Genomic DNA, 72089 nt, shown 5'->3' with positions numbered 1-72089 from the left:
ATAGTGGAGGGATAGAAGAGGGAAGGATTTAGAAATATATTTTTTTTTATATAAAACTCTGCACAACTATTCTTCTAGTAGGGAAAGGTAGCATCTGCAAGACTTTCCTTGGGGATCTTAAAATGTCAAAGCATGAACCTGCCAATTTTTGGACTTGTATCTCCATCATGAAATTCAGCATTTATTTGTTAAAGTTTCCAGTTATGTGGGGTTTTGCATATTAATCCTACCGCAAGCACTGCTAACCTGATTGAATAGCATAACTTGGGTTCAAAGAGCCACTATTATCCCTCTATGCTGGTGCCATTCCACCAGTTGTTCTTATGACAGCTACACTGTGCACCGATACAGTAAGCTTTTATAGACAATTCACCCACCATCAGCTTAGTCACCACCTCCCATTGACTGCTATCCCTTATAATAGAATGCAGAAAGAACAGGTATGCTCTAAGGGATACAAACATACAAAGGAGACCTGAGGCAAGGAGTGAGATGGTGTAGATATCTTATCATAGGGAGTCAGTCTCTCCTGGTAGATTTGTGTTTATGTGTTACTGGGGAGAGACAGACATCACAACACCCAAAATGGAGATCAATGTCCTAATGCTTGACTGGAGTACCTTTTATCTATTCGCCATTTTTTTTTTTTTTTTTACTTTAAATCTCCACCTGTTCCTTCTCAAATGCGTTACTGATTTCTGTACCAATAGCTCTTTTAATGCACCATTCCTTAGTCTATGTAAAGCATGACTTGGAGATGGTGGTGGCCTACCAAACAAAACAAAAAAAATGACCTTTACTACAGCTGAAAAAAAATCTAATACTAATATTTCCTGTCCCTTTTTTGTGGGATTGTCGTCGGTTTCAACTGCTTCTAATATCTTTACTCTTCTGGATAATTATTTTAGGAAATAGCCCCATAACTGTCCAAGAAACACTTGGTGCAACATCTGTAAACTAAGCATGCTACTCTGGATGAGACTTCTAGTGCTTTTGGCAACAGTTGGCCTGGCAGTTGGCACAAGGTCCCCAGAGGCACCCGCTTCCCCCGCAGGCATACAGAACAGGAATCTCAGGCGGACATGCAAAGATTAAATTCCAATACAGAGACAGTCATCAGAAGAATCTGTGGGGCATATTCACAAGGATCTATCGCCAAATTAATGGCACTTTATCGCAGCCAAAGTCATGATAAATTTAACTCCCCAATCACAAGGTGGTGTTAACAACCCACAGCAGCAGTTTACCTGCGATAGCAGCCGCAAAAATTATTGCCATAGAGGACGCCCGCAACTATCGCTAATGAGATGCAGAGTAGGCGGTCCCGTGCCAAAAGCCGCGACACCACCACACCTCAACATTCTCAACAACCAGCCAGATTGGCTATAAAAACACAAAACAGGCGATAAGGCGCGTTAGCAGCAGGACATTTACACCTGCTCTGACCTAGTGTAAAGTTGCACGGCAGCCTGCACCACAAAAGGGAGCCCAGCCCAGGGCTACATCGGAAGGGCAACAGATGCCATGGAGCCACTCATCATGCGGCCAGGACACCCAAGGTGGCCACAACACCCACAGTCACCACCCCAGGACCCCAACCCACACCCGGAACACCACCCCTGGACAACCACAGATGCAGCGCAGACAAAGACAGCGGACCCTCAGGAAACGCACCAGCCTCACAGACCAACCATCTGACAATGTCACCATCCACTACAGGCTGAAATGGACAACCAGCCAACGCATCCTGACCAGCATCGTCTAACAGGCCTACGGCACCAACACAGTGGACAATCAACATCCCACCCCACTCCAATCTGTTGGCTTGGCTGCACCTGTTGGCCCCTAGCATCCCCCAACCAACATCCACCAGAGTCAGAGGAGTCTCACAGCCAGCCACATCCAAGTCCCCCACACCTGTCCTGGACATCACCATCACCCTGGTACCCCAGTCCCCATACGTCCAACACAATGCGCAGGATCCGCTGGAGACCAAGCAAAGACCATACACCATAGCAGGATGCTTGCTCGTGTTGGGGACAATCCACAGCACACATGTCCTACCTATGCCCCCTGGTGACACAGCACACAATAACCGCAACAGGAAGCACACGTCTCACATCAATGTGCAGGCAACATCAGGCAACATCAGAACACATCTGCTGTAAAGGACAATACTTACTTCAAATAGATCAATAATGCTTTGACCTCAGAAACAGTAAAGATATTAATGTAGTCAATCGGAATAGATGGATTGAGACCCTTGTCATCAACTTCTGTACAATTTAGCGAGACTGAAACTGAGCCTGTGTGTCTTCATTGCATATGGAATAGTCCCACAGATTGTGTCCTCATGAAGGAGCGCCAGAGAGTGTACAACCACTGATAAATGTTTAGAACTGTTGGCCTACCACACAGAGTTATCCATGTAATAACAGTAGTAACGTGAGCTTTGTCGAACACCGCGTGTAACTAAACCATAGCTTACACAGCTCACAGCCGACACCTCTGTGGCTTCCTTTAGTCAATCCAACACAAACTGGGTGGTTGAGGGTGTCAAAAGGCCCTAAGAGATCGAAGTATATAAAGATAGCTGCCTCACCCTGATCTGACGCCTCAAGTTATACTGTGAGGGGGCGTGACATTGCCTCTCCATGTCTCTACTGAAGACTATCACAACAAAATTACCTTTCCAATACAATTACCTCATGTATTACGCTGTGCACCTCAACCTCATTAATGTGTAAAATGGGTAAGGTAATTGAGCATTTAACATTTATTTTCACTTTCTATTAAATAGAATAACAAAAGAATAATATAATAAAATTATTATCAACAGTGATAGCATTAGGATGAGGATAATGATAGAAGTAATTTTAAATAATTTTAAATACTTTATGGTAATTGATTGAACAAATTTGAAATTAATATAACAATTCAAATAAATATTTAAGAGTGTTTGGAAAAGTGGCTATGCTTACAGTTTGGATTAGGGTTGTTATCCGATTTCCTAGTTGTTAAACTATTTAGGGTAGTTTATTTTGCTTTAATTGGAATAGTAACTTTAAATAATAATAAAATATATTGGCCAGTGCAAGCATTAGCATTAAAATTAAGATAAATGTACCACATTTGTTGAAAAAAGAGCTTGAAATGTAATTAAATTAAGTACTCTATTTAACATAGATTATGGTTAGGACAATAGCTTCCCAATCAATTGAATTTAACTTAGCCAAATTTATTTTAAAATACTTCAACTAAGAAACAAAAATAACTTAACATTTGTAATTGGAAATTTGTAGCATTAGGGTTAAACACAAGAAACTTCACCAGCATTTAATTTGACCTAATTTAGATGAATTACACATAATTCTGTACAAATAATAAGATATTTATCACAGGGGTAGAATTATGGTTAGCAATAGGGATATGATAAGGACACAATACTCAATTTATTAAAAAATATAATTAATTATGAAATAATTGAAAATTATTGCCACAGAATATGGTTAGGTTAAGAGTCATGCATTAGCAACGAGGTAAATGTTCTAAGAAGGAGATGTGGTCTAGCTAAAAGTAAAATTAATGTTAAACCACTGTAGAATGGCCAATTTGATAAAAGTGTTGTGTTAATGGCAGGAAAGGTAATAGCTTGTATTCTACTGTGACGGAAAATGTGGCCATTTCAGCCTCTCTCTTCAGAATGAATCCTGACAGCTGATGACAAAAAATGGGATTCAATATACTCCTGGAGTAAGATGGATGCGCTCTATCCAGGATCTCAAATGGAAGTGATTGAAAAAAGGGTGACACTAGCAAAGAGCAGAGGAAGCATAGCACCGTTCTTTGCATGAGGAGTGATAGGGATTCGCTTCAGAGGCAGGAAAACTCCCAACTGTCAACGAGGCGCTAACAGAGCTAACCAGCACAAGTACTACAGTGGAACCAGGGCATAGCTGAGGACACGTCATGTTTAGGGCCCAGATAATACCAGATCTCTCAATTGCTGTACCTCAACTAAATTCGAGATGTTTCTCCAGAATATTACAGGCTATAGAGGCATGAATGATGGCTCACATCAGCCCCACAGGCGCGCACCATTAGGAAAATTAATGCAGAAAGTTAACCAACACAACGTGTGTTTTCAGAATCCTGAACGCACAAGTCATGCTTGTTGACTTTCTGCTTTTGTTTCTTAAGAGTGCACGGCTGTGGGGCTGATGTGGGCGTTTGAAATAGTATTCATGTTAATTGCAGCGCCCGTGTGCTTTGCAATTAACATGAATAATATCTCAAAGGCCCACATCAGCCCCGCAACAGCGCATTCTTAAGAAACAAATGCAGAAAGTCAACAAGCACGACGTGTGCGTACAGGATTCTGAAAACACACGTCGTGTTGGTTAACTTTCTGTATTCATTTTCCTAATGGTGCGCGGCTGTGGGGCTGATGTGGGCCTTTGAGATAGTATTCATGTTAATTGCAGAGCACACAGGCGCTGCAATTAACACGAATACTATCTCAAAGGCCCACATCAGCCCCTCAGCCGCGCACCATTAGGAAGATTAATGCAGCAAGTAAATGCCAGATCTCCCTAACCCCACAGGCGGTAAGGGAGACACTTACCTGCCGCTCCTTCGTGTCTCCATTGTCTCTTCCTGCCTCCCGCAAGCAGGAAATTACTGTATTTCGCGCCGCTCGTGTTTTAAAAGCAGCGGCACGAACGATCTCTCAGGGATGCAGTGTGCGCGGCAAATCCAGGACACTGCGCGCTCCGGGTGACCATGGTGCATGCGCGCATTCGCGCGCACCTTATTGGGAACAGTGGTGTTGACTAAAGGTTTGTCGAAAGTAAGGAGATCTTTCAGTGCGAGTGCATGATACCTTCTATTCCATCCCTCCTGTTTATCAGTTTGAAAAAATAATATCTGAAGGAACCTAATCATCTTTTCTGTCCCCTTCCCTACATCCTTCCATTTTATAAGCTGTCAGCACAAGACCAGCTGATTCTTATCATGGTAGCTGAGTGGGAGTGAATCACAAGAAATGGTGTTGGAGGCAGGGCAATCTAAACATAGTAATCCCCCACCAAAAGGAACTCTTGCCCATAGCATGTACCAACAATATGGTAAATGCACGTGTAAATATTTACAAGAGTGGGTTAGACTCACTAATGAGGACAGGAAGAATTTCTTGCCAGAACATGCTATCTTTGACTTAAAAAGATTAACAAATTTTCAGAACAACCTGAAGGATCCTGAAAACAGAATAGATGCCGAGCAATGGCCTCTCTTTAACTAATGGCATGAAGAGGCACATACAGGCATATAAATCCCAAGTCTGGAGTATGAAAGATACTTTGGAAAAGTTGGATTACCAAATTAGCCACCACAGGGACTGAGTTTGGGCTTGTGCTCAAACTGGTTCACCTCCTCCATATCTATTTCTCTATATAACTGAACAACAAGAAAAGGAAAGACAGTGAGGACACATGGAATGAAGAGTTGTTAGACAGGTTCCCTGTTGTTCGAATATGATTTTTCCTCAAATATATGAAAAGACAAGAGGCGTATGGCAAAACAGGAACAAGATGGTTTAATTAAACACAGTGGCTGGGAGAGTATTCACAGAGGCATGGCTGAAGACAGTCTCAAAGTATAGACGTTTTGGTCACACATATATACATTTTGTGGGTACAATAAAACACTTTGACATTCTTTGAAAAGCACCATATTCATAAATAACAAAAAAGGCTATCTGACAAGGGGGACACAGATGGCTCTTGGATTACCTCTGGGAAAGCTAGTGTGGGTCAGTGTGTGCATGTTGAGATGTCTGGTGTGGTGAGCATGTAATCACCTCATGCGGTGTGCATGTTGTGTCCTGACTATCTGACTCTTCCTAACTACATGCAGCATCTAACTTTGTGGTATTTTGGGAATGCGTGGCTTTGGCCAAACATGTTTTATTGGGGCCAATTTCCTGTGGACTGTTTGTGGTGTGACTATCTATCTGTGAGATCGCTCAGGGTTTTCCCTGTGTGCGCATTTGTCTTGGTGTAACCCCACCTGTGACCTGTCAATCGGTAGGCTTGGGTTGGGTCACAGGTCCTGTATGTCCACGTATCTCTGATTGGGAGTTGAAGTAGAGGTCATCTCGGACAAATCTGCCAGCAATTATATGAGCTCATGAGTGTGATCACGTGTAACATGGCGGTCATTGATATCATATTTACCGATATTCTCATTATTTCATGTACAGTTGTTACATCATACATAAACATTGCATTCACTGATATTGACGTCATTATGCACGCATAAGTTAAGGTGTACCTCGACATTCAATTTACTTGTATTGACATCACTGTGCATGAATATGGTAAAGCGTACATTGGCATCGCATTTAGTGGCATCTACATCATTGTGCATGCATAGATTACAGCGTACATCAGTATTGCATTTATTGGTACTATCGCTGGTCTGCGTGCATGCATTAGGGTGTACATTGCTATTGTATTTACCAATCTCAACATTCCACCCCTCTAGGTAACTTTTCAACTACATATTTTTCCTCATACCGTCACGTTTTTTGAAATGGTGTGTGCTGCTGAGGTGTCTGTTATCCTCTCTCTAGATTTTTGCATGCTACTTAGTTTGCAGACTGCGGGCCCGATTCACAAACGTAATCTGAGACAAAATCCTAACTTTACGACTTTCAGTATTCACAAAAGGCATTTAATAGTAGCAAAGTTAGGATTCCTAAATGTACTACTCCTAAACTGAGAAAAATCCTAACTTTACTACTTTTGGTATTCACAAAAAGCATTTAGGAGTAGTAAAATTAGGATTCCTAACTTTACTACTCCTAAATGCCTTTTGTGAATACCGAAAGTGGTAAAGTTAGGATTTTTCTCAGTTTAGGAGTAGTAAAGTTAGGACTTCTAACTTTACTACTCCTAAATGCCTTTTGTAAATACCGAAAGTCGTAAAGTTAGGATGGTGATTTGTAACGGACATTTGCTTTTGTTTGAAAGTTGAAGAAGCGTATGGACCCTCCTGCATTGATTTGAGTGTCCGTGAACAGTCTGAATTCTTCCGTATTGTCCTTGTACTGAGCCCAGCCAAAATAATCACCAGTTCTTCTTCTTTGAACATGATGCAACAGAGTTTTTTTCTTCTGTGGTGGATGTTGGAACAACTCACACAGAACTTCTCCAGGTATGACCAGGGTCGGGTGTGTATGGTTGTGAGGGCGCAAAAGCCTGCCATCCGGGAAGAAGTTAAGCATAGGTAAAGTTGCCACAATACCAGTAAAAATCCATTACCGTGGAGGTGCCACATGGAAGGTCTGGTAAGTGCAACACTGCTTCAGTGTTGACATTGGTTCTGAGCAATATCGTCCCTTTGCCTCTGAAACATAAAGAATACTGTGCAAGTTTCCATACAATTAGGGGTTGCCCATTTCCCTTCCTACCTATTTATCTCAGTATCCCATATTTCCAGATATGGGGTGTCTGTGCTGGAGTAGACCCCCTCCCAGAGGACTCTTTTCCCCTAGCGTTATTGAGGTAGATCGCCCTACGCGGGAATTACATTCTGGGGACCCATGTATCATTTAAAAAGGCATCCCCAAATAAGTTAGGGCCCATCCGGAGACCACAGACAGAAGCGGAGGCAGACTCATTTGCACACTAGAGTGGTGGTTTAGCTACCTCTAAGAACATCTTTTCTACAAAGTACCGAGGCCAAACAGTGTCCTCCCCTACAGTGCCCCATCTGCGCATCCTGTGTACCTCTGTGTGAATGTTAATAGGTTCAGTGAAAAGATATAGTGATGTGGGTTCGGCCTTAAATCAAGAGATGTTTACTACTGCTTTGTGTGGTTCTACTCTACTTGGTTGTATCTTTGCCCCAATCTTACAGAGATACACGTGGATGAGACAATTGGCTATCTCGGGACTCTCTATTTGGGTAAATAAGGTCTGTCTGCACCTATGGCGTTGGGTACCAGTGAGCATATGTAGCGTGATCTATTCGTGGTTTGCGTGCCCACAGTGGTTCATGTGTTGATACCATGTGTTGTGTAGGAGCACACTGTGTAGTGCGTGTGGGATGCTACCGTTGGGTTCAGTATATGTGTGCGTGAGGTGCCAGAGGTCTCTCCGCATGCGCTGCAAGAATGTAAAAGCAGGTCTCAAGGAACTAAGCACATTTCAGGAATTGACAGGGCATGCAAGAACTCTGGCTAAGCAAATTGTGTAGAAAAATATAGGGATACAAAACTTTAAAAAAAACATTTGACTACAGGATAGTCTTCATGGGAGATGTCTGTTGTCTTGGCACCCAGAGTTGTTTTATCTTGGTGAAGAGCAAAAAAGGGTTCAATATATTAAAAAATAAAAAAAGGCTGTACTTGAGCGATTGCCTTTTGGAAGTCCTTTTGGTGGGGTTATCGAAATTTCTTTTGTAGGCTTCAGCTGAAGAGGGGGCAGCTATTGTAATGATGGTGCACATGTGGTTAGATTGCCGACCTTTAGGATAAGAGCTGTGGGTTGTTTGTAAGCTTGGAAAAAGCACATCATTAGACAGTTTTTAGAACAATTCCAGGTTTCCTTTAAACAAGTATATTCTATGGCTTCATTGGGGCGTGAAGCTATCTAACAGGGTGCTGAAAGATGGTGGTAGCACTTTTAGGGAATGATGAGTTTTAAGTTTGGTTTTAGTTTTACTTGTACTTTTGCTCCTCCCTCTGCTTGCTATGGTGGGGATAGTCTTTTCCTCTGTGGGCTGCTCCATTAAAATGGTGCGTTATTTTAATCAGAATTGGGGCATCCTTTTGACCTGCATGGGTTGCATGCAATTTTGAGAAGCAGAGACGTCTTAACTATTTGATGGTCTGTCCATTGACAGAGAGTGTTTCTCTGACCTCAGCACGTGGCATGCAATGAGGTTCTCTCCATAAATGGTGGTTGGGGTATTGGGTTACGCCTTCTTTCTTGAAGGGTTGAGAATTTTGGGCTGTTTTTCAGGGTGCCTTGTGCAGGTTCCGGAGGGTGTTAAGTTGTGGCCTGGGTGTTGCGGCTTTCGACAAGGAGAATTTGTGAACCCCAGTAGGGCCCTGCAGGGAAATGATTGGGATCAACTTTGTTTGGTGTGTTTTCTTATGTGTAGGATCGATCAGGGTTCTCCATGGGTACGCATTGTCTTGGGGCTAAGTGTGACCCCACCTGTGACCAGTCAATCGGTAGGCTTGGGTTTGAGTTGCCACATATCTCTGACTTGGGGTTGATTACCAAATGTTCTGATGGATGACTTGAACAGCTCCTTCAGGGTCATCATCGTCGTCCATGTCCTCCTCATCTTCTGGCCTAATGGGAGACTGCATTACATTGATCGCTTTGGGTTTCTGTCCCTTTTTCGGTGAGGAAGAATTGCATACTTTGACAAAGTGGTTGGATTTGTTGCATGCTGAACACAGTTTTCTGTGAGTGGCACAAGGTCCTTGGTGTGGATATGACCCTCCGCATCCTAACCCAACTCGGGATTCAAGTTGGATTAAAGATGGGGTTTCTTTTGGTCTATATTGGCTCCCTTTACCTGTCCCGTCTTCAACTGGTATTGCAGAGCTGCTTCCATATGTGTTGTGCGCACCTTGGAAAGTTATTTGGAGCGACCCATCATCAGCATGTTGGCCATAGACATCCCTGGACTTTGTAGAATGTTCTCTCTGAGCAAAAGGAGGAGCAACCCTGCAGGAATTGGGCACAAATTTTGGCATTGGGCAAAGTGCAGGTACTGGCTAAGTCTTTAAGGGAAGCATAAAAGATGTCCATGGATTCTTCAGGTAACTGGCGGGCCTGGAGCGACAAGACCCTCTTGTAGTTGGGATTTGCAAGAGGCTAGAAATGGGCAGTCAAAGCCTGTTTTAACATGGTGTAGGTGAACGGAGGGCCATCCTCGACGACCTCGACAACAGACTTCCCAAGTTTATGGATGGGCGCCCCTCCCAATTGTAATAGCATGGGACATCGGCTATCATTGTCCAGGCCCACGGCCACAAAATAGGTTTCCAGATGCTCAAACCAGTACTTCCATCTCATCGCTTGATTGGGTGGATGCCCATCCATCAAAAATGATTTCCAGACCAGGTACAGAGGCCATGATGAGAGCAGTAGTGGGCTAGTGTAGATAGCGCAGGAGTCAAACCATTGGCTTGGATGAAGGTGACTTAATGAATGACGATCTTTGACAGATTAGTTGAGGAGGAGGAACAGATGGCGGGGGCTGTGAAATTGTCCCAAACACACATTGGGAGAGTCCTTTAGCATGGTGCGCATGTCCCAGGGGCGCTGGAGCATGGACAGTTGATGACCTGCGCAGAGGGGTAGGGGCTCTGTATCCTATGTGCTGGGCTGACATGCTTGTGATGAGTGTACACACTGAGCACTACAATTGCAAGCAGGATGTATCAAAAATGCCAAGGATAACCCACCAGGCAGTCAGATGGTGTGCTGAGATGCAGGCCAGAAGGCACTCCATGCCTGAAGAAGATCACCAAAGCAAGGGAACTCCCAGTGCTGAGGACAGTTGACAGACACCCCTCCAGTGAAGCCCGCAGATGCAGGGAAAAACAGTGCTGTGGGCAATAGATAAGCACTTCTAAACAGGCACCCCTTCTGTGAGGCCCTCCAATGCTGGAATGGCCAGTGGAAAAAGCACGACCCTGCAAACACCAATGCGTGTAGGAGGCCAGGGGAGGAGAAAAAACACAATTTTTTGTTACTCAGCAGAAACTTGGGTTGCACTTCCTCGGAGAGAAGATCTTACCACCTGTCCATTAGCTCTCTATCAGGGCCTTCCTAGCTGGGAAGGTGGAACATGTGTGTTTGACAGTGGAAAGTGGACATTTAAAAGAATGTGCTGCTTTTGTCTGGAAATGTAGAACCATTGGTTGAGAGCTCTAAAGTACTTACAGTGCATATCTGAACACAATAAAATGCCATAACACAAAGCCACACAATAGCACATCAAAAACCTAACAGCGCAATGCAGTACAGTGAAATCTGAGCACCATCACAGTACAACACAACATCAACACCAAAAGAAAGTGCTAGACAATACATATGCACAAATATTCTTGTTTCACACTGCCACCTTCATAAATCTGTTTTCATATGACAGTGTTTGCACATAGTTCTACCATACATAACACCACATAGCCCCAGTTAAAATGTTTAGTAATCTGGACTTTTAGCTCCAATGCCCACATTTGCACGCATTCATCATAGTAGGTTTATTCTTTTTAAATATTCATAATTATTCATAATTTCCTGGCCTCTCCTTAGATAATTTGCGACCACATGATTAAGTTAAGCTTTTTTGGGTGATGATAGTGATGTGTGTGGTCTGTGGCCTTAAATGTCATTATTGCACAGTATCATCGTCAGGGAATTGAAAATCTAAGTATAAACCTGCTAAAAAACAATTCACGGGCAGAACTACTATTGCGTGTATATACCAGATTAATTCTTGCTCAAAAAAGTATAGTTTATTCACTCGATCATTTATTTCGATAATTCCCCTTCTCCATTTAGAATCAGATCCTAACTTATTTCGACCATTTTCTATACCACTCCTCAATTTTGAAATAGAATAAAATTCAGAACTATTATTTACAGGAGCTAGCCATCAATATGTGGATGCCTGTAAAGTAAGTACCCGAAACCAGCATGCTCATAGATTATTATTCCTAGGCGAAATATTACAAGCACAACTGCAGCTACATCACAGAAATTCTTCAAAACACTTTTCATATAACTTTTCAGTGCTATAGTTAATAAATCTATTTTGCTTGTCATGTGTCATTTTCTTGTTTTGATGTAGGAGAGTCTGCAAACTCTGATTTGCAGCAGCCCTAGGGAAGCAGTTGCTCACGACTGACACACTGTGGGTCTAATGCAATCGGGTTTTCTTTGAAATCATCGCTATTAGTGGACAAGCCATAGAAACCATGACAATGATGGGCTTTTGCAAGTACAAGAGATGTGCACCACCAGTTTTATGTTGGTTATGATTGCCTAAAGTGTGTTTTTTTGTATAGAAAAGACAGATGCAATTTTACAGTGGCTATGTCATACTGACATTTCTTTTATAATATTCTAGATTTTGCAGATTATTTTACAGCACAAAAATGGATACATATTTGTATAACTATGTTGTAAAAGGGTATTTTATTTTAGGAAAGCGATTTTTATGGCATTGTGCCCTTAATATAATAGAGATAATGTTCCTGTTCCCGTGTTCTTTTTTGATTCTAGCCACACTTAGGATTGCCATCAAAGAGAGAAAGTATTGCTGTGCATCTACATCTTTTTTTAATATGAAGCCTATTTTATTATTGGTTTTTAGAAAGACTTAAAAATCTTATCAACAGTTCTTATGTAATCAATTTCGTCCCCACCATGAAAGTAGACACCATGGGGCAAATTATCAAGGGCCGACGATAAACATCGCAAAGCGCGCTTAGCGCTTGCGTATTTATCGCCGGCTATCTCTGGAAATTATCGCCCGGTTAGCGTGTTATCAGCAACACGCATCGCCGGGTGATAAAAATTCCAGAGATAGTTGGGATATCGCCGTTTTCCATGGTGGAAAACGGCGAAATCCTAGATGATAGGGCCTGTGGTCTTAGCCACACGAGCCACCCCCCATTTAGGTATGCCTTAGTCAGGAATTTAACAGACGTTAAATTCCTGTGTTAAGGCATACTTAACGCGATTTAATATATCGCTAACCCTCCTTGATACTATCGCGAAGCTGCCTTCGCAATATTATCCCATGTTGTTTTCACAGCCTCGCCTCCTTTGCATCTCATTATCGATGCGAGGCGAGGCGTGTGAAAAAGGGGTGATACATCAAGGAATCACGCGCTAGCGTGCCCTTGATGATAATGCGATAATATTATTGCCGCTTTTCCCTCGAAAATGGGCTCTAAAGCGGCGATCATATTATCGTCGCCCCTTTATGATATGCCCCCAAATTAGTTCAATTTACAGCATATTCTTGATTACGTCAACAGTTTAGTGTGAACTGTATTTGCATTTTTAGAGGTATTCATCAGGTAATTACTTCTTATATGTAATACAGGATAAACAAAAAGGTGCGAGGCCTACAGCTACGTCCAAGAATATCATAATCAACAAAAGTGCAATCCCTTCCAGCCTAGACAATGTTTGATATTTGCTAACGTTTTTTGTATAATTGAATTGCACTAATTTAAAATACAAACCCTATATCAAAATATGGTATATGGTCCTTTTCATCGTTAGGCCACATAGACACTCACCATGATACATTTGCCAGTTTTTATGCCACTGTTGATGAGAATATATTGGATTGCACCAAGCCGATATTTGACCAATTCTAAATGATAATACTGATCAAGCATTTAGAACATATATGGAATACGATCTCCATTCTCTAGGGATTTATTGGCCAGAGTGGTTGAGGGTCTTATTAGCAGTTAGTTGACATCATGAATTGCAGAAACATGGGCTGCTGACTCCTGCAATGAACGTTTGGAGGGGGAGGGATCCTGTTGGGAAGTGGTTTATTAGTAGTGATAAGCAGTGACCTGCCACTAGTAATAAGGCCACAAACACAATTAAAGGTTCAGTCAAGGTTTCAACTAATTATTCCATTGCTCAACCCTTGGTAGCTGGCAATGAGCAGGCCAGCTTGCCACAGAAGACAGGTGTGTAAAGCATTTAAAAGCACCAATACATCAAATGAGTAAGACACAATACGCAATAAATTTATAAACATTGGTTATATTGTTAAGAACAGATAGACACCAAAACAACAACAATCTAATGTTAGGAACCAGAGATATGAATTTGTAAAGATTTAAAGTAAAACTAGTGCTTAAACAAATAGTGCTCAAAGGTTTAAAAAAAGATTGCACTGAATCAGGAGAAAGTCCTGAGTTTAGGCCACCTATACACTTACAGTTACTTACAGAAGTGTTTCCTGGTGCAGGGAAGTGGTCCACGGGCACCAGCCAAGGGTTCAGATGCTCTGGTTTGCCTCTTGTGGTCTGGGACTACAACTTTCACAATGCACCTGGTCAACTTATGGAGCCTTTTACAAAATTTGCTCCAAACGTCTCCAAAATTCCAGAACGTCTTCCTGATGCTCTTCTTTTGGGTTCTACGTGTCCAAAACAGAAATGTCTACCCATGGGACACCTTAGGGAGACCTTAGGAGTGACGTATATGCAAAAACTAGGGTCGTTTAGACTTTGGAAGTATCTTTCATACCAAACTCTAATTTGCATATAACTTTGTTGCAAAGGTAGCCTGAATAGTAGTGGTCACTTTAAAGTAACAGAAAGGCAACACAGTACTGCACACTTAAGGACATTAAGATTACTGGGGTTCTAAAGCTAAATGCCCAATGTATGCTAGGGACGTACAGCTAGGCTGTCAGTACCAATTGTGAATAACATTTAATTACCATATACCTTATAATCAAAGTACTGGCCCTGGGTCTGGTAAGCAGGGCTCAGGGCACAGTCAGAGGCAGTTACCACCAGTATCAAGCAAAAAATGGGGGAATCAGGGAAAAAAGAATGACTTTCTCACACAGCCCCCCCAAACGAAAGGTGATTGGTAACTAACCTACATCCTGGTAGTCCTCTTCAGCTAAGTGGAAAAACCTGGAAAGTCCATCTGCATTGGTATAGGGAAATGGACCACCTCAACAATTTAAGTTTTTCCCACCTCATTTGCATGAGCCATCTGAGAGATATGTGGTCAGTTTGAACACAGAAGTGAGTGGCAAATAAGTATGGCCTCAACTTCTTCGAGGACTAAACCACAGCAAAGGCTTCCCTCTCAATAGCACTCCAGCTTTGTTCTCTTAAGAAAAGTTGGCTACTGATGAAGGCAACTGGCTGATCAAGGCCCTCTTCATTTACTTGTGTCAACACTGCCCCAATCCCTTGTTCTGAAGCATCTTTCCATACCACCAATGTCTTTGTGTAGTCAGGGACCGGTGAGACTGGTGCCAAATATACTGCATCTTTCAGAGTGTCAAAGGCCTTCTGGCACTCTGGAGTCTAATTGACTTTCTAGAGCTGCTTTTTAGAAGTGGGTTCTTTCAGGGGAGCCACAATGGTTCCATAGTTCAGAACAAATCTTATATAATACCCATTCAGATGATTGAATGCCCTGTGTCTTGGTTGTAGGAGCTGCCCAATCCAAAATGGTTTGGATTTTGCCCTGGAGCGGTTTTCCATGGCCTCCAACTACCTACAAGGTAGCCCAAGTACGCAACTGAACTCTGCCCTATTTGGCTCTTACTGCCCTTAATAGTCAGGCTGGCCTGCTGCAGGGCCTGAAGCACTTCTTTCAGGTGGCTTTAGTGATACTCCCAGGTGGAACTGTACACAGCCATATCATCCAGATAATATTGCCCTGCCAATATGGAGCGTTATAAAATGGCCCTGAAAGCAATGCAATGCTAAACTCACTTTTTACCCTCAAAGTATTGCAAATGTCAGAAAATTCTTCTAGGGAGATACTTAAAATCATTAAGCTCTATTTGAATCCCAAAGACTGCATTTCCACAATCCCAGTTTATGAGGATTTCAGCCAAAATCCATTCCTTTTTTGGAGAATAAGATCATCAAAAATTCATGCAGATTTACTGTCTTCTTCGAGCATCCATGTAGCCCATCAGTATTTGTGGAGCAGGGTTCCGCCCTTCCCTTAATGTGCTCTTTGAACTTACTTTCACCCTCTTCCATTCCACAAACACATAAGACCCTGGTGGAGTGTAAATCTGGTCACCAAGTTACCCTTTTCCTTCTAGCCTACTGAATGCCTCCACAGAATACTTTGGGGCATATTTAAAAGAACTGACACAACGCTGCGTTCTGGCAGCTTTATGTCACAAAAACTTGTGCTGCATTACGTTAGTTCTGTGTGATATGGCTGCTCCATATTTATGGTGTTGGGCACCATATTGCCAGTACTAAAAGTGAATCAGAAATTCCAACTCATCAGATAGTAAAACGACGCAAGGTGTTGTAACGCAACTGTGACCTACACAACGCATAGCTGATGCGCATGTCGAAAAGTGCCGCAAATCATCTTTTTGTCACGAAGGAGTGCGTTTCATAGCGGGAAGTTGAAAAAAAGCAACATATTTGCAGGAAAAAATTACCCATTGGAATCCACTGCACTTGAGGACAAATAACTCTTCTAAATAAAGATCAACAACACCACCCCTAGGCAAGATGACCTGATAGCAGACCAGGTGAAGAGGAAGAGGAAGACCCTTTTCAGTGAGGAGGAGAACCAGATATTAATAACTGAGGTGACATAGAAAGAACACTTTCTCTTTGTCATCTCCAAATTGCCATTAGGGAAGAGCAAAGCCATTTCGTAGTCCATAGTAGATAAGATCAACATTGTAGGGAAACAAAAAGTAAAGTGCCAGAGTGCAAGAAGCGCTAGCATGAGTATAAGTGCAGGACCAAAGAGAAACTGGCCATGAACCTGAGTGTAGCATTGAAGACCAGAGGAGGAACAGATCTCCAGGAGGAGCTGGAGCCATTGGAGGAGCATGTGCCATCTGTCATTCCAACAGAGTTGGTGGCAGGAGTGAAAGGATAAAACAGTGTTGGGGTCGAGGACCAGGAAGAACTGCAGGTGTTGCTCGCATGTGAATTTACTTTACAGAAATGAAAAGACAAGAGGCGTTTGGCAAAACAGGAACAAGTTGCTTTAATTGCGCAGTGACCGGGAGAGTCTCGACAGAATGTGTCCGAGTAAAATCTCTCAGTTTGCAAAGTTTTGACTGGAATTATATATATCTTGTCAGTTACAATAAAGTAATATCTGCTTTCCTTAAAAGCATCTCAGTCATAAATTAGCAAATTCGGTTAATTCATATGGACACAGCTGCCTCTCAACCTAGGGGAGAACTAATGTGGGCCAGTGTGTATGTGTCCAGATGTCCAGCATAAGGTGCGCGTGGTCACTATGTGTGATATGCATGTCGTGTCCTGATTGGCCGATTGTTTCTGCACACATGTGGTATCTAGCTTTGTGGTATTTTGGGAGAATGCAAGTTATTTGCCCAAATGTGTTTTATTGGAGCAAATGCCTCGAACCTGTTTGTGGTGCAACTATCTATCTGTGAACTTGATCAGGGTTTTCCATGGGCGCGCGTTTGTCTTTGGGTTAAGAGAAATGCCACCTGTGATGTGTTATTCGATCGGCATGGATGTGGGTCGCAGAGGCTGCCTGACCATGTATCTCTGACTTGGGGTTGATGGGCAGGTCCCCTTGGGTAAATCTGACAGCAGGGACAAAAAATCAGTGGAACTCCTAAAAATAATATGGCAGTCACTGGTATAATTTTAAGCAAAATTCTCAACATTGTGTGAACAGTTGTCATTGCGTACATCAGTATTGTCTTTACTAATATTGACATAGTTATGCATTCACACTGCATTTACTGATAACATCACGATCATTCATGCATAGATTATTGCATACATTGACATTGATACTGCCGGTATCGTTGCTGCTGTGCATTCATAGATTAATGCATACATTGACATTGCATTTAGTGGTATTGCAGTTGTTGGGCCTGCACATATCATGATGTTAATTGGCATCATATTTACCCATCCCAACAAAGGGTAAATAAAAACAAGGGTCAACTGTGCTGCATTGCTCTGTTTGCAATTTTTGGTATTTTATTTTCAATTTGTTATACTTTATTTGCGTCCTCTCCTCTACCTCTGCACTATTCAGGGCTTACCTCATTTAGTCCATCGCTGCCGTCCGGAACCTGCATCGCCTCTATTCTTCGCGGTGCAGGAGGAACAGGCAGAAATATTGGCAGACATATTGGGTGGTGGTCTGGACAGCTCTCTAGACGCTCCCAGCTTGGGGGGATAAAAACAGATGATATCGCGAGTGCGTTGCATCAAGGTTGACTCCTGAGGCGGAAGTCGGGAGTTTTTTAAAACAATTGGTATTTTATTTTCAGTTTGTTATACTTTATTTGCGTCCTCTCCTTTACCTCAGCACTATTCAGGGCTTACCTCATTTAGTCCATCGCTGCCGTCCGGAACCTGCATCGCCTCTATTCTTCGCGGTGCAGGAGGAACAGGCAGAAATATTGGCAGACATATTGGGTGGGGGTCTGGACAGCGCTCTAGACACTCCCGTCTTGGGGGAATAAAAACAGATGATATCACGAGCGCGCTGCATCAAGGTTGACTCCTGAGGCGGAAGCCGGGAGTTTTTTAAAACAATTGGTATTTTATTTTCAGTTTGTTATACTTTATTTGCATCCTCTCCTCTACCTCAGCACGATTCAGGGCTTACCTCATTTAGTCCATCGCTGCCGTCCAGAACCTGCATCTCCTCTATTCTTCGCGGTGCAGGAGGAACAGGCAGAAATATTGGCAGACATATTGGGTGGGGGTCTGGACAACGCTCTAGACGCTCCCAGCTTGGGGGGATAAAAACAGATGATATCGCGAGTGCGCTGCATCAAGATTGACTCCTGAGACGGAAGCCGGGAGTTTTTTAAAGCAATTGGTATTTTATTTTCAGTTTGTTATACTTTATTTGCGTCCTCTCCTCTACCTCAGCACTATTCAGGGCTTACCTCACTTAGTCCATCGCTGCTGTCCGGAACCTGCATCGCCTCTATTCTTCGCGGTGCAGGAGGAACAGGCAGACATATTGGCAGACATATTGGGTGGGGGTCTGGACAGCGTTCTAGATGCTCCCAGCTTGCGGGGATAAAAACAGATGATATCGCGAGTGCGCTGCATCAAGATTGACTCCTTAGGCGGAAGCCGGGAGTTTTTTAAAACAATTTGTATTTTATTTTCAGTTTGTTATACTTTATTTGCGTCCTCTCCTCTACCGCAGCACTATTCAGGGCTTACCTCATTTAGTCCATCGCTGCCGTCCAGAACCTGCATCGACTCTATTCTTTGCGGTGCAGGAGGAACAGGCAGAAATATTGGCAGACATATTGGGTGGGGGTCTGGACAGCGCTCTAGACGCTCCCAGCTTGGGGGGATAAAAACAGATGATTTCGTGCCCAGGGGCCAGCCATTATGGCCAATTTGTTACTTATTCATCGGCTAACTTGAAGAAGATGCACACTTTTAATTGGCAACCTTCAAAAGAGACCTTGTCCTCTATAGTTGTTCACAATCTACTTTTTAAACAGAGCTGTCTTCCGGAACTACAGACTACTGCTGTCTATAACCAGAGACCCCCGATCCAGGTTACACACAGAGCTGCTCCCATATCAATCTATTATCTTAACACCCGCTCCCTGGTCACGCATCAGTTGGAGATTTTTCTACTCTTGGCTACTGATAAACCAGACGTCCTGTTATTGACCGAGACCTGGCTCACTGCTGACTCTGCCCCAGATATACTTGCAGCACTTCCCCCTGACAATTACATCATGTCTGCTAATAGGTGCTCGGGCAAGTCAGGCGGGGAAGTGGTTGCCGTTATTCACACTGACTTTAGGTTTTGTTCCTTGACATGTCTTCCTCTCACTGACACCGAGAACATAGTGATAAAATTAGAATCAGCCAACGATTCTCTGGTTTGTGTCTTATTATATGGACCACCTAAGCAGATGCCTCTCTTCCCGTTGGCTCTCAGTGAACAGATAGCCAAACTGGTGACGGAGCATGCTAAGGTCCTTCTTGTGAGAGACTTTAATTATTGGTACGGTGATCCCAATGAAGGCCTCAATCCGCAGAAATGTCTGACCTGCTCAGAAACTTAAATCTCTCCCAGATTGTCTCTTCCCCGACTCATTCTAAGGGTCGGATTTTGGATCAAATATGGGCAATTGGCGTGACTATTTCTATCCCTATTGCTTTACCTTGTATTTGGTCCGATCACTATTTGTTAAAATTCTCACTCACACGACCATTTCTTCAGAAAATCAATGCGACAGAAGGAGGTTCTGCTAGAAGATGGAATCTTATTAATAAAGAAGATTTTCTCAATACACTAGCTGATACAGCTCCACTTCCTGACCATGATGTTAATACGGATCACTGACATAATATCGACTACAAAAATATAGACTTACAAAAATATCGATGCCAAAATATAGAATACCAAAGTATCGACTCCCTATCTCTAAACAGGAAAGTACAAAAATATAGAATCCAAAATATCGTTGTAAATAATATAGTTAGTCAAAATATCGAATTTTTTAAATGTTTTAAAAGTAATGTAAAATTAATGAAATAATACATATAATTAACTGACACATACTTAAAAATACTTAAATAACATTAACATTAATAAATAATTAATGTAAGTAAAAAAAATAATTAATACATATATATTAACGTAATATTTATTAAAAATATTCAATATTTTCTGCGTAGGATAGCGGGCGGGTAAAATTTACTATTACCACTCCAGTAAGTGCAATAGTAGGGAAAGCGTTGGATAGCGGGAGGGTAAAAATTACTATTCCCACTCCAGAGAGTGCAACAGTAGGGAAAGTGTTGGATAGCGGGAGAGTAAAATTTACTATTCCCACTCCAGTGAGTGCAACAGTAGGGAAAGCGTTGGATAGCGTAGGGGTAAAAATTACTATTCCCACTCCAGACAGTGCAACAGTAGGGAAAGCGTTGGATAGCGTAGGGATAAAAATTACTATTCCCACTCCAGAGAGTGCAACAGTAGGGAAAGCGTTGGATAGCGGGAGTTCTAAATTTACTATTCCCACTCCAGTGATTACAACAGTAGAGAAAACGTCTAATGGCGTAGGGGTAAAAATTACTATTCCCACTCCAAAGAGTGCAACAGTAGGGAAAGCGTTGGATAGCGTAGGGATAAAAATTACTATTCCCACTCCAGAGAGTGCAACAGTAGGGAAAGCGTTGGATAGCGGGAGGGTAAAATTTACTATTCCCACTCCAGTGAGTGCAACAGTAGGGAAAGCGTTGGATAGCGTAGGGGTAAAAATTACTATTCCCACTCCAGAGAGTGCAACAGTAGGGAAAGCATTGGATAGCGTAGGGATAAAAATTACTATTCCCACTCCAGAGAGTGCAACAGTAGGGAAAGCGTTGGATAGCGGTAGGGTAAAAATTACTATTCCCACTCCAGAGAGTGCAACAGTAGGGAAAGCGTTGGATAGCGGTAGGGTAAAAATTACTATTCCCACTCCAGAGAGTGCAATAATAGGGAAAGCATTGGATAGCGTAGGGCTAAAAATTACTATTCCCACTCAAGTAAGTGCAAAAGTAGGGAAAATAATAAATTAATATTTTGTTAATAATTAATTAATTATTAATACCAAAACAAGTATTACAATTAATTACCAATCACACAAGATTTAATAATTGATTATTTATAAATACCAATATGTAATGTAATGTAATGTAATGTAATGTAAAGTCCACTTCTATAGCGCTGCTATCACTCCAAGGAGTATCTTGGCGCTCACCCAACTCAGATGTACGGGATGGGGGGGGAGTAGACACAGTTCGCGCAAGACACTACATCTTTAAGCCATTGCTGTGCAGGCTGAATCGGTCATAGAAAATACCCAAGTTTTTAATGCTTTCCTGTATTGAGTTTCATCCGACAAGGAACGTAAAGAGAGGGGGAGCTTATTCCAGGCCTTAGCACCCAACACAAAAAGGGATTTACCACCTTTGGTTGTCAGCCTGAATTTAGGGATAACCAACAGATTCTGACCCACAGACCTTAGACAGCGTGCCGGATTGTATCGTCTAAAGCCCTGACGTAGATATTTAGGGCCTTGATGGTGAAAAGCCCTAAAGGTGATCAAAAGGACCTTAAAAAGAATCCTCTTTGCAATTGGGAGCCAGTGTAGTACATCCATTGCTGCAGAGGCTGATGATCTACGTGGCCAGCCTAATACTAGGCGGGCCGCTGCATGTTGGACCATTTGTAGTCTGTGGAGTACCGATCTGTTGGCTCCAGCATATAAACTATTGCAATAGTCCAGCCTAGAGGTGATCAAGGCCACTGCAACAGTTTTCCTGGCTGACAACGGCAGGAAATCAAAGAACTTTCTCAAGGCTTTAATTATATGAAAACATGTGCCAGCTACGGCGACAGCTTGTTGTTTGAAAGACAGCTGATTATCAAACTTAATGCCTAAGTTCCGGACTGATGTAATGGTATTGGGAGGAGCTACTTCATCATCAGGCCAACAACCTTTCGGGGAAAACAAATTTTCTTTTCCAAATGGCAGAATTTCCGTCTTACCAGCATTACATTTAAGGTGATTGTCAGTCATCCATTTAAATGTTGCGGCTAGGCACTCTTTAAGATTTTCTTTGGCACCAGCCCGATCCCTGTCTAATACTAGAATAAGCTGGGTGTCATCAGCATACGAAATAGTACTGATCTGAAAGGAAGCAATCAATTTTATCAGGGGAACCAAGTACACATTAAAGAGTATAGGGCTTAAACTCGAACCCTGGGGAACTCCAGAGCTGAGGGCCTTGGCTTCAGATTGATACTGGCCCAGTACTGTAATTTGGCGTCTGTCCCTAAGAAAATTTCTCAGCCAGGTCAGAGCTATCCCATCTACCCCCGCGGCAGCTAGACGGTCCACTAAGATGTTATGTGAGACCGTATCAAAAGCTGCCGACAGGTCAAGTAGAATTAGGACAGCCTTCTTTCCCTGGTCAATGGCCATACGGAGGGTCTCAGTTGTAAAGAGTAGGGCAGACTCGGTAGAGTGTTTTGACCGAAAACCTGACTGATTAGGATGTAAAATATCATTGGCTTCCAAAAAGCTCGTGAGTTGGTTATTCACGAATTTTTCAGTCAGCTTGGACATCACCGGAAGCAGGGAGATAGGGCGTAGATTGGAAAGGGTGTTTGGGTCGGCAAGAGTCTTTTTCTGGAGCGGCTTGACAGCAGCAAGCTTCCAGTCACTGGGGACATCTGCCGTCGCTAGAGATGAGTTGATGATGCTGTTTATGATGGGATTAATAGCTTCTGCTAAAGATTGTAGAGCCAAAGGAGGGCAAGGATCAAAGGGGGATCCAGATTTGCTCGCAAGAATGGCTTTAAAGGAGTCTTCAAGGGAGACAGGGGCGAATATATCCAAACAGGTTGGAGGTTTCACCCTCTCCACTCTTTCAACATCTTCTAGAATAGAAGAAGCTGGGGGAAAGGTTCTCACAATTTTAAGAGTTTTGTTCTCAAAATAGTCTGAGATTGTCAAGAATTCCTGTCATACAAGGGAAACACGCCCTTATGTAAACAGGAGAGCTGTTACATAACTCAAGGGAAACACGCCCTTATGTAAACAGGAGAGCTGTTACATAACTCAAGGGAAACACGCCCTTATGTAAACAGGAGAGCTGTTACATAACTCAAGGGAAACACGCCCTTATGTAAACAGGAGAGCTGTTACATAACTCAAGGAAAACACGCCCTATAAAGGGAGGAACCGGGAGGTACAAGGCTGTCGGATATTGTGTTTACACCGACGTACCTGCTTCGTGAAGAGCAGTGTTCCGGAGTGGTGCTCCAGTAAGGCAAGAACGGAGGTAGGTCGAGTCGTTACTCCCTGGGCCGTGTCTTGCCCCATCGTCACCTGTGAAGGACCCGGAAGCTCTACCGGTCAACCATTGAGCTTCGCTTTTTGACTCGGCTGAGTCCAAGCGCAGTGGCGCTTTTGCTGGTTGGAGTCGTAACTCCCAGCCCGACCAGAGACACAGGGACTGCCAGCTGTAACGCACACCAGGAGGTGTTTGCCGCGTTACAGACTCGGAAGTCCACAGGATCGATCGAGCGGCTGCTCTCGGTTCAGTCTTCTTGCTTGTGATTGGGGTATCGGTGACGCATCACCAGGAGGTGACTCCGCGTCCCGGTGCATTCTGAGGAAGAGGTTGAGCGGCTGCTCCCTTCAGGTAGAGACCCCGGCTGGGTGTTTCCCTGACTCCTCGATTCTCCCCAACACTCTTCGTGCCCCTCACAGCCTACCGATTGGCATTGTCGGCCATTTCATTTCTGCCCTCTGTTGGCATACGCCGGGATCGGCGTATATGCAGAGGACGGTTAGGACCATCCGTGCTGTGGGCTGGTAACGTACTTAGCCTGGAGGATTCCAGTGACTATAACTTTTGTTTGTTCTTTGTATTTTATTTGCCTTCATTAAAAGAACTAACCCTTCACAAGTGGTTGCGTCCTCATTGTCGTGTCTGTTAAACGATCCTGAGACGTTCAGGGCGTTACAAAATATCCGACCTTAATAACACTAACTGTCTCCCGGTCGATAACAGACATGGCAACACTTGATGATGTGCTGGCTGCTTTAGCGGCCATGCAAGTTGAAGTGGCTGCCTCTAGGCAAGAAACAGCCGATGTAAAAGCCAGACTGGATGCTATCCAATTGGACCCGCTCACGCCCAGCACCTCCCTCACGAACCAGACCCCTGCGGTAGTAGTGGAAATGCCGGTAGCCATCCCCTTGGCAACACCAGAGAGGTACAGTGGGGATCCTAACACAGTGCAGGTATTCCTCACACAAGTGGCGCTACATTTATCGTGCAAACCAAAGGCGTTCCCCACGAGTCAGGCTCGTGTGGCTTTCCTTATATCCTATTTGGCTGGAAACGCGGCACAATGGGCCGTACCTCTGGTGAGCAGGGACGACCCCCTCTTATGTGATTGGGGTGCTTTTCGCGAGGAATTCCTGAAGGTATTCGACAGAAGGGCTGACTCGTACACGGCGGACCGTGAAATGCTTGAGTTGAGACAGGGATCCAACGACCTGGTGCAGTATCTCAACGCGTTCCGAAGGCTGGTTGCGGAAACCAAGTGGCCTGTTGCTAAACAGACGGCGCTCTTCCATCAAGGGCTGTGCGATGAGCTCAAGGACGCCGTGGCTCATATTGACCCTCAACCCAAGACATGTGAGGGCCTTATCAACCTGGTATTACGGCTGGAACATAGGCTAAGTGAAAGAAAGGGGGATCATGGGAGAAAAGGAAAATCCCTTCCATCCTATGTGACGGTGGGAAGTCCTGAAACTTCCACCGCATCCAAGGGAGAACCCATGGACATCAGCGCAATACGAGCGAGCCTCACAGCCACGGAGAAAGAGTCACGCCGTAAACAAGGATTGTGCCTATATTGTGGCAAAAAAGGCCACTACGTACGTGAATGCCCTGCCAAACCGAAGACGTCACGTTATCGGGCCAACCGGTCGGTAACAGCCGTGGTGGACATACCGGCGGAAAACTAGAGGACTCCAAGACCAGAGAAGGGGCATCTCGGAGTCACTCATCCATCCCTTCACTTTCCAACTCGGTCACTAAGGGACAACGACACCTGTTTATCACGGTGCACGTGGGAGTGCATGACCAGTGGATACCCGTTGTGGCCATGGTGGATTCAGGGGCCACTGGCATGTTTATGGACCACAACGAGGCATGCAGGCTAGGGCTAGTGCTTCTTCCCAAAGCAGTACCCGAAGACGTCTATGCGGTAGACGGAAGGCGATTGGTGACGGGGCCCATCGGACAGCACACGGGGGTCCTTCCGATGAGATATGGGAGGAACCATTTGGAACAAATCGATTTTAACATCATCCGAGCGCCCCAATATGGCGTCATATTGGGATTGCCGTGGCTACAGAAACACAACCCCTTTGTGGATTGGCCAACACATCGCATCAAAATGACGTCACCGTATTGCATCCTGCATTGTGGAATAAGAACGGAATCCCTTGACGCAGATGAGAAAGGGAGTCAGACGGTGGCTACAGCGGCAGAAAAAGATGTGGCTCTCCCCCAGGCTTATCACAGTTTTGAGGATGTATTTGATGAGGTGAAGGCGGAAGTGCTACCACCACATAGACAGTTTGACTGCCAGATCGACCTGGTGCCAGGGGCCAGCGTTCCCAGCGGCAGGCTGTATGCCCTGACGGAGCCTGAAAACGTGCATCTCCGGGGGTACCTGGATAAACTCCTCAAGCTAGGATTCATCCGCCCGTCCAAGTCTCCGGCCGCCTCGCCACTCTTCTTCATCCCGAAGGCTAATGGGGAGCTGAGAGCCTGTGTGGACTTTAGGGCATTGAATGCGATAACCATAAAAAATCGGTACCCCTTGCCTCTCATCAGTGTACTTCTGGAACAGGTCAAGAAAGCTCGTATCTACACCAAGTTGGATTTGAAAGGGGCATACCATCTGGTGCGCATGAGGGACGGAGACGAGTGGAAGACCGCCTTTAAGACCAGGTTCGGCCTTTTTGAGTACCTCGTCATGCCGTTCGGTCTGTGCAACGCCCCGGCAGCCTTTCAGTACTTTTTGAATGAGGTATTCAGAGAGGAGTTGGATATCTACGTGGTCGTATATATCGACGACATCCTCATCTATTCGTCCAGTGTGGAGGAGCACGTACACCACGTCAAAGCTGTGCTCCAAAAGCTGAGGGAAAACATGCTGTTTTGTAAACTCAGCAAGTGTGACTTCCACGTCACATCCGTGGAATTCCTCGGAGTGATGCTGAGTCCAGAGGGACAGGAGATGGCAGAACGAAAGATCAAGGCGGTGAAAGAATGGCCGGTGCCCCAAAGCGTGAAGGACGTCCAAAGTTTCATTGGCTTCGCCAACTTTTACAGGCGGTTTATAGATGGATTTTCAGGAGTGGTGGCCCCAATCACACAGCTACTGAGGAAGTCCAAGGAGTTTGTCTGGTCCCCTGAAGCGAACAAAGCCTTTGAGGCCCGAAAAGCGCCTTTGGTAAGGCGCCGGTGTTGGCTCACCCCGATCCGGATCTCCCCTACGTGGTGGAAGCGGACGCGTCGGATGTGGCGCTGGGGGCTATCTTGTCCCAACGCAACCACGACACAGGGGTGCTTCATCCCGTTGCGTACATGTCCCGCAAACTCAACGACGCCGAACGCAACTACCATATTGCGGAGAAGGAGCTTCTCGCAATCAAGGACGCCTTCACCGAATGGAGGCATTGGTTGATGGGGGCAAGACATGTGGTATCGGTGTACACGGACCATCGGAACCTACAGTTCATGACGGCCACTAGACACCTTTCTCCCAGGCAGCTGCGGTGGATGATCTTCTTTGCGGGGTTCAACTTCCGCATCACATATCGGCCGGGGACGGAAAACCGGAAGGCGGACGCCCTGTCCCGTCAATCTGCAGTTAAGGAACCATTGCCTGCAACCGAGCGTTCCATCATTTCCCCGAGGATGGTATTGGGGGTTATCCAACCGGATACTTTCCTGAGGGGAATAAAGAGAGGGATCAGGTCATTCGCATGGCGGAGGTGGCTCCTCAGTCACAGAGAATGGCAGCTGAAGGACGGGATACCCCTGAAGGGCAGGTGCCTATTGATACCCACGCCTAGGCTAAGGAAACAAGCATTCATCTGGTGCCATGACTCTCCATGCGCAGGTCATTTGGGCTTTGAAAAAACGGTGGCTAGCATGGGACGGCATTTCTGGTGGCCAACCATGAGAGTGGATGTCAGGAGGTGGGGACAGGAGTGTCCTACGTGTGCTACCATGAAGGCCGACCATGGCCGAACCCAAGGGCTCTTACATCCACTTCCGACCCCGGATAGACCATGGGATAGCATATCACTGGACTTCGTGGTGGGCCTACCGGTAGACCAGGGGATGACGGCAATACTGGTGGTGGTGGATTACTTGACGAAAATGGGGCACTTCATCCCCTGCAAGAGAGTCCCTACGGCCGGGGAATTGGCGTCACTACTCCTAAAGAATGTGGTACGACTGCATGGATTACCTCGGGTGATCGTGTCGGACCGGGGGTCGCAGTTTACTGCGCAATTCTGGAAGACTTGGTGCACTGCGCTGCATGTTAAGACCGCCCTGTCCACCAGCTACCACCCTCAAACGGACGGCCAAACCGAGCGCCTGAACCAAACGCTCAAACAGTATCTGCGATGTTTTGTGGACCAGGGCAGGGAAGAATGGGTCGACTTGCTATGGGTTGCAGAGATAGCCTATAACAACGCCACTCACAGCTCCACACAGTCATCTCCGTTCTATAGCAACTATGGCCAACATCCCAGGTTCTTGCCATTTCTACATCCGTTCAGAGAGGACAGGATTCCCGCCACAGCGGACAGGGTGGCACACATAAAAGACACGTTGATGCGCTCAAGGGCTGTCCTAATAGAGGCCAAGAGAAGATACAAGGCTGCGGCAGATAGGAAGAGAAGGCCCGGGCCACTGTACCGCACTGGAGACTACGTCTGGATATCCACAAGAAACATGAGGTTTCGAAAGAACAGTGTGTTCCATCCCAAGTACATGGGCCCCTATCGAATTACCAAGTGTATGGGTCCCGTGAACGTGAAGGTGTGCTTGCCCCAGTCATTGCGGATACACCCTGTCTTTCATGTATCATTGCTCAAACCAGCACCCTGTAAGCCGTCTGGGACACCTAGGCCGGTATGCGTGGAGTCGGAGGTGGAGTATGAAGTGTCGGGCATACGGGCGTCCAAATGGCGCAGGGGGAAGCTGTGGTACCTGGTTGCGTGGAAAGGCTATGGCCCGGAGGAGCATTCATGGGAACCGGCTGAAGGGGTTCATGCTCCGCGCTTGGTCTCCTTGTTCCATCGGCGTTTTCCTGCCAGCGCTGGACCCGTGGGGAGCCGCTGAGAGGGAGGATGTACTGTCAAGAATTCCTGTCATACAAGGGAAACACGCCCTTATGTAAACAGGAGAGCTGTTACATAACTCAAGGGAAACACGCCCTTATGTAAACAGGAGAGCTGTTACATAACTCAAGGGAAACACGCCCTTATGTAAACAGGAGAGCTGTTACATAACTCAAGGGAAACACGCCCTTATGTAAACAGGAGAGCTGTTACATAACTCAAGGAAAACACGCCCTATAAAGGGAGGAACCGGGAGGTACAAGGCTGTCGGATATTGTGTTTACACCGACGTACCTGCTTCGTGAAGAGCAGTGTTCCGGAGTGGTGCTCCAGTAAGGCAAGAACGGAGGTAGGTCGAGTCGTTACTCCCTGGGCCGTGTCTTGCCCCATCGTCACCGGTGAAGGACCCGGAAGCTCTACCGGTCAACCATTGAGCTTCGCTTTTTGACTCGGCTGAGTCCAAGCGCAGTGGCGCTTTTGCTGGTTGGAGTCGTAACTCCCAGCCCGACCAGAGACACAGGGACTGCCAGCTGTAACGCACACCAGGAGGTGTTTGCCGCGTTACAGACTCGGAAGTCCACAGGATCGATCGAGCAGCTGCTCTCGGTTCAGTCTTCTTGCTTGTGATTGGGGTATCGGTGACGCATCACCAGGAGGTGACTCCGCGTCCCGGTGCAGTCTGAGGAAGAGGTTGAGCGGCTGCTCCCTTCAGGTAGAGACCCCGGCTGGGTGTTTCCCTGACTCCTCGATTCTTCCCAACACTCTTCGTGCCCCTCACAGCCTACCGATTGGCATTGTCGGCCATTTCATTTCTGCCCTCTGTTGGCATACGCCGGGATCGGCGTATATGCAGAGGACGGTTAGGACCATCCGTGCTGTGGGCTGGTAACGTACTTAGCCTGGAGGATTCCAGTGACTATAACTTTTGTTTGTTCTTTGTATTTTATTTGCCTTCATTAAAAGAACTAACCCTTCACAAGTGGTTGCGTCCTCATTGTCGTGTCTGTTAAACGATCCTGAGACGTTCAGGGCGTTACAGAGATATCATTGCAAAGACTTTGAGATGGCGGAATCTCCTGCAACAAGACAGAAGGATTCATAAAGTCCTTGACTATTTTGAAGATTTCTCTTTGCTCTTGAGCCATGTCAATGGCCTGAAGATAGTAAGCTTTTTTAGCTGATTTTATATCTGCATGATACTTTCTTCTAGCCTGCTTATAAGTGTCACGGGCAGTGGTCTCATAATGCCTGCGCCACCGTCGTTCCAGTATTCTTAGTTTTCCCATTTCTACTCTCAAGGCTAATGTAAACCAGGGAGCCTTCCTTTTCATTTTAGTAGGATTTTTAATGCTGGTAGGACCTAATTGATGGCCTATCATGGTTATCCAATCCCGCAACTTTTGGGTATCTACGGAGGTATTGCCTGTTGGCACCGGGGTACAAATTCCAAGAGCATCCAACACATCAAGTCTGCTGGATAATTGTTTCCAGTTAGGTTTGCAGGTCAAATTAGAGGTAGTGATATTATTTGTAGTGGTACCCGACATTTTATGAGTTAATGAAATATGAAAGGGAATAAAGAAATGGTCAGACCAGATCTGAGGACAGGGGGGTTTAACTGTCAGCCTGGTGGAATTAGAGCAAATACAATCTAATAAGTGGCCTCCCAGATGTGTATGTTGATGGGTCAAAAGAGTGAGTCCTAGGATGTTAATAGTATCCATAAAGCAGTCGACTCCTGGAGCTTTTGGAGAATCAAGATGCAAATTTAAATCACCCAGTATAGTAAAGTTCGAGAATCTAAGTACCAAGTTACTGAGTGCTTCTCCCACAGTTTCCAAGAACTCCTTAGGGGGGCCTGGAGGGCGATAAATAAGTGCACCAGAGAATGTAAATGAATCGTGTATTCCCAGAGAAAATGCTAATGCTTCTGCTCCCTTAATATCAACAAGTTCATGGGAGGAGCATTTTAATGAGCTACGATACATGATAGCAAGGCCTCCTCCCCGTTGTTCCTTTCTGTCCAAACGCTGGATAGAGAAATTTTCCGGGAGAGCTATAGCCAGATCAGGATTGCACCAAGGCTTAAGCCATGTCTCAGTAATCAGAAGCCAGTCGAGCTCATTGTCAGAAATAAGCTCATGTATATTCTGAGCATTTTTACAAAGCGAACGGGCATTGATAAGACCGCCTCGCAATACCGAAGAAATAGGCGAAGACTCAGTGGTAAACTCGGACAATGGCACGACATTATATTGTTTACACAAGGCAGAAACAGAGTGTGCAGCCTTATGACAGTCTAGAAGGGAAACAGTACATAGTGGCACAATAGTAGAAGCCATACCTGCAGTAGACTGAAATAGATGGGACCCAATGGAGAGTCTCCCGCCTCCACGCCTCCGTAGCGCAGACGGGCGCAGACGGGCAAGACTCTGGCCCGACTCAGGCCCGAGTCAGGCGCTACCACTGCGCGTCACCGCTGCGCGGTCCAATGTGAGCCTTAAGTAGTGACTCCCCTCACCTCCGCCTGAGCACTAGAGCGCTCAGCGCTATGGCGCCACAAGGGTACTCCAAGATGGCGTCGAGCACAAAATAAATCTACCGATTCTGCCCGCTAAAGAAGCGGTGAAGTTTACAATTTAAATGCGGGTGTGTGGGCAATAGGTACGATGTAAAAACAGGGGAAAATGTAAACAATTTACTAACCAAAATACCAAACTAGGTTGTGAATTAAAAACACACAGGTAGATTCCTAATCGCACTTGCTTAAGCGCAGGCTAAGTATACAGCGCCGCGGTCAATAAGTCCAGCTTTCCCTCGGCCACGCTGACCAGTACTCGCCTTAAGTAGTGACTCCCCTCACCTCCGCCTGAGCACTACAGCGCTCAGCGCGATGGCGCCACGGGGGTACTCCAAGATGGCGTCGAGCACGAAATAAATCTACCGATTCTGCCCGCTAAAGAAGCGGTGAAGTTTACAATTTAAATGCGGGTGTGTGGGCAATAGGTACGATGTAAAAACAGGGGAAAATGTAAACAATTTACTAACCAAAATACCAAACTTGGTTGTGAATTAAAAACACACAGGTAGATTCCTAATCGCGCTTGCTTAAGCGCAGGCTAAGTATACAGCGCCGCGGTCAATAAGTCCAGCTTTCCCTCAGCCACGCTGACCAGTACTCGCCTTAAGTAGTGACTCCCCTCACCTCCGCCTGAGCACTAGAGCGCTCAGCGCGATGGCGCCACGAGGGTACTCCAAGATGGCGTCGAGCACGAAATAAATCTACCGATTCTGCCCGCTAAAGAAGCGGTGAAGTTTACAATTTAAATGCAGGTGTGTGGGCAATAGGTACGATGTAAAAACAGGGGAAAATGTAAACAATTTACTAACCAAAATACCAAACTAGGTTGTGAATTAAAAACACACAGGTAGATTCCTAATCGCGCTTGCTTAAGCGCAGGCTAAGTATACAGCGCCGCGGTCAATAAGTCCAGCTTTCCCTCGGCCACGCTGACCAGTACTCGCCTTAAGTAGTGACTCCCCTCACCTCCGCCTGAGCACTAGAGCGCTCAGCGCGATGGCGCCACGAGGGTACTCCAAGATGGCGTCGAGCACAAAATAAATCTACCGATTCTGCCCGCTAAAGAAGCGGTGAAGTTTACAATTTAAATGCGGGTGTGTGGGCAATAGGTACGATGTAAAAACAGGGGAAAATGTAAACAATTTACTAACCAAAATACCAAACTAGGTTGTGAATTAAAAACACACAGGTAGATTCCTAATCGCGCTTGCTTAAGCGCAGGCTAAGTATACAGCGCCGCGGTCAATAAGTCCAGCTTTTGTTTAATTAATTACCTATTAATAATTAATTAACTACCAATTGTTTTTCAATAACAAACATTAATAAATGCTAATAATACCAATTAATCATTCATTAATAATATATTGATTAACGATATACACAAATTATTTAAATAATTAATTTTTTACAATTATATTACTTCCCACCATATTCCCCTATAAACACACTACCCGCTACAAATATTAAATAAATACAATTAACATAATTATCAATTAAACAATTAATACAAATTAATTACCAATTAATACAAATTATTTACCAATTAATAATTAATCAACAACCAATTAATTTTCAATACCAATTAATAATTAACTAATAACAATTACATTACTTCCCACCCTATTCCCCTATAAACCCACAACCCGCTACAGAAGTAAAATGCTAAATTAAATTAAAGATATATTAATTAACAATATACACACATCAATTAAATAATTAAATATTTACAATTATATTACTTCCCACCATATTCCCCTATAAACACACTACCCGCTACAAATATTAAATGAATACAATTAACATAATTATCAATTAAACAATTAATACAAATTAATTACCAATTAATACAAATTATTTACCAATTAATAATTAATCAACAACCAATTAATTTTCAATACCTATTAATAATTAACTAATAACAATTAAATTACTTCCCACCCTATTCCCCTATAAACCCTCAACCCGCTACAGAAGTAAAACGCAAAATTAAATTAAAAATAATTAATAATTCCTATAAATTATTATTTAATGTACTATAATTAAATTACTTCCCACCCTACTCCCCTATAAACCCACAACCCGCTACGGAATTAAATTACACAAAAATAAAATAACATAAAATTCATTACTTTAAGAATATACTAACATACATTACAATATTAATACATACTTTTAACACATATACTAACACTTAAAACACTATAAAAAAATCGATATTTTTAACAACTATATTATGACTGTCGATATTACTTACTTCTATATTATTGCAATCGATATTTCTTACCTGTTTTTCGATATTCTTCACCACTATATTTTGGCACTTCGATATTCTGTCCATTCTATATTTAAAACTCGATATTCTGTCCACTCGATATTTTTTTTTCGATATTATGTCTATTTACCGTTAATACCTCAGAAAATAAAGTATCCAAATGGCTTCTTGACGCCAGTAATAAACACGCCCCATTCAAAAAAGTTAAACTAGTACGCCGGGCGGAGGCAAATAGATGGTTCTCGGATGATCTCAAGGGCCAGAAATTGGCCTTGCGTCAATTGGAGAGACAATGGCGTCTGCAATACTCTCCAGGAAAAAGATTACAGTGCATCTCTGCTCAGAAAGAGTACAAGAAAAGTATTCTGACTGCCAAAGCAGCCTTCTTCTCTGATCGCATCCTGAAATCTAACAAAAATTCTAAAGTCATTTTCTCTATAATAGATGAACTTTCCAATCCGGAGCGTACTCTTTTGAAGGCTGCCCCCTCCCAAGGCCTATGTGATTCATTGAATGACTATTTTATTGATAAGATCTCCTTAATAAAAGCTAGTATTCCTACTCATCTCTCTCCTTTGGGCTCCCCTAGTCCACATTGTAATGACAGAACCCTAAGCTGCTTCCCTTTCATTAGTGATAAGGCCTTTCAAGATCTATTAGTGGAAACTAAATCAGGCGCTCCCTCTGACTGTTGCCCCCCTCGCATTCTAAAAGAGTGCCTTGCAATTTATTCTGGTACTGCTCTCGCATTGCTGAATGAATCCATTATATCGGGCACAGTCCCCTCGGCTTTTAAAAGAGCTATAGTGGTCCCTCTTTTGAAAAAGCTGGGAGCTGACCCTGCGCTTCTTTCCAACTACCGTCCGATTTCTTTGCTACCCTTCTTGGCCAAACTTTTGGAGGGCTTTATAGCAAAATGTCTCTCTAACTTCTTAGAGTTGTCAAAATATTTGGACCCTCATCAGGCTGGCTTCCGACCTGCCCACTCCACCTAAGCTGTGATTCTGTCGGCTGTGGATAACCTGCGGGATTATGCTGATAAAGGCTGCCCCCGAGCCTTGGTCTTGTTGGATCTGTCCGCGGCCTTCGACACGGTCGACCATAGTATTCTGGTCGACCGTGTGAGGAGGGCGGGAGTTCGGGGGACCGCGGCCCGTTGGCTCACCTCTTTTTTGGAGGACCTCTCACAAGCTGTTCGCCTGGGTCAGTTTTTATCACATCCACATACTACCACTTGTGGGGTACCCCAGGGCTCGGCTCTTTCTCCTCATCTATTTAATATCTCTATGGCTCCCTTGATCAAGTCACTCAAAGACAGAAACCTGTTGGTCCTCAACTATGCTGATGACCTTCAGCTCCTTCTTAGGGTTGATAGTTCTAACAACTCAATTACGGAATTCCAGGATACTGTGTTATATATCCAAACTTGGATGGATCTCAATCATCTTAAACTGAATCCTGGAAAAACAGAAATAGTCCTTACTGGTGATAGCCATAAGCACTGGGACCCTCACTATTGGCCCCTAGAACTCGGCCCTCCACCCACCCCTTCCATTTCAGCTAAAACGCTAGGAGTACTTTTGGATAGTGATCTGTCATTGAAAACCCAGGTCGGAGCTGTGGTGTCTAAATGTTTCTTTCAAATGCGCAAAATTAGGAAAATCCGCTGTTTCCTCACCCACGACGCTTTGATTCAAGCCATGATCTCTACGGTTCTATCTCATCTAGACTATTCCAACTCTGTCTACTTGGGAATGCCCCACTACTTGTTTAAGCAACTTCAGTTGGTTCAGAACCAGGCAGCGCAATTGATTTTTCATCAACCTAAATGGCACTCTGCCTCCCCATTGTTGAGGAAACTACATTGGCTTCCAATATCACAGCGCTGTGTTTTTAAGACTGGTTGCCTTATTTTTAAATCTTTGCATGGCACCAGCCCTGAGTTCATCAATAATCTGATACTCAGGTATTCTCCCACACGTTAGCTAAGGTCCGCTCATCTATCTCTTCTCATTATCCCGGACTTTAAAAGGGTACGTCTAGGAGGCCGCAGATTCGCCATTCTCGCCCCTAAACTGTGGAACTCCTTTCCGCTTGAAATTCGATCCTGCACTAAACTTCTCCAATTCAGGAAACTCCTGAAAACCTGGCTGTTTACACAGGGTTAGCTTCTGCCTCTCTGTCAACTTTTGAGCCCTAGCACCATGAAGCCAATCGGCGTACGTGCACTCTACAAATTCCCAATAACATTAACATTAACATTGCAAGGGAAAGGGCAGGATCTTCTCACATGTTAACGTATCCATCACATAAATCTAATTATCTTTTGCAGTGGCCATTTATTCAGCCAGTACAGCCCTGCCAGGTTTCATAGGTCTATGTGTGATATGCTGCCCCAGTCCAGGTGGTACGTTTAATTTTGGGACTTTTAATGGAATGTACAATGTGATTGACTAGGACTACTCACCCCCTGTAGCAGCACATCATGGCTGGACCTTGAAAACATAACAGATATGTCACTGACAATGCAGGCCCCTTTGCACCATGATGTAAGTGTGCTTGTCTAGGGGCTAGGCAGACAAAACTGGAGTCTAAATTAATAGAATGGAATGGAGTTGTCAGGGGATTAACTTCTAACCTGAGATGAGACCCAGGTGTTGAGTATGTGAAGGCTCTCAAAATAGGATCATGTGAAGAGCCAGATATTCAGCCACTAGCACTAAACCATATTGAATGCAGTTGTCCTGATGTGCTGTGTGTGGTTTTAACATGTTTTTTCTGTCATGTTAGAGACCACCCTACCTCCTGTCTTTCTCAAATAAATATTGGTGATGGGGGAGAGGGCCAGTGATACACAGCAGAGGGCAATCTACCAGAAGCCTGATGTCAAATAAAAGGTAGGCAGGTACTTAGCAGCCCCAAACCTAGCTCATCAGCTGTAGGTATAGGGTAAGCATCAGTCTTAGTGACTGCATTCATTCCTCTATAGTTCACACAGAACCTTAAAACCTTATTCTCCCCTCAGTATTAGGCTTGAGCACCAACACCACTGCGCTGGCCCATGAACTGTCAGAGGGCTCCATTAACCCCAATTCCAGCATCTTAGCGACCTCAGCCTTGATGCTGGCTCTAACCTTGTCAGACAGCCTGTACAGTTTATTTTTGACTGGTAGGATGTCACTAGTTTCACCGATCAGTGATACATGGGATCAAAGAGAACAGACAAGAAAACTTCCTCAGCACCTGCTTGCAGTCTCTGTTCTGCTGGTGTGTCAACTTTGAAGAGAGGACAACTCCCTCCACTGACCCATCTTGCACAATTTGTTAGAGAAGGTCAGGCACTGGCTCCATATCCTCCTCTCCTGTGACCATCAACATGGTCATGTCTGCCCTATCTTGGTTGGGTTTCAACCTATTGACATGCAGCACCCTGTGGGAATTCCTGGGGCTGGTATGGTCGACCAGGTAGGTAAGGTCCAGTCCACTTGTCCTGCAGGGCCCTAGGAGCCACAGGCTCCAATACTCTCAACAATTGTCCTGGAGTGTACTCAGGCATGGTAGCCCTTTGGTCACACCAATGCATCAAGAGCTAATGGTTGGCCTCCAGTTTCCTGTTTGCTTTGTACATGTATTCTGCCATACGCGATCTGAGGCCTAGTACTTAATCTAGCACATTGTCCTTGACTTCCTTGAGAGGCTTTTTCCAAGACTCTTTTACTAGGCACAATAGTCCTCTTACAGGTTGCCCAAACAACAATTCAAAGGGGCTATCGCCAATCACTTTTTGTGGAGCCTCCATGTAGGCAAACAGTAGGCATGGGAGGAGAACATTCCATCTTCTCCTGAGTATGTCAGACAAACCATTGAGCATGCCCTTCCGGGCCTTATTGACTATTTCCACCAGACCATTAGTATGGGGATTATAAGGGGTGGTGAATTTATAGTAACACCACATTCTTCCCACATCGCCTTCAGATAGCTAGACATGCAATTTGTGTCTCTATCTCATTCCACTTCCTTTGGAAAAACCCACTCTGGTGAACACACCTAGGCCTAGCCAATGAAGGAGCAGTGACTGTTCTGAGGGGTATTGCTTCAGGGTATCTTGTGGCATGGTCCACTGCCACCAAGATAAACTTGTTCCCTTATGCAGTTGGTTGTTCTAGGGACCAACAACGTCCACCCCCACTCTCTCAAAGGGAGTTCTAACTACTGGCAGTGGTATCAAGGGAGTCTTTGGCTTGCCCCCTGTCTTGCCACTGGTTTGACAGGTGTCGCAGGAGCTGCAAAACTCCTTCACTGTAGCAGACATGTTGGGCCAATACAAATGGTTAATCAACCTGTTCCAAGTCTTATTCTGTCCCAAATGACCTGTCATGGGGATGTCATAGCTTAAGGTGACGAGGAATTCTCTGTACCTTTGGGGGACCACCACCTGGTGGCTCCGTCCTTGAGATCTCTGGCCTCAGCATATGGAACTCCATCCTCCCATTAGACTCTGTGAAATCTGCTGACATATCCTCCTCTGCCTCAAGCTCTCAAGGGTGGGACACTTTCTCTGTCCCTGACAAAATTCCTCTCTTGAGGGTCCACCAGTTCTTGTCAATTCTGCCAAATCTGACAGACCGCGCAGAGATAGATTCCCTTCCTCAAAAGTTAGATCCTCCCCTCAGGGTCAGATTCCTGCTGTATCTCTGGAGTTCCTTGTGCTGACTCACCAGCCCCATTACCCTTTTTCTTGCCATTGGATGCTTGGCCCATTGTTCCAAAGTCCAAGAGTCCAGTGCTTTCTTTCTGGATAGTCTGTGCCCTGGCCACAGCACATACCCACTTAGGGAGAGGCAGCATTCTTGCATGAACCATGCTCTCCACTCCTGACCAGTTAGACGCTACAAGTTAATTTGCCAATAGATACTCTACTGGGAGTAAAGGAGACACCACTACCTTCTTAGGACTTGTCACATCCCCCCATTCCAAACTTACAATTGCCATGAGAGGGAGTTTGGCTCTACTGCCTACATAGGTTACCTGGTGATACACACCAGGTATGATCTGCCCTGGAAAAACTGTTTCTCTGTGATGATAGGCACACTGGCTCCTGGATCTCTCAGAGACTCAACCTCAGTTCCATTAATTTAAGGCCTCTGTCTGTACCTCACCATGCTGGGAGGCAAGACGGCAAGCGTTCACTTTCTGCTCCACTCAAGAACACTAAAGTTGCCTCTGTTAAACCCTTTCCCAGGTCTGGGACAATCCCCATACCTAAACTGACAATCCCATGGGACTGCCCACCAGTGGGGAACATCATTGTACAGACTGTATCTCCCTTCTTGTATCCTGGCTCATTAGAGTCATAACACTTCGCACGTTTGAGGGATCAAATAAACTACTAGGTTTCAGTGGGTCTCGTGAGGACTCTTTCAGTTTTGACCTTCTTTCCCTGGGATGGGGGGGAACCTGTCTTCCTTTCTTCTGATCACCTCGCTGGTAATCCCATGTTCTCAACCATTCATCAGATAGCTCCTCCAGCTTTCTGGGGCCAGTCAGCTAAGAGTCCACTAGGTACTGGTGTAACTTCTGTTTTGCACAATGAGTCAGGATGTGCTCTCTCAGGAATAAGTTGTACAGCCCCATATAACTACTCACCTGGTTACCACACATCCAGCCCTCTAGTGCCATCACTGAGATATCCACAGTCACCTAGGACTGTGTGTCCCTGAACTTCACCCTGTACTGCTCTGGGGTCAGACCAAACTTTTTGACTTAAACATTTCCTCACGTGTGAGTAGGATTCTGCCTCATCCCCCTGTAGGGTTAGGAGCCTATCCCTCTCATCTACTGGAATCAATTCCCACATGACTGAACCCCAATACTTAGAGTGGACCCTTCTCATCTTAAGGACCCTTTCAAATGCAGTCATTTGCCAATTTTCCCCTCTCTACATACATGGGAACTATTCTCTTGGGAAGCCTGGGTTCAAACCCACCACCCCAGCGCATCACAGAATCTTCTTCATTGTCGCTGCCACCATTTGCTCTCTGTTCCTCTCTTGCCCTGTTCTCAGCTAGGGCCAACTTCCTCTCTTCTGAAGCTATGGAAGCTAACTGAGCTTGAAGTTGTCTCCCCTCAAAGGACAGCTCTGGTGCTTGTGGGGAGAGATTCCCTTCCCTCCCCTAACTTGCAGTATGAACCAAGCACTGGAAGTAATGGACATGTTATCCTCATCTACCTCCTCTAGAAGGTCATTGGAGGGCTCACCCTCCCCTTCACTCTCTGGATCTGTCTGTGCCAAGGCCTTAAAGGACCTAATCAACTCTGCCTTCCTGATCTTATTGGTATTAGGTAGCCCCCTGAACCTACACTGAACCCTAAGCTCAGCCACTGTGAGTTTGTTCAGGATAGCCATATCTTGCTCCATTGTATTCTTAGTCACAAAATATTAATTAATCAGAAATAGAACAACTTTAGAGAAAATAAAAAAGTGGATTAAAAATCAGTGTAATCCAAATACAAAAAAAGAAAAATGAAGATTTATTCAAGGTCAATTTAGAGGATTTTTAAAGATCTTAACTTAATTTACTGCATACTGTAATTTAAACACAAGTATGTCTCCTCAGTGCTGAACACCAAATGCTGGAAAGTGGTTTATTAGCAGTGATAAGTAGTGACTTACCATAAGAAATAAGGCCGCAAATGCAATAAAAGGTTCAGTCAAAGTTTCAATAAATGATTCCCTTGATCAACCCTTAGTAGCTGGCAACGATCAGGAAGGCTTAACTTAAGAGACAGGTGTGTAAAGCATTCAAAAACACTAATACATTAAACAAGTAAGACACAATACACAACAAAAATCCAACACCAATTCATTAAACTAGCACTTAGAAGCAAATAGTGCACATAGGGTTAAAAGAAGGTTGTGGTGGACCAGGACAAAGTCAAGAGTTCAGGCCACCCATGATGTATCACTTTTACGCTTGCTTCCATAAGTGTTTCTTGATGCAGCAATGTTGTCCATAGTACCAGCCATGGGTTCAAATGCTCTGGTTTGCCTCTTGGGGTCTGGGAATACTACTCCCACAATGCACCTGGTCAACTTAAGAAGATTTTTACAAAAGTTGTTTCAAACTACTCCAAACGTCTGGAACTTCAACCTGAAGCTCCACTTGTGGGTTCAAAGTTTTCAAAACACCAAGCCAAGGGTCAAGAAGCTCTTAGATTCTACTTGGGATGCTAGGTCCACAATTCCCACAATGCACCTGACAAAATCCTTAAAAGTCCACTGGATGCATGTGTTGATGGAGATGATGCAGGTGGGCTCTGTTAACCTGTAGATTTCAGGGTGCCCACTCCCTAATTCTTGTGAAGCAAGGCAAAATCCTAAGGGCTGTAGTACCGGATTGTGCAATAGGTACAGTCCTTCAAAGTGCAGTCCATTGGGTGAGGATCAAGGTTCGAGCAGAGCAGTCCTTTTTCTCCTTGTTGTTTCAGGTAGTTGATCTGAATTGCTTGGCAAGGTTCCCATTTTTGCTCAGTGTTCCTGAGTGTCCAGCAGGGGGGCACCCCTGACCAATGGGATGCAGTGTGCCACTCTGGTGTATGACTACTTCCTCCAAAGTGTGGCATGTTCTTGTCCCAGAAAGCCATATTCTTCCAAAATCCAAAATGGAGAAAGTCTCTCCTGAAGAGTTAAATGTGAGAAGTCATCCCACTGGCAAGGCTAAGATGTCACTTCCCTTCCAGCCCCTTCACTAATCTTATTACAGGGGCTCCTATGTGGTTGGGGGTGCAGAATGTGGGGAGGAGCCTATGCTGTCCTAAAGTGTCATTCCCTCTTTGAAGACCTGTTTTTCTACTCCACGCTCATCTTGCCTTCTGCAGTTTCAGTTCCCTTCCCACAAGAAATCATTTGTCTCTCTACTGGCCACTTCTCACCTCATTAAGACAGCCTGGCTAAGCCTGGCAGAGGCTGGCCAAACAGGAGAGGGCAGCCAGAAGGCCGTTTTTTGGCTTACAGAAAACAAAGTGCTATAACTTCTTTTCTATAATAGTTATTAAAAATCGAACAGTGGCAAGTTGTTGGATTTACCATAACCATCATTTTGAGTCAATGCCATGTTTAGCTCACTCCTGTCAATATTTGTACTAAAGTAAAACATTCCCATTTTAGTCTATGGATCTAGTTTTCTACAATGGGGAAAAACAAAATTGCCAGTTTTCCCTCACCAGGAGTTTGAAGCATCTTTTATAATTTCTCTGCTTATAGATACAAGGCACCATACCTATGGGGCACTTAGAGGAGGCCTTAGGGGTGATTTATATGCACAAAATAAGGTTGTTTGAGACTTGGAAGTACCTTTAATTTCGAAGTTGAATTTGCATATAACTTTACTTTAAAGGAAGCCTGAAAGGCAGTGCTGCCCTTAAAATTACAGCAGGCAACACAGTAGTGCACACATAAGGGCATTAAGTCTACTGGGTCTCTAGGTCTACATGCCCTATTTTATACTAGGGACTTACAGCTAGGCTGTCAGTACCAGCTGTAATTAAACCTTATTACCATGTACTTTATAATCAGAGCACTGAGTCTGGCAAGCAGAGCTCAGGGCACAGTCAAAGTCAGTTACCAGCAATATAAAGCACAACATGGAGGTGATCAGAGCAGTAAGGATGACTTTCTCACAGATCTCATTTTGATATTTCTCCATAGGAAGTGAACAACATTTTAAACTCATTAAACCTATTGACAACTGCTTTGGCCCAAACCTACATTTTCCAAACAAAAGTATGACATTTTGGGAGGTTGATCACTCTGAGCTAATTGTTTAAAAACACCTATGAAAGCGGATACAGGCCATACAATACCAGGATGCTAAGTCTAATTCATCCAGATCCCTTGGACCATTGAACAATTTGGCAAACACAATACTCTTTTTAGGGCAGCCCTTTCAAGGGCATCCCAGGGATACCTTTGATCCAAGCAAAAAACCTAAGACCCTTACAGGGCTAAAGTAGGAATTGTGCTATTAAAAGCTTTCATTTTGGGGGGTCCACAAGAATCCACCAAAGGTTAGATTCAAATGTAGAAGTGAGCCCATCTGCAGCAAAATCCTGGTCTATGTGTAGTCCATATGGGATTCCCATCCCAGATTACTTGAGAAACTGAGTCAATCTGATTGGTTTCCAGGTGCTATTTAAAATTATTTTTGTTGTTTTCATCAGCCAGAATCTTTATTTTCACCACATTTATTGTTAGTCCATGTTCCATAAAATAAAGACCTAAGGCATCTACTTTCCTCCCAAGACCCATAGCTGTATAGTCAAGTACAATCAAGTTGTCCACATAATATAAGTAGGGGATGTGGGTGGAACCCGTTTAGTTACTCTTAATACAGCAGGTAAATCCACCACAAAAAGACTAAAAATGATGGGTTCAAGGACACAGCCTTGCCTCAATCCCTTTCTAATATCTATTTGTTTTAATAGTCTCCCAGATTTGCCCAGTTCCACCTGAGCCCAATTACAAGAGTGAAGTTCCTGAAGTACAGAAACCAAGTCCAAGGGAACCCTCCAAGCAGTCAACTTTGATTGAACACAAACTCCCTCTATCTACTATGCAGAAATCAATAATTAATTAATAGCTATGGATTTCTTAACGATCGGCCACAGCGTGAAACAGTGGTGTGCTGTAGAGTGCCCTTCCTGGATCGCCCCCTTATTCAAGGGGAAGAAGGTCATTAGCCTTAACCCAATCCTCTAGTTGGATCAAAAAAGGTTTTGAAAAAAACCTTCTCAGAAATATCTAACAGAATAATGAATCTATAATTAGCTGGACAGCTTGCATCTCCTTTCTTCAAAATAGGCTTTAGTATTGGCCCTTTTCAGGATTCTATGTACTTCCTGGTCAAGAATATCCTTTTAAACAGACTAGCAAAAATGTGGGACCAGCAATCACTGTTGGTTTTTATTACTACCTTGGAATGTTATCTGGTCCTGCTGCTCAACTCAACTTGAGCTATGCTATAAGTGAATTAATATCCTCAATCAGTCAGCTGATTTGATTCAAGAATTCAATTTAGACTTCCTTTGGTTCACCGAGGGAGGACTGGTGATTTGTGGAGATGCAGGGTGAGAATCTGCCAGCTCATCTAGCTTGCTATTTCGAGTTACCAGTTATGGTGTCCAGGAGCCTTCCTCAATTGAGCATTGGACGGCTCCTGGGTAGCAATTATCTAACTGGTTCACTAATTTCCAAAATTGTTTTTGATCCTCAGACCTAATAACCTCTGTCATTTCCTCCCACTAATTATAGCAGAATTGTCTTTTCTTTTCCAAAATAAACTGCCTATACTGGTTTTTGAGGCAGTCTACTGCTTATTTGGTGATACCTAATTTACCCAAGGTGGTAGTTCTTAACAGCCTTTCTCAGCTGACTATTATGTTCCTAGTATGAGGAATCAAACCATATATTGTTTATTCATTTTCAGTATACTTTTGCCTTTTCCAATCTGAAAATTGGTTTAACACTTAAACAGAAAAGAACATTATCCATCAGTTCCTTATACCATCTTAATACGTATTCTACCTTTTCTGGCCGACAATTTATACTCCCTGTACATTAGACCCTAGGTGTTCTGGATCTAGTTGAGTAGTGGAAAGATCATGGATATTGGTGAGATTTGTTCAGAATTTTATGCTTCCCCATAATTAAAAGTGAAATATGACCCCAATAATCACTGCCCCCATAATGTAATCCAGTAAAGGAACCAAGCACAACAAACTGCAAGTCCAAAACAAAAGGGTAATCAATCAGACAACCCCAACTGCGAGCATAAAAAGTCTGTGCGGCAGGAGTGTCCGTTACCAGATGCCCACTTAGATAAATAAGGTCCATTCTGGCCAACTGATTTCCAAGCTAGATATCCACTTTTGAAGGGGACACTGCTGGAAATATAGCTACAAGCACATTATATTGATCAAGCAAATCTTGTAGTACAATATCAGCATGTGTGAGAAAGAGCCTTGAGGTAAAATCACCAGCCATTATCAGAATTGCATCAGGATATATCAAGAAAGCATTATTTATGACGATTTCCAAATCAGCAGTCCATATTCCCCAAGTATTAAACACATCTTTTTGAATATATACATTCACTAACAAAAAACATTTATTTCTTTGTTCTTTAGGCAAACTTTCACTATTATGAACTTAGTACTACAAGATAATTCTAGCATCCCTATCATTTTGGTTAGTAAACTAGGGTAATTACCCTAACTGATAATCTACCTCTGCCTCGATTAGACCATGGTCTGGAAATGGTAACCAAACCCTCAGCGTTGGTGTTTTCCTACAATGACGTTTCTTGCAAATGCACAATTTGATGACTTTGAAGAATTCTATTCAGATAATGACATTTGTTTTTGGCATATAACGCTGTATTCCTTCAACTCACCAACATGAGGTTGGGGAGAATTCAGTGATCTATGCTACATTCCCTTACTTCCTGAAATCATGGGCTCCCTGGTGGCTCATGAGGACGTAATAGTGATTTAAAGCTTCCCATCTTAGGCGCAACCTGTAAAATAGGGAGCCATGGCATTTGAAATAACAATCCTTATCTTATTTATAACAATCTTGGGTAAATTCTCGGGGACTAGGGCAGCCTGCATTAGTTGCTGAGTGGAATATATTGAAGTCCCTTTGTCTGGAAGATATGCCTTCATGGTGGTTCAACACTGGCATAACCATTTCTTTCTTTACTAGCATGTCCTCTACTGGCACTTTTGCTTTGGCTCCTATCTGCCAACCTTGGCATAAAAGATCAGCCTTGTCCTGCACACATTTCTGGTTATTGTGGGGACATAAAGTCTGTGATTGATAGCTTTTGACCCCCTTTGCCCATTAGGAAGTCTACATGTGTGGGGTCTGCTGATACTATTTCTCGGACCAAGGGTATCTGCTTAAAACTATTGAGCGTTTTTGATCTATTCAAAGAACTTCATCTTTTTGCATTCTTCCTCTTACTGTTTATATCAAATAAGAGAGACTGGTCTAAGGGATGAGGGGTAACTGCCTGAGGGTGCTACATTGGTGGAGCAATGTATCTTCCCCTGAGAAATGGGGATCACCTTAGGCCTGGGAGAGGTCATCTTACTCTTTTTGTTTGATCAAGCCTATGGGTTTTGGTCGGACCTTCTCCGGGACCCTTTCCTCACCCACCTATAGACCAGTTCTAGCTGCTTTTGCTTTAGGCATCTCAGTAATATTGTTTAATGGGGTTTAGTTGATGAGTGAGGGTGTCCTCCCAAGGGGCAGTTTACCGGGTAAGGGGCGACCTCAAACTGAACATTTTAGCTTTTCATCTTTTGCACTCTTTAAATTCTTTATGTTTTCTGCCCCTACAAGGTGGGGGCCTCCTACCATTTAGGGCATATTTCCTATAGCCGTAGTTAAAAATACTTTTTTTGATTAACATAGGATGTCTGGAGATATAAACACTCTGATGAGATACACTTGTCATACTGTTCCTAAGAATTATGTAGGAATGTGTATTTGAACAGCATAAACATCAGAATATGGGCACTGAGTCCATCCATCCCATCAGAGTATGTTGCCCCAATTCCTAGCTAGCTCTCTAGGTGCCATCTGGACCCCAAACATTACAGGGTACCTTATGGTGTCGGCAACCTCAGAACATGACCGTTCTAATTCCCCCAAGGAAATCATAGGAACAGATCTACCATTTTGTTAATTACTTAGGCATGCCCAAAGGGAGATACAAGAACAATGCAATGTAGTGTTTCAAACATTCACTGAAGCAAATGTATTCTTGTGTAAAATACATGAGCTGTAATTATTATCAGGACTTCACGCCAACCGACCTATCCCATCGTGGCAGCTGCAAAAAAAAAAATCTTACTCCTCGCTCAGCTCACCTTCCTTTATAATTTTCATTCATGCACTCTTTTTAACAATGCGCTTACAACTAAATACAATGCAATAACAACAAATAATGATCTGCTTTACTAAAGAATTGCCAGAAATCAATCATACATTTTAACACAAAACACACATTTATCAGCGCTTGGACGCCTCAGGGCAGCAATTTGCGCTCTACAAATATAAATACAATACAATACAATTCAAATGAAACCTTGTTCTGCAGGAAATCACTCTAATCAATGCAGCTTTCCTCTGTGCAAAATATCAGCCACACTAATTGTACCACACTTTCACACAAAAGATAAACGTCCCTATCTCAATTGAGCAGTTGACGACGTCTCATGACAAACCCAGCGAAACCTCATCAGACAATTACAGCACAGTGACTTCTACACTTTTTAATATCATCCTGTGATCTTAGGCCACGACGGACCGATAACAACTTCTCCACAATAAGTGCTACATTCACACAATAATCTAAAACATCATGACATCCTATCACACAATCTCTGCGAGACACCACACAATTGCCTCAAACACCACAAGCTAAGTATAAGCCGATTATACACAACCCTATGAATACTCACTCCTCTGCTGTTGCAACCTGCTCTCTGAGCCACTTGAACATTATCCAATCTGATCCTACAAGTCAAAACATGGGCACTGGGGATTGAAAATGGGTCTGGAATAATCTAAAGTAACAGTTTTCTAACCCCTCTACTTCGGGTACTAACCACCCACTGCTACCATCTGAAAATGCTCTGGGCCATTCCTTCCTATTAAACGTTGGTCAGTAGACCTTTGTAGTAGCCTGAAATGAAAAGGGGTTAACAACAATTTAAATCTGAAGGAACAGTGTGATCCTGAGGACCACACAACAGAAGTCACACTCAGTAACTTGATGTTAAAGGTTTATTACAAATTCAAAGCCAGACTAATATAAATCAATGTCAAAAACATAATATACAAGTACAGAATAACTAAAAGGAAGAATCCTACAATATTGGTCCTCAACAGCAAAGAACATAAAAGGATCTCAGTATCGATGATACAAAAAGTAAGGAAAAGGATTTGAGGACTTGTCAAATGGTTTTGATCCTTCTCCCCATACATGGAAAAGATTTGTAGCATCTACTACACCCTACACTAACCTAAGGATAGGGGAAACCCTATTGAATCAAGGTATGAAGAAATGTGTCAGCATCAGAACCTCTGTAGAAGTTCTATAAAAAAGAATCATGTATACCATGAACCCACAGAATCAGAGATGTCAAAAGAAGTCTGTACCTTTCCAAGTCTAAAGGAAATCTGATTAAACCCAATGTGGGTTCGCTAATTAAAATGCACAGAGAACATTTGAGAAAACATGACCTCATACACATAGATATATATTTTCCAGTTCCCAGAAAAGAACTTGTCACCTTAAACACTACTCCCATATTCCAGTCTCTGCTTCCAAAGCATCCTTGGTTCCTCCCTTTGTCTGATAGTACCAAAATGTAACACTCCCTTTGTTCTTCATTAAAATCATTTGACCTTGCCAGCTCTTCCTCGCCTTTCTATCTCTGAAATACAGTTCATTTTCGCTAACTGATTAATTCCTTTGGTCTGTACATGAGGTGGAGAAAGACATGGAGATAAACAACTTTCACATTAATGTTAAATGTGTCGACTGGAAGCCTGAGGCACACAATCACGCTAAATCATAATTTCTCTTAAAAAATATATTAGTTCTATGACCTACATATCATCCAATAAATTATATCTTTAATAATGAATCAAGCTATCGTGCTGGACTCTTCTATGTGGCACAATAACTAATGCATGTTATTTTGAGAAAAATGACAACTAGTCACAATTTATGAAGAAAGCATTAAACACACATTTGATTCAAACTAATCACTGGTGAATGCACTGCATTAAATGGATTTTAGAACATCACATTACAAACTTAACCTATAAGAGTTTAATATTAGCAGTCCAGATGTCTCTGAACAGGAAAATGTTAATATGCACACACATACATGTCATAACACACATAGATGCACTTCTATGCCTTTAGGGTACCTTTTCCCATTAGTATTATTGTGTTACATGAGTACATAAGGCCAAATGTAAATATATATGTGGCCTAGCCAAAACATGAAAGCGTGGAGCCAAAATTATGGTACTCCATGTCCATGTTGCATTTTGGGCCTACACACACACACACATGAGGTACCATTTGTATAGAAAGACATGGGAGAATCATAAGTGGTAGCAAATCTGTGGCTATCCAGAACTTTCCATCACAAAAATATAAGGAAAATGTGTTTTTTTAATTAAAGTTTGAAGTTTGCAAGGGCTTCTAGGTAGGTAAACCTGGTGAGAGCCACACAAGTCACCCCACCCTTGATTCGCCAAGTTTTGAAGTTTGCAAGAAAGTGAAGGTTTGCTAGGTTTCCCTAGGTCCTGACTGAGTTAGAACTGAAACTCCACAGGTAGCTACATGGCAAATAAAGGGTCAGTTTCCAGTGGAAAAATGTGATGTGTCCATGTTGCATTTTAGGGCCTTTCCTGTGATGGCCATTATCTCTAACTATGCAAGTTAGGCACCATTTTTATTTTGTGGGAATGTTGGGCGGTAAGAAATGTGTGGCTCCTCACAGATTCCAGAAGTTTTGCTCACTGAAATATGAGGAAAATGTGTGTTTTTAGTCAGATTTTGAGGTTTGCAAAGGCTTCTGGGTAGGAAAACCTGGTGAGACCCACACAAGTTACCCCACTCTGGATTCCCCTTGGTGTCTAGTTTTAAAAAAAATACAGGGTTGCTGGATTTATCTGGATGTCGATTGAACTTGGGCCCAAAATTAATAGCTAGACATTTTGCAAAAAAGGGTCATTTTTCAGTGGCAAAATCTGATGTGTCCATGTTGCATTTTGGGGTCTTTCCCGTTGCAGTCACTAGGCCTCTCCAGAATAGTAAAACATTTGTTAGTACCAATTGTATTTTTCTGCATGCTTGCCTTCCAATTCTAGAAGACGGGCCATATTTATCACTTAGAGTGACATGTACCAAGCCACACAAGACACTCCTGTATTATAACTAGGCTGTGTAAGTGGCTGCCTTGCATTACTCTACCTCAGAAAGGCTTCACATGAATAGAGAGTGGGTTTTCCCACGCATCCACCCATGGATGTTGGCGCATTCCCAGATTTAACATTGCTGATAGACCTGGGAATGCGTTAAAATGCCACCCTCCCAAGGGGAGGCGTAACATGTAGAAATATTCTTATATCTCCTAATTAATTCCTCTTTCTACATATACTGCATTCTGCAGCACACATAGAAAGAGGCAAAAGCCTCAGAGGATTTTTTTGTGCAGTAAGGTGTTCTTCCCACAGTAGCAAATTCTGAGGGATAACATTTACCACTCCCACTGTAGCCTGTGGAACAGTCGTGAAAGGGTTGGAGACTTCGGAGGGTAAGATTTACTATTCTCAATCCAGTCTAACCCACAGTAGATAAAGTTTTGGACTTCTGAATGGTAAAATGTACCATTCCCACTCCAGTTTGTGCAACAATAGAGAAAGCTTTGGACTTCGGAGGGGTTAAAATTACTATTCCCACTCCAGTCTGTGCAATACTGGGGAAAGCTTTGAGCTCTGGGGGTTTACATTTGCTATTCCCACTCCAGTCTGTTCAACAGTAGGGAAAGCATTAGACTGTGGAGGGTTAACATTTACTATGTCCATTCCTTTCTGTGCCACGCTAGACAAAGGATTGGACTTTTAAAGAGTAGAACTTACTTTGGATTTCAGAGGGGTAATATTTACTATTTCCACCCATTCCTAGCAATAGTAGAAAAACCATCGGATTTCGGGGGGGGTTACATTTGTTATTCCTACTCCAGTCTGTGCAACAGTAGGAAAAGTGCTGGACCTTGGAGGGGTAACACTATTCCCACATCAGTCTGTGCAACAGTGGGGAAAATGTTGGACCTCTGAGAGGTTAAATTTACTAATGCCACTCCAGTCTGTGTAACAGTGGCGAAAGCGTTGGACTTCAGAGGGGTAACATTTACTATTCCCACTTCAGTCTGTGAAATAGTAGGGAAAGTGTTGACTTCAGAGGGGTAATATCTACTATTTCCATTCCAGTCTGTGCAACAGCAGACAAAGCTTTGGACTTTGGAGGGGCTACATTTACTATTCCCACTCTAGTTTGTGCAACAGTATGGAAAGTGTTGGACTTCGGAGGGGTAACAATTACTATACCTACTCCAGTCTGTGCAACAGTAAGAAAGAACTTCACTTCACACAGATAACATATATGCAACATATTCCTAATAATTTATAGCAAGTATCAAACTCTTAATATGAACTTTATTAAGTAACCAAAAAAATATAAAAATAAAAAACAATGAAAGAATGTACATGATTATTAAACAATATAATAATTAATTATTCCTTATAAAAAAATGTAATTAATTCTTAATTAACTTAACACACTGTACCCCCACACACCTAGCATCCCACACTTAAAATACAACTAAACTAAATGAATGAATCGAAGTAACCTAATTATCATAATTATTAATCAATTGAATATGCATTAATAATGTAATGATGAATTAATTCATATTCAACTTTCCACCCTATGCACCTACATACACAGCAGCCCATACCTTATATATAACTTAAAATACAATTATTACACAATTTACATGATTATCAATCAATTAATTAATTAATTAATTGTTGAATAATTGTTAATTGATAATTACTTACTTAAACTTTCCACCGTATACCCCCACAAACCCAACAGCCCACACTTAATATATAACTTAAAAGGGGAACAACCTTTACAACGCAACTTTTACAACGCACTACACTTACAACGCATTTTTTACAACGCAACATCCACTACAACGCATTCCATTACATCGCATGACACTACAACGCATTTTTAAAAACTACCTTTACAACGCATTCCATTACAACGCATACTACCTTTACAACGCATACCATTACAACGCATAATATTACACTACACTATCCAACACTTACCCTACTGTTGCACCCCCTGGAGTTAGAATAGTAATTTTTACCCCTATACTATCCAACACTTACCCTACTGTTGCACCCCCTGGAGTTAGAATAGTAATTTTTACCCCTATACTATCCAACACTTACCCTACTGTTGCACCCCCTGGAGTTAGAATAGTAATTTTTACCCCTATACTATCCAACACTTACCCTACTGTTGCACCCCCTGGAGTTAGAATAGTAATTTTTACCCCTATACTATCCAACACTTACCCTACTGTTGCACCCCCTGGAGTTAGAATAGTAATTTTTATCCCTATACTATCCAACACTTACCCTACTGTTGCACCCCCTGGAGTTAGAATAGTAATTTTTACCCCTATACTATCCAACACTTACCCTACTGTTGCACCCCCTGGAGTTAGAATAGTAATTGTTACCCCTATACTATCCAACACTTACCCTACTGTTGCACCCCCTGGAGTTAGAATAGTAATTTTTACCCCTATACTATCCAACACTTACCCTACTGTTGCACCCCCTGGAGTTAGAATAGTAATTTTTACCCCTATACTATCCAACACTTTCCCTACTGTTGCACCCCCTGGAGTTAGAATAGTAATTTTTACCCCTATACTATCCAACACTTACCCTACTGTTGCACCCCCTGTAGTTAGAATAGCAATTTTTACCCCTACACTATCCAACACTTACCCTACTGTTGCACCCCCTGTAGTTAGAATAGCAATTTTTACCCCTATACTATCCAACACTTACCCTACTGTTGCACCCCCTGGAGTTAGAATAGTAATTTTTACCCCTATACTATCCAACACTTACCCTACTGTTGCACCCCCTGGAGTTAGAATAGTAATTTTTACCCCTATACTATCCAACACTTACCCTACTGTTGCACCCCCTGGAGTTAGAATAGTAATTTTTACCCCTATACTATCCAATACTTACCTTAAATGCAATTTAATATTATGCGTTGTAATGGTATGCGTTGTAAAGGTAGTATGCGTTGTAATGGAATGCGTTGTAAAGGTAGTTTTTAAAAATGCGTTGTAGTGTCATGCGATGTAATGGAATGCGTTGTAGTGGATGTTGCGTTGTAAAAAATGCATTGTAAGTGCATGCGTTGTAAAAGTGTGCGTTGTAACGACATACATCCAACTTAAAAATACAAATAATAAACAATTTATTCATTTATTAAGCAAATACATTATTAATGATACACTTATAAATTAATGTTACCTAATTATTACTTAATTAACTTTCTATTCTGTACCCCCTACAAATGCAGCAGCATGCACATAATATATAACATAAAAAATATATATATATACATTTTAAACAATTAACATAATAAGTAATCAACAAAGTAATTCATAATTATTTGGTAATTAATTATACTTAATTAACTTCCCACCCTCTACCCCTAGAAACCTAGCAACCTACTACGACAATATAAATTACTATTAGCAATTAAATTAAAGAGATATTAATCACTTAGAATTGCAAACTATATTAAGAAAATAATATTAACAAATTTACAAAAAGAATAACACATTAAGATAATTAAAAAAAGAATATTTTTGTATGACTGTATTATTGAAAAGGATAGTAACAACAATGATATATTCCTAAAAACTATATTACTTACCTGAAAAATCGATATCCTTGAAAACAATATTTCTGCATCACAATATTTTTGTATTACCATATTTTTCTTTACACTATTTCTGAAACTCTATATTCAAAACTCAATATTTTTTCCAAATATCTTAAAATGTATTTTTTCATATTTGTGTGGGATTTTTCTTGTGTTGTCACTTCTTTACTTCTTTAGTACTTCATTAATATTTTACACAAGCATTGCCTCTAATTTAAACCTGACTGCTTTTTTCCCAAGTTACCCAGGATTAAGCAAAGGTTAATTTGGTAACTTTCTGTGGTTCACCCTGGCGGGCACTGTGACTGTTGTTTGACCAGGAGTCACTCCCCAGTCAACCAACAACACAATTTTTCACACAGAGGTATTAAGTATATTACATCGCCATGGAGTATAGCCTTTACCTACATTGACCTTGAAGTCAACCATGCTGGCTTGTTTATAACTCAAGGTACGGCAGATGCCTTATGGTTCTACTGGCAAAGAGCTCTGTACTGCTACTCAGAGCTGAAAAGATGGCAATGTTGTGCTGGTGTGACATAAGCACAGCAGTCCAACATACATTCTTCCCTGTGCTGAGAATTCAGCGTGCTTAATTTAAAAAAAAACAAGAAGTTCCAGGGCCCTCTTCAGGAAGCCACTTACAACTTTCACTACCACGACCTCACGGTGCCTACCACATGGTGCAGATATAAACCGGAGGCCGTTGGCTGAAGGGGGCCCTACTTGGTGCCCCCAAAGTTGCTTTTCGACAAGGTTTCCAAGTAGGAAAGCCTGGCATGGAAACCCTGCCGGAAACTGACATCGTAATCCAGATGGCGGAAAAATGCCCTCCATGGGGATTACATGCCGGATCCAACTGGCAGATGGGCTCCTTGAACCCGTCGGAAGCCAGACGGAATGTCTGGCCGGTTTCAAAACCAACAGTCTCCATTGTAATGAGGCTGTCAGGTTTGAAACCGCAATGAGCTTGAAAAGCCTCTGAACTGCATTCAGAGGCTTTCCGAGCCTCATTGTAATGAGGTCCTAAGTGCCAGTGCAGAGCACTGGAAAACACCGGCTCAAATTGCCCACTGGCTAAGAAAATCCTACTCTAAACCTTGCACAGTGGGGCAAGTTAACACTTTACGCTACAAAACTGCCGAAGGTTTAATGCACGGTGTAAAAAAAAAGTCCTTTTCCAGATACTGTTCTTGGGCTGTGCACCAAAACTATAGTGCCTGTGCAACATTACATTGTTTCATTTGTTCTGCAGGGCCCCAATTATAGTAATTCCATGAATACAAGGTCCTGTTAAAGCACCACACTTTCAAATAATGCAAATGGGGTAGTGCTGTTTTAAAGAGGCCTCACAGGGTGTGCTAACTGTTTGACCTGATTAGGTGGTGGAATTGTGGTGAGCACCTATAGAGAGATAATCTGGAGGAGGGCGTACGGAGTCCACAAGGAGGCTATTAAAGGAAGCATAGAAGAGCACTATGGAATCCCTCCTCAATTTTGTAGTACGTTCACCATCTGCATCCCTCTGCGAAGGGCTCTGCCTCAATTGAAGGACTTGTTCAAGGCGCACATGCAGGCATACTGTCAGTGCTGTCAGCCTGAGCATATGCACCCTGGCCTTTAAAGAGAGGGATAAATGTCACCACAATGGTGGCTCAATTCCGCCATCTACTGGCACTTGAGGACCATTGAAGCACTCCTTGTGGGTCACAGATGATAGATGTACACACTCAATTATTGATGTTTACCAAGCCACTCATTCTTTGATAACTTGCTGTCTTACACATAATATTTTGCGATGGACGTACAGCAGATTTCCATACATATTGCTGCCAGTTGCACACAAACTGTGTTTGTGGGCCTACTTTCCATAATTTGCAGATTTATATAGCGCGAACTCGACCCGAAGGTATTGGAGCGCTTTACATGAGCACTGGTTACGTTACACAAGGGCACATTCAGGCACAGGGAGATTAAGTGATTTGCTCAGATTCACAGGATGTGGATGCGACCCCGAGGCTCGAACCTTGGTTTCCAGCACCAAAGTTGGCAATCTAGCCGGCGGACCACATCCTCTCCAAGTTGATGTCATTGACAAGAAACACAAGCTCAGTTGAGTATGTTTGCAGGTCTGAATGCAAACAGTTTCTCATAAAAGTCTTTCTGAGGGCAGCAACGGCCTGAATGGCTCACGGGTGGCAGGGTGGGCGGTTGTGGGTGGCATGGGGGGTCGCTTTGGAAAAAAAAAGAATTAAAAATAAATGTACCATTGCTCCTGGTCCCGTGTCTCTGCTCCTGCTCTTCTCTGCTCTTCACAGCCAGGTCCCATTGATCAATTACAACGCTGCAAGGCAGTGTTGTGCTTTAGTTTTGAGCGTCCTGGTTGGACGCTCAGCCAGGGAATGGGAGCCTGGATTTGTTCTCCATGCAGACTGTAATGCAGCCTGCATGGAGAATGGGGAAAGTGCGTATGACTGGTTTGGGCAGCCCGAGAGTGCCGACCAAACAGTCACTGTGCACTCAGGAGTGGGCAAACCAGTCCTCCTCTTGCTCTGCTCCAAGAGCAGAGAAAAGCGCCCCGCCCACCCACCCACCCACACGCAAAGCAGCAGGAAGCAGCATAAAATGATAGTTACGCAAAATTATAATCATTTTATGTTTCTGCTTCCCACTGCTTGAAAGCAGTGAGGTGACGCCGTAGCGGAGGAGCCGCAAATGTATGAGGGGGAAAATTCTGATGCAGATCTTTGATCCAGGGACATGGCTGAACGACTGGATTCCTTAACAATTAGAGATGATACCCTTCTGATTTTTACTAGGGTCATTGTTGATTCAGGACACACAGATGTCTGTTCTTTTAAGATTAATGCATTCAATTGAAAGAAAATTAAAATAAAGGACAATAGCCAACAGTAAACGCATTATTTGAAAGGAGTAGAGCAAAGAATTTGCTTTTTGTTAAAGGCATTACTTGCAGGTGTCAGACGTCAGATTACCTTGCACACCTATCTCTGGACTCAAGTCAAAGATACACTGCTCAAAACTGTCTTCAGAGACAACCCAAAAAGAGGATGTTATTTTTATTTATTTTAAAGATTTATAAAGCGCACAGCTACCCAACAAGGTTTCCCAGCGCTGAGCAGGACAAGCGAGGTTGCAGTTTATTGGAGGAAAGGATTTAAACCTGACTATAAAGAAAAGTCTTCTGCTTTTTGCAAAAGGCTTAAAGAGACTGACGGATCCTGATTTCTAACGGAAGGGAATTCCACAATTTAGGTCCAAGGTGGGAGAACGAGGGGCCTCTCTTACAAGTCCGCCGCACTCTGGGAACTGAAGAAAGAGAAAGGCTGGCTGATCTCAGTTGGTGAGTGGGTTGGTAAGGCTTGACAAGGCTTAGTATGTATGAGGGGGCCAAGCCATGCTGAGCAAAGGGCCTTGAACTCAATATGTTTGTTTACCTTGAGCCAGTGAAGTTGATGGAGCAGAGGGCGAAATAGGGGCGTGACAAGGCAACCAAAAAAGCAGACGGGCCGCCGCATTTTGAATGAGCTGGAGCCGGCAAATGGAGGCCTTGTCCACACCCAAATACAGTACATTACCATAATCAAGTCTGGAGATCACCAAGGCAATACAGTTCTTTGGGCCGCAGCTGAATCAGCCAGAGGATTTGGTTTAGCCCCTTGAGGACCGCAAAGCAAGCCAAGGTGACTCCAGACACTTGGGCTCCGAGAGAAAGCTTACTATCAATGGTAAAACCCAAGTTCTTAACCTTGGGACCAGAGTCGCTAAGGATCCTAAAGAGATGGTCCAATGGCTAGCTCCCCAGAGCTCAGGAGTGTTCCCCAGGATGAGGACCTCAGTCTTAAAGCCATTCGACTTTAAAGCATTTCTGGACATCCACAAGGAAATATTACGCAGTCCAAGCGGAAGTACTGAAGGGTCCTGATGCTGAGCAGATGAAAGAGAGAAAATGATCTGCATATCATCTGCGTAAGAGAAGATGGTCAACCCAGATTTGATTTGAGAGGACTCAGGATCGAGCCCTGCGGTACTTCTGATTTTATGGCTACTGAGTTTGATTTAGTTGTGTGTGAGAAGATTTGGAAAGAGCGAATTTATGGTTTTTTAAGCTAAGTAAAAATACAATGGGTTCTAAAGGAAGCAAGTCTGATGATACCAAGAAAAAGGTGAGGCAGAAGCAATTGCTTGGTGTAAGATATGTTGCATCTACTTTTTTGATATATATAAATGCAAGAAATCTAACATGCATATATGTATTCTGGCATTTGGGTAGAACATTATCAATACAGGCAACATCGACAACACAATATTGAAACAGTATAATTTTTGTAACTTAAATTTGTCGTAAATTACTAAAAAGTCAATGTCACTTATTTTATTTTTCATGGACGACTCAAAGGTTGCTGGCTACTTGTCAGTGTTTGCACCAGGCATATCTCCCAATGAACTGTGAACCAGGATATGAGAGACTTAACTGCAGCTGCAAAAAAGGATCTCTGCAAAAAGTATTGATTCCTCATGTGCTGTATTATTAGAAACCAGACATCAGACCTGCAGGATACACACAGTGTTCTGTTACAGGTACAGTGCCCTTCTAAGATATTTTATGACAATTGAAACAACTGTGCCGAGTTGTTAACATGCAGATCGGTGTGGCAAATGAACAATCACCTGATCTATCATCCTGGTATTATACTCAAGAGAGTTGCCTGATGCATACAGATCTCTGCAACAGATGACTTAAACTCTGAAGCCATCTTCACACAGATTTACTGGTCAATAGTTTTATCTGGTTATATGGCTACGTTCCTACTATTTCTTCTGCTGTAAGAAAGATTACCTGAAGGCCATATGTCTGTGTCTTGTTTCAGATGATTCTTTGCTTATTCTTTTTGTGAATAAAGGATTACTGTAAGAAATTGGGGTATTAGTTGTGCAGGGTGTGAAGGAGGCCTGCACAAGTCATAGGTTCCCAATGTCCTCTTATAGGGGAACCATGCACCTCATTGTAGCGCTTTACTCTCTCATTGTGGCAATGCAGAACATTGCAAGGCCGACTAAGGGGAGGTGGTGAGGGCTAGTAATAACCATTCACTGACACACAATATTAACACTCAATAAAAGATTGTCCCGTCAGTTTATTACACACACACACTACTAAATACTATGCATGAATGCAAATATATACATCAGGTAGATTAAAAATACATTGTTGACACACACATTGGACCCTTAATTGGTCATTATCCCCAAAATCACTGACTTACACTGATAGAAAATCACAATGTAAGGGGGTTATCACTTTAAATAAGGTCAGGCCTATTGGCTTTGTCAAAGGGTGATCACAGCAACATATTAGATAGGCCTATTGACTTTGTCAAATGTTTACATATGCAAAGACAAATACACCACATGTGGAAACCACCATTATTTCACTATAATCAATAATAATGTGTAAATACAATCCTTAATATCAATACGCATTTCACCATGATAATTTACTTGATCCCAAAAAAAAAGGTCAGTTTTTAAAAGTTAGTTCTGGGGGCTACAATAACTAGCTACTCTCTCTCTCTTGGAAGAGCCGCATAAGGCTGCACGCCTTTTTTCCTTTATTTGTTTTTCTCTAAAGGGAGGTACCTGGTCCCACTTGGGCACCCCATCCTGAATTCAGTTGGGGCTGCACGATGAGTCCACTCCAGTAAGGCTCGGCTGGCTCCCTGCTCAGCAGGCTTCCATCTTGGCTGGCACAGGAGCCAGCAACTGACTTCCCCCCTGCAGGCAAGGTGCCTCCTGTGTGGTGGCCGCCATGCTCCCACTAGACATGGACATAAGTAGCAGGGAAGGTGTTCTCTGCTGTTGAGGGCCCAGAGATGAGATGCCAGGCATCTCCTTTTCCATTTCGGGGAGTGTGATGTCGATCCCTCTCCATTTCCGTTTGTAGGGGGCCCACTGAATGGTTTCCTGGTGTTATGTTCCCGGGTTAGGCCCATCTATGGAAGCAGTTATTTCTTACATTGTCCTCACAAATAACATTTTCAAGCTATCACTTTTGGCATACATTTGCACGCACGACAATGTTGGATAAGTATATCTGAAACTAAATTGATTTTACATCTAGCTTCGCACAGCATTACCACAATCCCCTGAACATCTTGTACAAGGTCCGTTCCTTACTATGTACAAATGTCAACACTGTCTTCATCCACGGGACTACAGGGCTACCTACAGATCCACAACATCACTTTTCTGTGTACATTGCAAGGCTGCTTTCTAGTATAAAAGATGAGCACCCTAATAAATTAGCAGAGTAGGTACTTCTGCTGACACCGAGGGTCCTGGCATGCTGAGAAATCCCACACAGTGGTCTGACATCTCGTGAGGGGTGTCCAGTTTATGACCAAGATGGGGTCTTTCCCTCTTTCCCATCAACTAATGGGGTTGGATCATAACTGGGGGAGATTTTTGACTTTATTCCTACACACACTCTAGGTACACTCAGAGTAGGGTCAGCATTTTAGGAGGACGTTGGGTTACTGCCTTGTTTTATATGCCTGCATATATACCTTGCTTTAGCACCATGGTAGAACTGTACCTACTATTTACGCTTATGGTGCTTGTAATCACATGTATCTACTTCTGTCTCCTAATCATTGCAGCACACATATTTTATGCAAGAATAACGTTCGTTCAATAAATATTATTGAAAATGTCCCACTGAGTATTCTCTGTATATTTCTCTGAGAATAAGTGAGCACGAGAGACTGAGCGAAAGGTATTGTACTGTTTCCCGGATCCCTGAGAGGAGAGGGTTGTCATGTTCAGTGTTTGCCAGAAACCATTTGCTTCCTAGAAGGTTAGGGGGGCTTACAGTGGCACTGTGAGCTAGCTTGTCTACAGGCCAACATATCCTGTGGGGGTGTCGGGAATCAGTCTTGACACCAAACCCTTAGTTTATGCTGCCCCAAACAATGCGCAGATCCTACGGATTCGTAGAAACTGCGCGAAAATTGGCACCTTTCCTTTTTGTAGTGGGGTACAACAGTGCCCCCCTTCTATTTTCTTTGTGGGGACCCAGAGATGGGGTACCAGGTCTCCCTCGGCCTAGAGAGGTCTGGTGGTTGGGATACCCCGGGCGTCAGGAGCCGTGAGGAAGGGACCCATGCATGCCCCCTCTAAACTCATAAGTACTTATTGGAGCTTGTGTTGATCCCTGGGCACTGGCCCACCCCTTGGTAATTTTAGTCATTTTAAAAAGCCAAAGGTTTCCAAACTTTACAAGGCCATAACTTGGGCCCCATTATGTTGCCTTGGAAGATCCAGAGCTAATTTTACTCCTGGTAGTGAGCTGTAGCCAACAAGAGCAAATGTAACTGGCCCTTCCCACCTCCAAGGTGGGGCAGTCAGTGGTGAGCTGGTTTTATTTCCTTCCTGTACCAGCTTTCATCCTTTCCTTTTTCACAAGTGCTCCTCTCCTCCTGCTGGGGCATAGACGTCCACCTCTTCCCCCAGTTGGTCCTTAGAGGGTGTATGAAACTCAGCTTCTCTGGTTCTCAAGAGACCCACTGGTCTTGGGGTCAAATGTAGACAGAGTCCTTAGTCCTTTAGGCCATCAGGGGTCCAAGGCAGGATGCTTCCAAGAACCCACTGCCTTTGCTATGCTAATGTGGCATCCCTCAGAGGTGAGGGGATGCCAACCCCCCTGACCAGGGCCCAATTGGCGCATGAACTAGCAGGAAACGTAGTAGTCAGAGAAGAGTGTGTTTCTCAGGTTAGATTCACCCCTAAAGTGGGCTGCCGAGTATGGACAAAAATTAGAAGTCTGCTATCATGGCGATGGCAGAATTAGGAACTCTGGGACAGGGTTAGGCCCACTTACCCCAGGAAGAGGCCATACAGGGACGTAGTGACCCCAGGGGGAAGGTGCCTATTGGCTATCACCCTACACTAATGCACCTAAATATAACAATTAGGGGAGCCCTGCTACCAAGAAATCAGATGCTGCTGAATTGAAAGAAAAAGAAGGACCCTGAAGAGCCACAAAAGCAAGAACAGAGGAGCAGCAACTGACTTGACGTCAAACCTGCTGGCCTGCCTGCTGTGCCCAATGATTGCTGCAAAGATGACTCCTCCTGCAGCTGCTGAGCGTCCAAAAGACTGAAAGAATAACCACCCCTATACCCAAGACCCAGCCACTTCCCTTATAGCAGCAGAGCTGGTCCCCTGCATCCTTCAGACACCCCAGAAGATCTGTGAGGACTCCTGACTGATTAAATTCAAAGCACCACTGCACCTGTACCTCCTAGCCCGAGTCCATGTGTACCGACAATGCCAGCTTAGCCCCCAGACCCTCCAGAGACAAAGCCCACCTTGGGTTTGCCAACAGTGGACTCACTGAGGCCACCTGCAGCCACTTTGTACAGACCCCCTCTATCGTGAGTGTCTCAGGTGGTTAAAATTCTACGCCTCAGGACACCTCTGCACCCAGCTGTCCCGGCCCGAGGGGAAGAGGACTAATGGTATTGCTATGCCCCTGAGAATTGTGAGACATGAACCCCCTTGTTGGTTCACCCGGCCTGGTCCCCAAAACTCAGTTGCACACTCTTTGTGACCTGACCGATCCCCATAGACTTAGAAGGGGCACCCAACGCTGAAAAACACCTCTGCTACAGGCTGTCTCAGAGCTGCCTGAGGTGACCTGTTGGTGCTGCCTTGGACCTTGCCCCATGCTCACCTTAATTCCAGAAGTTTAGTCCTGTAAGTCATTGTTCAGTACCTGTATGCAGTATATGTCTTTCCTCCATAGGATAACATTACTGTTCCAGAAATTGCACTGTGTCGATTTAAAAAAAAATAAAAAAAATCATAACTCAAAATATACTTACCCAATTTTTATGATCTTGGTGCCTATAATTATATAAAGATAAGTGTTATTTTTTTAAATTGGTATTGATCTCCTTATTAAGTTGTGTATATCATTTATTGACCGCAAAAATGCAGCAAATGTCTAACACTCCTCTCTGATAAGCCTAAGACTGCTCAACCACGCAACTCCCAAGAGAGCACCTTTTGATTGCTAGAACAAGCACCTGTCTTCATATAAGGGATATCAATACAAAATAAACTGGGTCTCAGAAGGTATCACCACAATATATCAGAATAAGCTGTGGTGTGGATACATACTTCTCTTGTGTCATATACGCCTCTCCTTTCTTAAGGTAGTCACCAACAGCTTTTCACCTTCAATTTGTTAAAAAACGGAAACTACAAACTTATTTTACTAATGACAGTCCCCACTTTTTATCTCCCCTGACCAAGGTACAGGAAGAGTCAATCAAGTCTCAACTTAAATACAAATTTTTGGGGGAAAATATTGAAATAATTAAACACTGCACGCTTCTATTCATTCTTATATAAAACCATCATAAACACCTCTTCCGAGGGCGAACGGGAACATAGCACATCTCCTTAGGTAACTGTCGCAATTCTCCCATTCCTCTACCCCATCTATATTTAGTACCTCCTTATCGGAATTTCTCTTATTCACAAACGCCCACTTAAAGACATTCCAGGGGCCCAAGTGCCATTATTCAACATTTCCCTTGAGATTCTCGATGTACTCAGGGGTGATCGTTTCGTATACACCTCTCCCCATCCAAGAATCACTTCAAGAATCACTTCAAGAAAGAGAAAATCCGATAAGGAGGTACTAAATATAGATGGTGTAGAGGAATGGGAGAATTGCAACAAATACCTAAGGGGATGTGCTATGTTCCCGTTCGCCCTCGGAAGAGGTGTTTATGATGGTTTTATATAAGAATGAATAGAAGCGTGCAGTGTTTAATTAAAAGCTTTGTTATTCCTAGATTTGCATTACAGCTGAATGCGAATCCATTGTGAGGACTCATATATGGAGCTCGATGTGTGACCTATAAAAACGAGCCGGTACGAGGAAGTGTGGCTCTACTAGGGTAAATTACACATCCATGTCAGAGAGCTCCTATTGATAAAAATTGCCACTTGTTGAGAATTGGTTTTGCGAATGAAGCTGTGTGTCTGTTTGTTTTTTACTTCTGGCAGTCCCCGGAATAAGCTTTAGATGTGTCCTCAACTGGTGCCAGGCGACCGTGTTTGCCCTGAAGAAATCGCCTAAAATCATATTGGTGATGAAACATGTTGGCACAGTATAATGGTATGCATGATAAGCAACCTTTTTAATTTGAACAAGGTGCACATAGAAGGAATAATAAAGTTGGTTTTGTGAAAAGTGCATCCTTCTTCAATTTTACATTCACTTAGGTCGTATCGTGGGATGTGATTGTTTCACTTTCTAACACCACATTTTGTTTGTTTTTTGGACACTTTATACATATTTTTTACAAGCGAGATGACAGCCAATGATGATACAAGTGGGCATAGCTGGTGAGTACCAACCAGCAGGCTCTGTTGGTGGTGCGCACGTGAGGTGTCATCTCGTCTTTTCACATTTTGTCAAGATTTTCAAAAAAAAAATTGTATTTGAGTTGAGACTTGATTGACTCTTCCTGTACCTTGGTCAGGGGAGATAAAAAGTGGGGACTGTCATTAGTAAAATAAGTTGGTGACTAGTCTACCTTAAGAAAGGAGAGGCGTATATGATACAAAAGAAGTATGTATCCACACCACAGCTTATTCTGATATATTGTGGTGATACCTTCTGAGACCCAGTCTATTTTGTATTGATATTGGTTGAGTGGAGGGCGACTTGGTGTCTTGTTTTCCCTCTATAGCTCCTAGCTGTTTATTCATATAAGGGATACCTGAACTCTTTGCACCGTATAACACTTTTGATATACTATATATAAAGAGCCAGCTACCTACATTGGTGGTGCAGGGGTGGGATACAAGGCTTTACATTTGCTGTACTGCTTGGTCAATGAGTGATTCCACAAAGGAATCCAAAATTGTCTTTAGCTAAAATATTTTTGTCAATTTCGATTTTTTCTAAATTGTTTAATATAATTGATAGGGCCTTGTGTTAAGTTCCCCACTTCAAACTGTTTAGAATTTAAAAGTATTTTAGTTAGTTAGGCCCTCTTAAAGTTTACTTAGAATTTGTTTTAATTCCTAAAAAGGTCCTAACTACTTGAGTGAGGCAGCAGGTTCCTCCCAGGAGCTCAACCAGGGCCCCTACAAGAACCTTAAGCTGGCCCAACTTAAGGCCCTCTGCCAAGCATGTCACCTTGCTATGGCTCTAATCCCACTAAAGCTCATCTGAAAGAGTTGCTTGCAGGAAACAATAAAACCATGCCAGGGAAAGAGGCCCCTAATGAGACAGGAGAAGAGGATTTTGAAGAGGAGGATGATGATTCCCTCAGTAACCCCACTGATAGCAGCACTACTAGGAGTCCTACTGATAGTACCCCAGAAGAAGTAGAAAGTGAAGATGCTGATCTTCAAAACCTAGCCAGGAGGATAGACTTAGAGGCCAAACTCCTGGCCATAGAAAAGGAAATAGTAAAGATGGGCCTAGGATCCATCTCTGGTGGCAACAACATTTTAAATAGGGAGAAAGAGGAAGCTTTTGACCCTAGGAATCCAAGAGGGATTGTCCCCAAATATGTAGAAGATGATGATATCACCAAATGGTTGACAGCCTTTGAGAGAGCTTGTATAATGAGGAAACTCAGCCAGAAGTTTTGGGTCTCTCCACTCTGGAAGGTGTTTTCAGGAAAGTGCATGTATAGACTACTGACACCGAGGGCTTTGGACTCAACACTGATGAGTACAGGATACACGTGAACACATGTGCGTGTTCACATGTAACCAGCCAAGTGTCCCTAACGCCAGCTGCATTGCAGCAGCCGTATCTTAAAAAATGGATACTGGCAGTAACCATGCGAAGTCCATTTACCATGTGATTAAAATGGGTGAGTTACAAGTTGTGAGACTCACGGACAGTAAAAAGCCCCAAACTATGTGATCCAAAAAAAAGCAACATTCTGGGAGCAGTAAATGGGCGGAACCCCTTTTGCAGCAATCACTGATTTGAGTAAGGACACATTTGAATAGAATTGGTGCTATGATGAAAGGTGATGGAATCAAATTTGTGTGCAAAAAACAAGTGAATGTGTAAGTGAGTGTGCACATGTGTGTATACAGGTGCATAGTGCAGGCCCATGAGGTGCAGGGGGAAGACCTAACCCTTCAGTGTCTCCCATTGAGCCTAGGGGCAACAGCTATCTATCAGATATCAGAGACTCTGTGGCCACTCTTCACATTCTACAGTGAGGGGGATTATTTTGCCTTCTGACACTGTGTGTGAATAATGTGTGTGCAATTTGCACCTAGTTATGTGACTGAAATGTGATACAAAGGAGCAAATTACTTTTGTATGGTCAGGTTTACATTCCAAGCCCAAATTTACTAAACCTCTGTGCCATTGATAAGTGACATATTGTGGTGTATGACATTTACAGGCACATGCATCAACATAGACTTTTGCAATTCCTTAATTGCGATTATTAAGGAATCGCAATTAAGGAATTGCAAAAGCCTATGCATGTAGGAATCGCTATAAAAATAGCGATTCCTACACATTCCTTAATTGCGACTCGCAAATTGCGAGTCGCAGTTAAGGAATGCCGTCCCATTCATTGGAGTTTGCATGAGCAATTTGCGAGTACCAGTTGGTACTCGCAAATTGCTCATGCAATTTCAAGGGTGCAAGGGTGTCAAAATGACACCTTATTGCACCCCTGAAATAGATCTGTGCACATATGTTGCACACACACATGCTCTAAGGGCATTTTTTTGCGCAACATGAAACTTTGAAAACTGCACAAAAGTGCATTTTTCAAAGTTTTTGCAAATTACCATGAAGTTCAACTTCATGGTAATTTGCTTCCCCTATTAGCGAAATCGCAATTTTTTTTACTTTAATGCATTGCATTTAAGGAATCTCAATTTGGGATTCCTTAAATGCAATCGCGATTTAAGTAATCGCAATTTAGAGATTGCTTAAATTGCGATTTTTGCATTTGGGATGATGCATCCCAAATGCAAAAATACCGGTCGCAAAGGGGCAGATTCTGAGAATCTGCCCGTTTGCCACCGGTTTTTCCTTTGATGCATGTGCCTGTTACTCTCCAGCACAAAATATGTTTTGCACTGCAAAGGTGTCCTTTCCTGAGAGCAAAAATTTATTCACTCTGTTTTGGATCATTTGGCGTCAAAAAGCCAGCCCAGCGATAACATAGGTGGCATTACAAGTGGGCTATGTATTGTATTAAAGGGGTTAATTCTGTTCCTTCTGTGATCACCCCTGAGCCAATGAATTTCACAGGTCATGAGTGCAGCCCCTAAGATATCCCTTTTCTCAGAAAACCAAGCTGCCGGCTGGGCTGAACTCCAAACGCTGCAGCAGCCTTTTCTGAAAATGCAAATGATAACATTGTCCTTATTCCACAGTCTAGTGCACTTGTTTAAAATGAATTGGGGAATCGGAGAAATAGGAATCTTCTTAACTTGAAGACAGGAAAAGGCAACTTCAGACAACTTAAAAAATGTGTTACTGGATTCTGCCCTTTTTGCTGTATTTTATGAAGCTAAGTTTCAACTGTGCAATGTTCATCCATCCCAAATAGCGAGAATTAGCATAATTTTTTCATTGCACAGAGAAAGAACTCTGACGCATATGCACATTTGTCGGAGCTGATAATTTCAGGCAGTATTATTTTAATGAAAAGATATACTGTGCCCACAAATCGTTCCGAAGCCTGTGCATTTAAACAGAAGACTTTGCCCGCGCTGTAATCCTGACAAATGGGTTATTTCAGAGAACCTGTATTGCGCTGTCAGAAATGCGGGACTTGTTCCAGTTTTTTTGAGCAATTATGACTGCCAGTAATGAAACTAATTTAGTTTTAGTTTTCTCTCAGCGGTAAATTTATTTTTGTGCTTTGCGGTAGTTTTCGAAGTTGTGTGTTGCAGTGATTGTGCTGGTAGGAAGTTACCGGAGAGAGGACACGTTTCAGGAACTTTTTTTGAAAATGGACATTTATAAATCCGCATATTGAACGTGGAGCACGTAATTTGTGCCAAATTTAGGGAAACCAAACACTGGGGCATATTCACAATCAAGTTATCAGTGACGGCTCGACGGCGATGCAGCGCGCGCAAGGTACATTGTTTTATTTATTTAATTATTTACCTTACTCCTGTCCGTCGTATGTCGGAATCCACTACCCCCAACCTGCCCCTCCCCTGCACCGCCTCATCGCCCCGCAGCACTCCCTCGGCGAACCGCCAGTGCAAGTTACGGAGCGCGGAGTTCGCCTTGTTGGCTTAAAGCTGTGCTCCCCCACTATAGAAACATAGGGCCGCACCATATTTACAAGAAAACGGAAAGATTGTCTATGTGCAGGAAGTTGTCCCTTCTAGCACATAAACAATCTTTCTGCAGTCTTGTTACCAATGGCGTTTTGTAACTTCTATATGTGCTGTTGCAACGCGTCGATGTGTGCTTCGCAATGCAGTACATATATAAACAGCGAAAATGAGGAGGAATAAAGTGTTGTAATCTCTCTCTTATTATCCTTGTACTCTCCTCTGTGGTGCTCTTCCCGTTTCCTTCTACAGTGGTAGCTTCCCTCTCTCCCCTGCCCCCTCTCCCTCTTGGAATGTTCCTCCAGAGTTCACATTGGAATGTTGACAGGCTGTCGATTGCGGAGAGTGGGTGACAGAATAAAGACGTTTGAACTTACCTGCCTAAGATCTTTTCTTCATTATAACACTGGCGACGATACAATATATTCCTGTCAGTTCTTCCTGATGCAAGGGTCTGTGTGATTTTTACTGACTGCTTCGTTTTCGCAGCCCTCTGCATAACCCTGAGACTGCTTTCCTGTTTTGCTTCTGCAGTAAAGTGAAAGGATTATTCCCATAGTGAAATTTGAGCGTAAGTCTGCGGGTCTCATTCCCGTGAGGTGCGCTGCCGTCGCTCTGAACCCCAGGGGTCGGCGGAAGGTGGGGGTGTTCCTGCGCCACATGATTAGACTTTTTCTGTGAGGGATGTGGATATATGTGTCCCTTGAGCCTGCACAGTTCCCGGTGGGCATTTCTTAAACTGAGGACGCTCTGAGTCAAGCTACATCTTTTTTCACCCCATTGAGCCAGCGGTGCAGCAGCTCTTCAAAAAGAAAATATTCTCCGGAGTTTCACAGGCGGCGGACGTCCTGTGAGGTAATTTCCTCTCTGACGGGCCGGCGCGCCAGCTTCTGAGGGCCGTGCTGCTACGCGGGAAACACGACGTGCTCTCTGGAGGTCCGGCGCTCCAGCCGTGTGTGAGCCGTCAACCTTCTCTTCTTTCCTATGTTGTGGGTGGTCCTGTGGATGTATCCTTCAGCGTGAGTTCCTGGGAAGCCGGGTGTCTCATCTGCTTCAGTTCGCGAGTGTGTACATCTGCAGTGCACACGCTACCATTCAGAAGCCAACGGAGATGAGACACACAAATTCACTATTCATGCAATTGGCATTACGAGGTTTGCGGCAGTCCTAAGTAAGATCCTATATTTGGGGGACGTTCGGGGCCATGTTATCTTAGTCTAGCCATATGCTGTTACGTTATTGTGTGGTTCCTGCGGTGATACACACACCAATCTTGCTCTGTTTACCGAAGGGGTTTATTACCCTCGGCGTAGTCACTGAAGAGTATTTCTCCTTCCAATTTTGTTCCCCTAGGGAGTGTTCCCTCACAGTTAGGGGAGGACTCATTGTCCGTACAACTTGGTCCAAGCACTGTGTGTGCACCACTACACGGTGACACGCACACCTCCACTCCTTCATCATTGGACCACTGATCATCGAAAATTTCATGCTTGCTTTTTCACCTAGAGTGTGAAAAAAGTGAATTTTATCATATTTGTGGTGAGTCTCTGAGGGTGCGTTGTGCTTACTGGGTACTGTGTGGAAATCTAAGTTTCTTACATGTTCATTTTCTAGAGTATAGACAGAGACTGATTGAGTACTTCCTACAAGCTAAATTTCCTGCATGCTTCAGGTTGGAGTGTAATTAATTTATAGTGGGTACCCACACTGACTTTGCTGTATTTGCCCAGATTGTACTTCACTTAGTTGCCTTGTACGCATTGAGATAGATAGACTATTTTCTCCCTCCCTGTTCTGGCGTTGTTCCCTGCTTTTCCGCCCTGGTTATATCTAAGTTCTGGTGTCACCTTCCGTCCAGTGGATAGTCCGGTTCAGCCTGCCTGAATTACTCCTCCCATTATGGCGGGACAAGCTATGAGCCAACCTCCTCCGTTCCTCAATGAAATCGGGGAGCCGGAAATTCACTGGAAGGAATGGATAAATCTATTCGCCTCATACCTCATTGCCATAGGCGGTGAAAGGTATTCACCAGTTCGCAAACAACACATACTGTTGCATAACCTAGGTGTACAAGGTAGGAAGATTTATGACACCTTCCCTGAACCAGATCTAGAAGAGGATGATGATGACACGGATGAGTTTAAAGTCACTCTGTTAAAGTTAGAAACACATTTTGGTGATAGAGTAAACGTAGTTTTGGAGCGACATAAGTTCTTTAGCCGCATCCAAGGTAAGCAGGAATCGGTCATCAATTATATTGCAGCACTTAGAGGGTTGACTCAACTATGTGACTTTGGTGAGCTCACTGATTCACTCATCAGGAACCAACTTGTTAGGTGCACAAATAATAGTCGTATTCAAGAAAAGCTCCTGGCAAAAAACCCCACTTTAAAAGAAGCAGTTAGTATAGCAGTCTCTGTGGAACATACCGCTAAGTGTATCAGAGAGATGAAGACTCCCAGTGACATGGTTGCCAATGTTCGCAATAGCAGTGACGCACAGGCCTATTCACTTGATAATGAAGTATTCAAAGTTAGACCCGGAGATGTCAAAGATAACCAGTCTGTCAGTGAAAAGGGTAGATTGAAATGCTATAGATGTGGTAGCAGTAATCACCTTGCAAATGATGTACGTTGTACTGCCCGGAAGGTCACGTGTGTAAAATGTAACAAGAAGGGGCACCTGGGTAGAGTGTGCAACAACGGTGAAAACCTTTGAGTAAAAGTAGTACACAGTGGAGAGGACGGGGTTCCCAGGTATGTTTTCCAAGTAAAAGCTAGGGACTGTCAAGCTTCCCCAAGTTCTCAAGAGCATTTCAGTGACTACAGGCCTATTGAACATCCTAAATGTACCATCTTTGTGAATGATAAGCCTATAGATGTGTTGGCAGATTTGAGTGCCCCGGTTACCTTATTCAATATTGATGTCTTAAGTGACATTTTTGATACCTCTTGTCTCAAAATGATAGAACCTGACATTTCAGCAGTAGGGTACGCTGATGAGAATATTCCTTTAATAGGGATGATGAGAGTGTGTATTAAATTCAAAGGAAGAGCGACAAGGGGCAAAGTATACTTGGTAAGCAAAGGGTCTAATCTGTTGGGTTGGCAGCATCAAAGAGAGCTGGGGATTTTACTCGACCCGAATAGCAAAGATCAAGTTCTTGTAGCTGAGGACGTGGATGAAACCAGCAGGGATGTATACAATTCTTCTGAGTTTTTCACTAGAATAGGCAAAAGAGTAAATAGCATGGCCTGCGATGTTCCTCCCACGGGAGTGTATAACATTTCTAGTCAAAGTGTCAAAACCCCTGTAGAAGAGGGGGTGCCAGAGTGGGTTCATGAGGTATCAGGAACGGATGTTGTTAAAAGGTTGCCTGCAGAAAATAGGTGTAATTTGTCTAACAATTCCACAGCAGTTCCGAAAACTTCATGGACTAAGTTGGCATTGGAGATAGTCTGTCCCATGGGACAATCAGGAGTCATAAAGAGATTTTTGATTGTTCTCATGGATTTCACATCGCACTGGATTAAATACAAGTGTGTCTCACGGGTATCGACAAAAGTCCTTATCGATTTTTTAAGAGACTCATTCGCTTGCGAAGGTGTGCCAGCGTGCAAAGTCACCAACAACAATATCAAATTCTCATCCCATGAAAAGAAGACATTCCTTGGTGAGTTTGGCATCAAGCATGAGGAATCTACTGAATATGGCCAAGGAGACAATGACCCCATTCGGATGTTAATGCTTTGGATCAAAACAATCACTCATCAAGCTTGTACCAACAAAATGGATGTAGATAAGGTGTTAAGAGAAAGCATTTGGGCATATCACACCTCTTCTGATTTGAGAACGGGGGTTACCCCTTTTGCCTCCATCAGGGGAAGAGATCCGATTGCCAACTATATAACCACCTGATTTGTCCTCCAAGCTAAATGGTTCTGAATTTGTATCAGGGTGTTTTCTCCTTCCTTTTACTGCAAGCGCCCCCTCCTCCCAGTTTTGGGGGTTCTCACGTTCTCATACGTTAAGCTTTGTCTCTTCTCAGGTTTCCCTCATCCTCTCTCCTCTCTCTCTCTCTCTCACGCTTTTCACCAGTTTTTCTTTTCCCTCCGTAGGGAGATGTGTTGTAATCTCTCTCTTATTATCCTTGTACTCTCCTCTGTGGTGCTCTTCCCGTTTCCTTCTACAGTGGTAGCTTCCCTCTCTCCCCCGCCCCCTCTCCCTCTTGGAACATTCCTCCAGAGTTCACATTGGAATGTTGACAGGCTGTCGATTGCGGAGAGTGGATGACAGAATAAAGACGTTTGAACTTACCTGCCTAAGATCTTTTCTTCATTATAACATAAAGCCTTTCTCCTCCTTTCGCCAGAGTAAGACCAGGTTTTCCCTGGACTTAAGTTTGGCGCTGCCCCATATTTACGCACCCTTGTAAATATGGGGCAGCGCCAAATCAATGGGTGTTGCGGTGGAATGCCCACCC

This window comes from Triturus cristatus, chromosome 5_1 (assembly GCF_964204655.1).
Source record: "Triturus cristatus chromosome 5_1, aTriCri1.1, whole genome shotgun sequence".
Taxonomy (NCBI): domain Eukaryota; kingdom Metazoa; phylum Chordata; class Amphibia; order Caudata; family Salamandridae; genus Triturus; species Triturus cristatus.
Note: the sequence above shows the minus strand (reverse complement) of the source record.